Raw genomic sequence first — 72,089 nt, forward strand, 5'->3', positions numbered from 1 at the left:
TGCTGATATGTAACCTGGAAGTTACAGGCACTTTGATTCACAACTAGTAACTTTATTCATGATCAGCACTTTTGTCAGTGTAACCGGTGGCTTCTTCCTCCATTCTCTACGTTGTGTTGAGTAAAGACAATCGGACCACCGACGTGTTTTGGAGGCAATCTCTGTTTATTTGCTGACAAAATATCAATAAAACATCATTCTCCAGTTGGCGATGATTGTTTTAAGCCCCTATACAAACAAAACACACAAAGACATTATTGTATACTACAGCTGGATTTACAATCACTAAACTTTCTAAACTTTCACTCACCGCTCCCGTCGAATGCCAGAGGAAAAGGGGGAGGGTGAAGCACGAAACTGCTCCTTATAAAGGAGTTGTCCCAGAAAACCAAATGTAGGGGTACAGAAAACAATAACAAAAGAAAGGTTCCGCACAACAACCAGAGTTATACAACCATATTAGGTAAGTTAAATAAACAACATTTTTTGTAGAATTCTATATAAACACTATTAACAAAGAATTGTCATTGTTACATTAATTCAATTCAATTCAATTTTATTTATATAGCACCAAATCACAACAAAGAGTCGCCTCAAGGCGCTTTGTATTGTGGGTAAAGACCCTACAGTAATACAGAGAAAACCCAACAGTCAAAACGACCCCCTATGAGCAGCACTTGGCGACAGTGGGAAGGAAAAACTCCCTTTTAACAGGAAGAAACCTCCAGCAGAACCAGGCTCAGGGAGGGGCAGTCATCTGCTGTGACCGGTTGGGCTGAGGGAAGAGAAAAAAAGACATGCTGTGGAAGAGAGCCAGAGATTAATAATAACTAATGATTAAATGCAGAGTGGAGTATAAACAAAGTAAATAAGGTGAATGAAAAGAAGTGCAAACTGGTCCTGGGTGAGGGTCCAGACAAAGAGCGGTTCAAAAGACCCCTATGTTTGCAACAACGAGGGAACAGTTTACCCTGCCCGGGACAGGGTTACCGGGGCCCCACCCTGGAGCCAGGCCTGGGGAGGGAGCTTGAGGGAGAGCGTCTGGTGGCTGGGCATTAGCCCATGGCGCCGTGGTGGTGAGTGGGATCGAGTGGCGGGGAAAGATGCTGGACAGACCTGGCACCCCTAAATGTGTTGTGAGGGTGCACTGCCAACACCTAGCAGAAGCCCCAGTCTGTGAGATCTTCAACTCCCACATCCGGCAGAACATGGACAGCATTCCAGGACATCGAGTCTGAATGGACCATGTTCCGCACCTCCATTGTTGAGGCTGCTGCTCAGAGCTGTGGCTGCAAGGTGGCTGGTGCCTGTTGTGGTGGTAACCCCTGAACCAGATGGTGGTCACTGGAGGTGAAGAGAGGCATCAAGCTGAAGAAGGAAGGAAGGAAGGAAGTCTTATCGGGCTTAGTTATCCTGTGGGACTCCAAAGGCAGCTGACAGGTATTGGCAGGCAAAATGGAATGCAGCTCAGGCTGATGCAAAAACGCGGGTGTGGGAGGTGTTCGGTGAGGCTATGGAAAAAGACTTTCAGACAGCATCGAAGCAATTCTGGCAAACTGTCAGGCGACTCAGGAGGGGAAAGTGGTGCTCTACTCACACAGTTTATAGTGTGGGTAGAGTGCTGCTGACTAAGCGGAAGAGAATGGGTGGATGGATGGATGGATGGATGGATGGTATATAGCTCATTAAAATAAAAATAAAAAACAATATGACAAGACAAAATAGTTCACCTAGGTAAAAATGACACAACCATTATTCAAAATATAATCGCTCAGTCCAATCTGATAACAAGCTTAATAACTTAATACCTTAATCAAAGATTTTGTGGTGACATGAATGAGGTGATAAATATTTCATATTTATAACTCTTCATAAACAGACTTAGTTCCTTATCAATTATAGCAAAAAGAGAGAGGTCTGATTTTTCTCAGATTCATTCTGCTGACACAAAGAGAAAGGAAAAGCAAAGGAATAAAAAGGACATTTGAAGACAGATAGAACTGATTCACAAAAAACACACAAAAAAACAATTATAGTTCATTGATTATTAAATATTGTGTTAAAATCTTAAGATCAGATTTAAGCAAGCATTAGAGCTACACTACAGGAATAAAAGTAAGTAAATGTGAATTCCTCTTAAGTAACAGAAGCATGACTGTATGTAAACTGTCCCGTCTGGATTTGTTAATGTGATACTGGCATGCAAAAAGATACAGAAGAAATCCCGGGAGGTTTTTCGGGAAGTGCTGAGACATTTGCTTATTTCTTTGGCTGAAATTCTAATGAGAGATTTAACAGATGCTGTTGAATAAACAAGTGCTTACACAATGGCTAAGAGTGTTGTTTACTGATATTCGTTATATTCGCTTTGTGGTGGGCTTTGGGGTCCTTTGTGTTTGTGGAGGTGGGGGTAATTGTTTGCGAAGAGGTTGTAGGTTGTAGGACAATTGGGAGGATTGTGGTTTTTTTATTTTATGTGTATATGTAGTGTTTACATTTACTGTAACTGTTGATCAATATACAATTTATTTATTTTGGGGTGTGTGTGTGTAAAGGAATCACTGAAAATAGACTGTTTTTTTTGTGATGAAGGCCCAGCATTTTCCTTCTTTTACAAATCAAGGCAACCTCTGATTTATATGTCTATAATTATAATTAATTCACAATATCAGTACATTTGTGTATAGCAGAGGATTCCTCATGGTAGTATCTTTCATTAGAGCCCTCGTTGATGACTGTATGTTGAAGCATTGAGGAGTTACAGCCATTTGAAGTTTGCATATCAAAGGCTGGCTCACATGTACAATTTGATGTCTCCAAATGGCACATGAGACCACGCCTGGACATCAACACACAAAAACCTTTACAAAACAGTAGGTTTTTGTGCTATCCTTTATGCTATCATTCTGCAGCTTCATTATATTTTCCACTCCATACTTTCAGTCTCTGTACAACCGCAGTGAGAGCTTGGTCCGTATAGCCGGTAATAAGTCGGATTCATTTCCTGTGGGTGTTGGACTCCATCAGGGCTGCCCTTTGTCACCGATTCTGTTCATAATTGTTATGGACAGAATTTCTAGGTATAGCCAGGTGGCGGAAGGCTTCTTCTTTGGTGGCCTCATTGTCTAATCTCTGCACTTTTCAGATGATGCAGTCCTGTTGGCTTCATCAGGGGGTGGCCTCCAGCTTGCATTGAAATGGTTCGCAGCCGAGTGTGAAGCGGCTGGCATGAGAATCAGCACCTCTAAGTCTGAGGCCATGGTCCTCCAAGTGGAGTATCTCGGGGTCTTGTTCACGAGTGATGGGAGAAGGGAGCGGGAGATCGACAGACAGATCTGGGCTGCTTCTGCAGTGATGCGGACACTGCTCCGGTCTGTCATGGTGAAGAGGGAGCTTAGTGTAAATGCGAAGCTGTCGATTTACCGGTTGATCTACGTTCCTACCCTTACCTATGGTCACAAGCTTTGGGTAGTGACCAAAAGAATAAGATTGCGAATACAAGCGGCAGAAATTTGCTTCCTTCGAAGGGTAGCTGGCCTCTCCCTTAGAGATAAGGTGAGGAGTGCGGCCATCCGGGAAGGGCTCAGATTAGAGCCGCTGCTCCTCCACATTGAAAGGAGCCAATTGAGGTGGCTCGGGCATCTGATTAGGACGCCTCCTGGCCGCCTCTTGGGGGAGCAACAGCCTCAACAATGGAGGTGCGGAACATGGTCCATTCAGACTCAACGTCCTCAGCCTCCCTCAGAATGCTGTCAAAGTTCTGCCGGATGTGGGAGTTGAAGATCTCGCAGACTGGGGCTTCTGCCAGGTATTCCCAGCGCACCCTTACAACACATTCAGGTGCACCAGGTCTGTCCAGCATCTTCCCCCCTCACGTTATCCAATTCACCACCAGGTGGTGATCAGTTGACAGCTCAGCTCCTGACTTCACTGAGTGTTCAGAACATACAACTGCAGATCTGGTGATACGATTACAAAATCAATCATCGACCTGCGTCCTAGGGTGTCCTGGTGCCACGTGCACTTATGGACATCCTTATGTTCGAACATGGTGTTCATTCTGAATATACAGCGTATCACAAAAGTGAGTACACCCCTCACATTTCTGCAGATATTTAAGTATATATTTTCATGGGACAACACTGACAAAATGACACTTTGACACAATGAAAAGTAGTCTGTGTGCAGCTTATATAACAGTGTAAATTTATTCTTCCCTCAAAATAACTCAATATACAGCCATTCATGTCTAAACCAGCGGTAACAAAAGTGAGTACACCCCTAAGAGACTACACCCGTAAATGTCCAAATTGAGCACTGCATTATGGGAACCCCCCAGCAGCCTAGGCCTATACAGTAGCAGCATAACTAAGGGATGGTTCAGGCTCACCTGATCCAGCCCTAACTATAAGCTTGATCAAAAAGGAAAGTTTTAAGCCTAATCTTAAAAACAGAGAGGGTGTATGTCTCCTGAATCCAAGCTGAGAGCTGGTTCCACAGAAGAGGCGCCTTAAAGCTGAAGGCTCTGCCTCCCATTCTACTCTTAAGTATCCTAGGAACCACAAGTAAGCCAGCAGTCTGAGAGCGAAGTGCCCTGTTGGGGTGATATGGGACTATGAGGTCTTTGAGATAAGATGGGACCTGATTATTCAAGACCTTGTATGTGAGGAGAAGGATTTTAAATTCTATTCTAGATTTAACAGGGAGCCAATGAAGAGAAGCCAATATGGGAGAAATCTGCTCTCTCTTTCTAGTCCCCGTCAGTACTCTAGCTGCAGCATTTTAGATCAGCTGAAGGCTTTTCAGGGAGCTTTTAGGACAGCCTGATAATAATGAATTACAATAGTCCACCGTAGAAGTAATAAATGCATGAATTCGCAACTTCACACTTCTGGGTTAAACCTGCTGGTCCCTGAAGTAGCCAGCTCAAACCCGTAGCCGCATGCTGCTCTCGACAACAGCTTAACAGTGCAGATCTGGTGATACGATTACAAAATCAATCATCGACCTGCGTCCTAGGGTGTCCTGGTGCCACGTGCACTTATGGACATCCTTATGTTCGAACATGGTGTTCATTCTGAATATACAGCGTATCACAAAAGTGAGTACACCCCTCACATTTCTGCAGATATTTAAGTATATATTTTCATGGGACAACACTGACAAAATGACACTTTGACACAATGAAAAGTAGTCTGTGTGCAGCTTATATAACAGTGTAAATTTATTCTTCCCTCAAAATAACTCAATATACAGCCATTCATATCTAAACCAGCGGTAACAAAAGTGAGTACACCCCTAAGAGACTACACCCGTAAATGTCCAAATTGAGCACTGCTTGTCATTTCCCCTCCAAAATGTCATGTGACTCGTTAGTGTTACTAGGTCTCAGGTGTGCATAGGGAGCAGGTGTGTTCTGTTTTTAGTACAGCTCTTACACTCTCTCATACTGGTCACTGAAAGTTCCAACATGGCACCTCATGGCAAAGAACTCTCTGAGGATCTTAAAAGATGAATTGTTGCGCTACATTAAGACTGTTATATAAGCTGCACACAGACAATGTGCAGAGAACTGCTCGCTGGACCTGCATAGCGGGTACTGTCAAGTGCCTCTTAGCCCTGGGGCATGGCCGAAGACTGCTTTCAGTACAGGAAGGGGATTGTGGCAGTTCCGTGTCCTGTGTTTTGGCTTGTGTAATGTGCGAGCCACGTTCGAGTGGCTGATGGAGAAGGTGTTGGCCGATATTCCCCGGCATGAATGTCTGGTGTACCTGGATGATATCCTGCTCCACAGGAGTTCCTTCGTGGCAGTGCTAGCATCCCTGAGGCAGACCCTGCAGTGGATAGCTGTGGCAGGGCTGGCACTCCACCCAGATAAGTGCTGCTTAATGAGAAGGGAATTGGAGTTTTTGGGGCACAAGATTGGGTCTGAAGGGATTGGGATGCTGGAGGAGAAGGTACAGGCAGTGAAGGACTGGCTGACCCACACAAACCTGAGAGAGCTGAAGAGCTTCTTGGGGCTGGCGTCCTACTATAGGCGCTTTATTTGTGGTTTCTCTTGTATTGCCGCTCCCCTGTTCCACCTGCAGCAGACGGACAAGGACTGTCTAGAATGCAAGGTTTGTAGAAGCTTTTGGGCATCTAAAGGAAGCCCTGACAGAAGCCCCTGTCCTTGCCACTCCAGACCCCAGTTTGCCCGGTTTTTTTGGATGCAGATGCCAGTGACATGGGGATGGGAGCCGTGAGTTGAGCCCAGAAGGGAAGGGAGTGGTACTTTTGCAGAGCCTTTAATAAGGCTGAACGGCACTAATGTGTGACGCGCTGGCTATTGTGCAAGCGATAGACCACTTCAGGTATTACTTGTGTGGCGTCCCATTCACGATTCTTTCTGATCACTCGGCCTTGCAGTGGTTGATGTCTTTCAAGGAGCCAGAAGGGCAGATCGCATGCTGGCTGGGGGAATTGACACCATACGCCTTCAAGGTGGAATACAGAGTGGGAGCCTGGCACACAAATGCAGATGCCATGTCAAGGCGCCCTTGCGCCCCGGCTAGTTGCTGTTACTGCAAGAGGCGCGAGGCTCAGGAGGAAGAACTCCACGCTGTAGGAGTGCACATCCCTGTGGGTGGAGGTGGAGGTCCGACATGTGGGGCTGCGCAAGCAATGGACCCGCTGGAATGGAGAGCGCACCAAGAGCAAGACGGCGACCTTTGGCCGGTGTTGTAATAGGTCGAGTCTGGGCAGAGTATGCAGTGGAGTGAGCTTGCCATCCACACCGCGAAACACCAACACGACTGGGATGCACGGTCCACACCGTGGTCTCCTTCTCATGCTGGGGCGGGAGCTGCGGATACCTGCAGGAATGGCATTCAGGAGGGCCCCAGATGCACCAGCAGGTCTGCCGGGCCCAGAATACACCAGGAGGCTACAGGACTGGTTGGACTTAGCTCATGTTTTCACCCGAGAGCAACTGAGGGAGAAACAGAACTATGACTTGAGAGCTAAAGGGAAGGTGCGGGGGACCTTGTGTGGGACTGTCAAAGGGTGGGCCCATGTGAGGTGATAGAGAGGCTCGGGGAGGTGGTGTACAGGGTCCAGCTGCTGGACCGAGAGAGAGACGGGTGGCCCTCCGTGTAACTGTTGTGAATGCTTCTGAGATTTTATGGTGGAGATTTCTCCTGGTGTCTATGGTGCAGAAGGATGGCACAGCAATACCGGACTTGCTCTTACTCAGCACTCCCTCTTTAATCTGGTACAAAAATCACAGCACACAGTCACAGACATCAGTGTGGTCATGCAACCGCAACATTCAGCTCTCCAGCTTGGGATCGTTTTGCTTTTGCTTTTGCTTTCAACAAAAGACATTACAACAAACGTGTAATCGTATAGTGGCATTCATTTTTCATACAGTACTTGAGAGTAAGAGCCATTATTTTCACTTCTTTAGGCTAACAATAACAAATCAACATCTTACAATTTTGCTCATATAAAACAAACAAAGCCTACCTGGTACAAAAATCACAGCACACAGTCACAGACATCAGTGTGGTCATGCAACCGCAACATTCAGCTCTGTTAACAGAAATCAGAACAATCACAGTCTTGTACTGCTATACAGCTTTAGAGCCAGGGGCAGCCTGAAAGCTGCTGACTGGCTAACTGGTATTAGCTTAGCATGCTAACAAAAATGCAGATCGTGAATAAAGTTACTATTTGTTAACCAAGTCAAGTCAAGTCAAGTTTATTTATAAAGCACATTTAAAACAACGACGTTGACCAAAGTGCTGTACAAGATCTGTAACCCCAAGGACTATACTAAATAAAAATAAAAATATATAAATAAATAAATAAAATAATAAAATAAAAATAAATAAATAAAAACATTAAGAACAATAAATAACATAAGAAAATTAAAAATTAAAACGTTTAAAACAAGTACCATAAAATACCATAAAACAATCATCTAAAAGGAGGTAGCACTGCAGCCAAATGCCAAGGAAAAGAAATGTGTTTTTAATAGAGATTTAAATGTGTGTATCGTCTGAGCTGTGCGGATATGGAGAGGTAGATCGTTCCATAGCTTTGGTGCTGCTGCTGCAAAAGCTCGATCACCTCTCTGTTTTAGTCTAGTTTTAGGCCTCTGTAAGAGCAGCTGGTTCGATGACCTCAGAGCTCTTACAGGGGTGTGACAGTGAAGCAGCTCAGACAGATACAAAGGTGCCAGTCCGTTTAAGGCTTTAAAAGTAAGCAATAAAATCTTAAAATCGATTCTAAAACGGACAGGGAGCCAGTGAAGGGATGACAGGACTGGGGTAATGTGTTCATGCTTTTTTAAACCGGTTAAAAGACGAGCTGCCGCATTCTGGACTACCTGCAGGCGGCGCACAGATGATTGATCTATGCCAAAGTACAGAGAATTACAGTAGTCCAGGCGGGAAGTAATAAAAGCATGAATAACTTTTTCCAGGTCCTGCTGTGGGAGATAAGGTTTTACCTTGGCAATGACTCTGAGTTGGTAAAAACTGATTTTGGTAACAGCACTTACTTGCTTCTCCATTTTAAAACTACTATCTAAAATGACACCCAGATTTTTCACAGCATCACGACAGTGAGGAGCCAAATGACTCGGAGTGCCAGAGGAGTAGCTTGAGGGGTCAAATTTACCAAAGCATATGACCAACCAAAACACCTGTAACTTCCAGGTTACATGTCAGCAGTGCTTACGATAGAAATACATATTAACATTTACTGCTGAGAGAATGTTTTCACTATTAAACAAACAAAAATAACTATAGCATTGCTCACACGCACCCACCTCCAGCTTGGGATCGTTTTCCTTTGCTGAGGCACGTACACTGCAGCAATGAACCTTGCAGTTGCATTATTTATCCACCAGGTGGCTCCAACTATTCACATGCAATAAGTACATCAATTTTGAAGAAATTCATATTATAGGTTATTTTAACTCTGTTACATCCACCCCCGCTGAATTTCGCTCAAAATTAAAGATGCACAACTCACAGTATTCACCATAACTCAAGAGAAAAAAAAAAAAAATCCAAAAGGAAAGTGACTTGACATGGTTATATAGACATACCAACTAGAAAAGTATCCCCAAAGGGATGAAGCAAATAGAGAGTGGCGCCAACTCACTACCGGCTTCTGGAAGCAGGATGCCATCTACACCCCACATAAACCATGCCCTACAGTAAAGACATGTCCCTTTAAACAAGACTGTAGCTCAGTTATGGTGATACAACCACAAAACAAAACAGACCAATGAACAAAGTGAACTTAAAACTGAAAAATAAACGCGTTATTGAAAAACTTCAAGGACCGACTTTGAGACTTTGCCAATGATCTGACTAGCATCATTAACAACCCCTTGGTTGGACATAACATGGAGCAACCGGTTAACCGGCTTGACAATGCGTCCAAAACGAGACCTGACTGGGTGTACATCACCAGTACAAGAGCTCAATAAAGGTTTGATATTCGTGCGCACGCTCTGAGTAACAGCTGAAGGCGTTTTTGAGTGGTCTAGCTCAGAGCTCGCCACATGGGATTGAGGGCATGAACCGTTCACGTGCTCAGGTTCATCTGCCATTCCCATAACATCATCAGAAGGACTGGTCTCCTCACAACTGTCTGTGCATGCAGTCGACAGACTGTCAACCCAGTGCTGAGTTCTGTTCACAGTATTATCTTGTCCTGCAACAGACAGCAACCCATCTACATCAGCAACATCATCAGATTCACCCACTGAAGAAGAGTGGTAAGTGTGATCCGGGAGACTGTTCACATCCACAGGTAGAAAGTTAACAGGCATCAACAGGTTACGGTGCACAACTCTCTGCTGTCCAGTCATAGGATTCTCGATCACATAAGTGTGAGTGGTGGGATTCACGCTAACAACAGTGTATACCGTTGACTCCCATCTGTCCGCTGTTTTGCGTTTCCCCCTCTCACGTCTGTTGGAGACCAGGACTCTATCACCTGTAGTGATCAAGTTCCCTTTTACACGCCGGTTATAGAGTTCAGCCTGCCGGCTCTGTTCCTTGTCAACATGTCCATGGGCAATAGCCATTGCCTCCTGAAGGTCCTTTGTCAGGGAAACTATATAATTGTCATAACAGCTGACCTCAGGATCTTTCAGTATGTTTTTGAAGAGGACGTCAACTGGAAGACGTGGAACTCTACCATACATGAGATAGAAAGGGGGGTAACCTGTCGTCTCGTGGACAGTACAGTTATACATGAATGTCAAGGTCTGGAGGCGCCGGGGCCAATCGCGTTTAGCGTCAGGAGGGAGGGCACGAATCATGTTGCCCAGTGTCCTGTTAAAACGTTCCACGCTACCATTGCCCATTGGATGGTATGGCGTGGTCCGAGACTTCTTCACACCAGCGACCCTCAGCAATTCAGCAACCAGCTGACTCTCAAATGAGGCCCCCTGGTCTGAATGGACCCTCTCAGGAAAGCCATAAATACAAAAGTACTTGTCCCAAAGTTGCTTTGCAACTTGTTTAGCAGACTGATCTCGGCAAGGGAAGGCCTGAGCCAATCTGGTAAAGTGGCCTGTCACTACCAGCACATCAACAGGTTTTTTATTTGAATCCTCTGCAGTCCAAAAATCAATGCACACAATTTCTAGAGGTGCAGAAGTCTTTATACTCTCCAGAGGTGCCCTTCCCTCAGGATCGGCTGCTTTGCCAACAACACACCGTTGACAGTGCCGCACGTAATCCTTCACATCCCGATCTATGTGAGGCCAAAAGAATCGCTGGCGGGCCAGGTACAAGCTCCTAAACTGTCCTTGGTGACCAGCATTGTCATGAATTCCTCGGAGAACCTCGGCTTTGAGGGAGTCAGGGACCACAAATTGGTACCTCTTCTTCTTAGAAACCTGATCCCGGGACACTCTGTAGAGGATACCATTACATATTGCCAGTCTGTCCCAGTGTTTAAGGAACCTAACGACCATGACATGCTCCTTAAACTTCTCTCTCCTAGAAGGTCGACGACCCCGTTCCACAAAATACAACACTCTTGAGAGAACAGGATCACTCATGTGCTCCTGATGGAGCTCACCCTCAGAAAACACAGGTTGGGGGTCACTAGCAGGTGGGACCAACTGCAGCAGCTGTTGAAGAACATCAGCCGCACCAGTCCTGGCACTCGACTCCCAAAGAGTGTGCGCCTCAAAGATGGCAGAGACCTCCTCTTTAGTGAATGATTGATTCTTGGCAACCATGGACACATAAGGCTCTTCCTCTGCCTGGCTGATGCAGAGATGTTGACTGGAGTTTGACTGCCTAAAAGCGCCCTGGACCAAGCCAGCAGAGATGGGAAGAGCTTCTCCAAGGAGATCACTGTAGGGGCAGCAAAGCAGCCGTTCGCCCACAGTGGATCTTACAAATGGCCGACGGCTCAGCGCATCTGCAACAACATTCTTAGAGCCAGGAACGTACTTAATGTCAAATACATAGGATGCCAATTTCGCCACCCACCGCTGCTCACAAGCGTCCAGGCGAGGTTTAGTCATGATGTGGGTGAGTGGGTTATTATCTGTCCACACAGTAAAGATGTGTCCCTTGAGCCAGTGGCTAAACTTATCGCACACCGACCATTTTAATGCAAGGAATTCAAGGCGATGAGCAGGATACTTCCTTTGGGCACGGGAGAGGGATTTGCTGGCAAAGGCTACTGGTCTAGCCACACAATCACCTTCCTGAACCTGTGAAAGAACTGCTCCCAGTCCATCCATGGACGCATCGGTGGATAAGACAAAGGGTCGATTGAAGTCAGGATGAGCCAAGACCACAGAGGACACCAAAGCTGCCTTCAAATCTTCAAAAGCCTGGTGATGTTCACTTGTCCAGTCACTGGGTGACAACTTCCGAAACTGAGCAGCATGTCCTGAGCAGCATGTCCTTGTGCCTCTGTTTCTGGCCGGACAGGAGGTCAAAGAGGGGCCTTGCTATGGCGGAGTAATTCGGCACAAAATGCTGGTAATAGTTTACCATCCCTAGAAAAGACCTCACACGAGACTGTGATGGGGTGGCCCCATCAGGCTCCATTAGGTCTCTAACTGTCATGCTGCTGACAGCCTCAACTTTGGCAGGGTCTGTGGACACACCAGATTCAGAAATGATGTGCCCAAGGAATTTCACGGATCTCCTGAGAAGCCAGCACTTTTTGGGGGCTAATTTCAAGTTGTGCAGGCGAAGTCGGCAGAAAACCATTTCCAGCCGCTCCAGAGCCAGCTGTTCAGATGGTGCAAAAACCAGCACATCATCGAGGTAGCACAACAGGCTGAGAAAGTTTTGGTCGCCAAAAATACAGGTCATCATTCTCATGAAGCTGGCTGGACTGTTGCACAGCCCCTGTGGGAGGCGGTTGTACTCATACAGACCCTGTGGGAGGCGGTTGTACTCATACAGACCCATGGGTGTCGTGAATGCAGAGTACTTGCGATCCTCCTCATGTAACGGCATATTATAGAAGCCAGATGTCAAGTCCATCGTGCTGAAAAATGCATTACCACCCAGGGCTGCCAAACAGTCAGCCTGATGTGGCAGGGGGTGAGCGTCTTTCAGTGTCCGCCTGTTGAGCCAGCGAAAATCAGTGCACACCCGCAATTCACCATTTTTCTTCCATACAAGGACAAGAGGCGAGGCAAACTCACTGGTTGACTTCCTGATTATTTCTCTCTCCTCCATCTCATTAAGAACTTGGCGGAGCTTTTGGTATTCAGCAGGTGGAACGCGTCTGTAGGGGAGACGAAATGGTCTCTCATCAGTCAGTCGAATCCGATGCACAAAGTCCTTAGCCTCACCACAGTCCAGGTGATGGCGGGAAAAGACATCTTCATATGTGACCACAAGGTCAGCCAACTTCTCACGCCAGTCTGATGACACATCACAAGACATGAGGTCTAGGTCCCCCAAGCCAACACGTTCCAACCTCTCCTGCACAGTGCCAGCATCCACTGTCGGAACAGATGTCCCAGTGGGCTTAGCATAAGTAGTCTGTTGCCCGAGCTCTGGAAATTCCAGATCCTCCAGTGCAAGGCAGGTGTAGACGTCGGCAAGCTTGGCATTTCGCCGCAGAACAACAGGGTTGTCTGTGATGTTAAGGATCTTGAGTGGAACCCACCTGTCACCCCAGAGAGGAGTCACCACTCTAGCAATCATGATACCTCTGGGTGCGGAGTGAGAAGAGGTTGGCTCAGTGATCACAGTAGAGCCAGGAGATATCCTAACATTTTTAGGTAGTCTCCCCCACACCAGATACTCACTATTAGCTGGCAGGGTGATGGCTCTGTTGCATCTGACTGTGCCTACTTTGTCTGGCACCTCATCACCAGGCCAGCGATCCAGGCCAGCAAGGAGAGACAGGAACTGTTCAAGTTCCTGATGCCCTGAACCAGATGTTGACACAGCCTCCCAGTAACTTGCATCTGCCTTGAACTGACGGACCAAATGTCTAATGACATTCGAGCCAATGATCAAGTCATCTTGCTGATTATCTACAACAAAAGTGGGAACAGAGATATGACATCCATAGACTTCCATCTCAAGTTCTACCACTGATTTAGGCTTAACACGTACACCGCCACAGCCAACAAAAATGACATTGGGTGCCTCCTCATTATTCAAATCAACAGCATTAGCATCAGCAAGCCTCTGTAGTGCTCCTACACTCAATGAACAGGCCATTGAACCGCTATCCAACATAGCGCCAAGGCTTGCCTTGCGTCCAACAGTAACAGGAGTGTAGAACAGACTGTCACTGCTTCTGATTCTTGTCGTGTTCTGAAAAATAACCGTCTCAGACTTGTCCAAGTCTCTTACACTGTTATACAGCTCTGCTGCATCATGTATATGGGAGTGTCCATCATGACCTGTACAGCCTCCCTCAAAGCACAGGTCGACTAGTTTTCCTGGGCATTGTCAGCTGTAGAGGCTCTATTAGGACATGAGCGCCGCGTGTGACCAGGTTTGAAGCATGTGAAACAAAGTCGGGCAAAGCGGCAGTGAGACTCCGTAGTGTGGCCTCCATCATTACAGACCTGACAGCTCCCTCCACGAATTAAAGGGTTCCGGTCTTGAACACGCCTACCTCCACGTCGGGAGGTGGAACTTCCATCCCCAACCTTCACTTTATTTAGCAGCTCCCTGAGCATTGACATCATCTCACCAAGCACAGCACTATTGTTTGGCTGCTGACTGGGAGGAACCTGGTCCCCTACTACAGGAAACCCAGATGACTGCTGGTAATGTGGGAGGGGGGTCTGACAAATATTCTGCGGCAAGGTTGTGAGGTTCCGCTCTCCATCCCGAGAAAAGGGAGGGGGGCCTGTCAGACGGGGTGGAGGTAGAAAATGCTGCCGGGTCTGAGACAAGAGAGATGAGGGTGAGACAGAGGGCGCCACTCCGTGAGAGAGAGGCAAGTCAGCCACTGGAGACTCCTTGTCATCTCTAACCAAAAGCTCAGCACGTGTATCATCACAGACCAGTGCTGCTGCTTGAGCCCCGACCAAGCGCACTCTCACAGGAGACACCCTCTCACGACGATGTTCATCTATCCTCTCCTGAATCTCTTTACATGTCCACTCATGTATCTGCTTGTACTTAAACACAGATGCAAGCTCTGGATCAGGGCAGTGCTTCACAAACATTTTAGCAATCTCACCACCAACATCCTCCATGCGTCTGCCCTGGCGCTCCAAACCTTCCTCAGCCATATCAGCAGCCTTGTTGAGGCGTATCCAGTAATCAACAGGATTTTCTCTGTGGGAGGGCAGGGTTGAATAGAAGTCTTGCAGGGGCAGGCATGAGGATGTGTTGCTGAAATACCTTATCAGTATGTTGAAAATCACATCTGGGTTGTGAGCATTGTTAAGTGAGGGGTCACTTCTCAAGCCTATCTTAACCACATCCCTTGCCTTCCCCATCAGTCTCCCCATAACCTCCTCTGTCTGTAATGAGGTATCAAGGCCTTGTTTCCTGATGTATGATTTCATCAGATCGACCCATTCAGTCACAGTGTATTTGTCTGTATTATCGCCCCTGAAAATAACAGGTTCCCTGCCAGATCTCACAGTAACACTGATGTGGGGGTTTTCGCTGAGTGTATTCACATTGCCACTGGGTTCAGAATGCTGGTTATGTGAATGAACACTATTTTGTTTAGTATCACCAACAGCCCCACCAGATATAATTCTGGCTGCAATAGACTCTCCTATCTGTGAACCCAGTTGACAGATAATGTCACTAAACTGGTGTAATGTGTCATTCCCATCACTGGGAGTTGAGTGATGAGCTCCCCCCGACAAGATTTGTCCCTCAGGAGACCCGTCCGGGACCACACCTGACCCCATTTTTTTGTCTCTCCCAGGCAACACAGGTGAAGCACCCACATCCCTCCCAACTGACCTATTCGACAGTAAATGAATACCTGTTACACCTCTACCCCTCCCAACAGAGGAACGAACATTATCACATATATCACTCAGCTGTAATTTGCTAGCCATTGTACCATAAAACAGAGAAAAGAGAGAAGAAAAAAAAAATATATATGTGTAAAACAAATCACAACAAATGTTCAGAGTTGCAGGTGGCAATACAACCAGTTCAGAGAGTGATCCACCTAATCAAAAAAAGATAGCTGAGACAGTTCAGTACCTCAGCAGAAAGCAAGAGTCCAGGACCGGCAACATCCCACCATGAATCTTTAGGAATAGCAACCTCGGGAACGCGATCCGCATCAAGTGGATCTTGAATCACGGAGTCACGGCACCAGTGTAACTGTTGTGAATGCTTCTGAGATTTTATGGTGGAGATTTCTCCTGGTGTCTATGGTGCAGAAGGATGGCACAGCAATACCGGACTTGCTCTTACTCAGCACTCCCTCTTTAATCTGGTACAAAAATCACAGCACACAGTCACAGACATCAGTGTGGTCATGCAACCGCAACATTCAGCTCTGTTAACAGAAATCAGAACAATCACAGTCTTGTACTGCTATACAGCTTTAGAGCCAGGGGCAGCCTGAAAGCTGCTGACTGGCAAACTGGTATTAGCTTAGCATGCTAACAAAAATGCAGATCGTGAATAAAGTTACTATTTGTTAACCAAAACACCTGTAACTTCCAGGTTACATGTCAGCAGTGCTTACGATAGAAATACATATTAACATTTACTGCTGAGAGAATGTTTTCACTATTAAACAAACAAAAATAACTATAGCATTGCTCACACGCACCCACCTCCAGCTTGGGATCGTTTTCCTTTGCTGAGGCACGTACACTGCAGCAATGAGGAACCTTGCAGTTGCATTATTTATCCACCAGGTGGCTCCAACTATTCACATGCAATAAGTACATCAATTTTGAAGAAATTCATAATATAGGTTATTTTAACTCTGTTACATCCGCAGTGACAGGTTAGCCCCATACAGGGGTGATGCTAAGGTGGGTCAACAGACGGGAGCTCAGTTGACCTCCCCAAGGCACCTCACAAATGTTTCCCCGGGGTCACTGGCTGCGATGCTTTTTAGAGGACCACAGGGCCATGTGGCTGGGGGTCAGGGTCTGGCCCGGCGACAGAGGACTGTTGGTCAAGAGACACAACAGTGGGGTGCAATGTCTGGGAGGCCGTAGAGGTGGTCAAGGACCCCAGGGTATTTTGGGGACTTTGTATGTGATCCCTCGGGGCGAGGAATCTAGCAAGTTTAGTTTGGTAGCTCTGTTCTTTTTGAGTGTTGGGAGGTCTTTGGACCAGGTCTTTGGAGCAGGAGGTTGGGGGTTGAATCCCAACCAGGGTGTACTTCCGTTAAGGGTCCCCAGGCTAGACCCCCCATGCTAACCAAGCCTGCCTCGGAATATGAGCGAGAGATACATGATTGAAGCCATACCGATTCGGACGTCACCCGGATTAACAAGGTCCGCGTCAGCTATTGAGGAACCAGGGCATTCTGATGATAAGTGGGCTAGAAGGTTACGGCATAAGTGGACACAAGGTGAAAACCGGGAACTGTTGGAATGCTACTGTGCATATAACCCCAGCGAGAGGGGTTACATGGAGAGGATGTGCGATCTATGGATTCTTCGAAAACCCAACATCCACACTGACGGTGAAATAACTTGTGGCTCAGTGTTCCAACATACGAAGGAAGTAGCTGCTATCACAGCTAGAGATTGATGAGGTACAACACAAATGCTACGGCAAGGGGGAGCCAGGACGACAGGTCAGGGGGGAGATTTCATCATCCCCACACTCAGATATTGGGTACCAAGCCCCAATAATAACAACAAGTAAACTGAATACCAGAGCAGCTGACCTGAAAGATAAGATCATGGCTAAGAAGACAAACTGGACCCCTCGGCGCCGACTACCAAGACTATGTGAAGTACTCTCTGAAGACCTACTAGAAGATGCGAATACGGACAGTCCCTACCACTACCATCACTGAAACCAATCAGTTGATGTATAACATGGCAGCAGTGATCCTTGAGATGCTTGGCTATAAAATAAACAGCAATAAGGAGCAGTATCCTCCATGGAAATGACGACTAGAGGCTAAGATCAAGGCAGAATGGAGGGAAGTTAGCCAGCTCTCAGAGTTGCAGAAGGGTGGGATGAAGAAGAACGCGGTGCCTAAGAAGTACAACAAGCTGTCCATACCCAAGGCCTTAGAGACTGCCAAGCAAAGACTCACAGCCTTGGCTAGCCACCTGAAGAGGTATACCAGAGAGATAGAAACCAGGAAAATAAACTGGATGTTCTCCACCGAACCATCCAAGGTATACTCTCAGTGGCAGGGGAACAATATGAGAACAGCACCTCCACCACGGCTGGAGACAGAGCAATACTGGAAGAGCATATGGGAGAAAGGTGCATCACAAAACACCAATGCACAGTGGCTAGTGGATCTAAGAGCAGACCACAGCAACCTCCCTGAACAGGCCCCAGTAATCATCACAGTGGCAGACAACCAGGAAAGAGTCTCACACATGAAGAGCTGGACAGCACCAGGCCCTGATATGCAGGGGTGAAAGTAAGCCGGTATGGTCCGGTACTGTGTACCACTAAAAGATTCTGTGCCGGTACGCAGTACTGACAAGAGCTCGTGCGGCTGTCTGCTGTAAAGCCGTCATTCAGAACCGGTCACGGCTGCACTTTGGGTCAGAATACATCCGTTAGCAATAAGCAGTCTAAAACACGACTTAATCAGTTAATAAATTGCTTTTTTTTCTCATTTCAAATTGTTTCTGAACTGCTCGTGCTATGCTGGAGCCTCAATTCTCTTGCTTCTCTCCCCTCAGAGACCGAGGCTTTCGTCAACGGACAGCCACGTCTCATAAGCGGGACGGATGTAGTGCATTGTACATGACAGGCTAGACCCTCCTATTTTGATTGACGCCTCATTCAGCCGTGACTGCTCTATCTACTAGTAGTTGGTGTTTTGCTCCCCTGGTCTCTCTGCCTATCCCTTTCTGGCCCTCGCTCATGTATTGCGCCACACGCCTACTCATCTTAGCTGCTATGATGCCTGACAGGAGTTTCCATGTTGTACTGAGGCAGGTTATGGGCTGGTAGCTGGATGGGACTGGTCCCTTCCGGGGGTCATTACGTTTTATGTAATTTTTAATGTATATGTATATGATATAATGTTGCTGGCTATATATTGTCATTCAGATTGTCTTTTGTTAGCGCCTAAAGATCACTAATTGTGTGAAAATGCTCATTTGTTTGCATCATTGTCCACCTGTAATTTGCTTTAAAACATATCACTTTATTTTTACATGGCACAGTAAGCTTAATTAATAAACAGCTTCATGTTCACTGTGTGTTTGACAAACCTGTTGATCTATTCAGATGATATTTCTCTAATATGTACATGAAATAGTTTTCCCCTAAAAATAACCCAAATGAATTATTATAGCTGAGTATTGTTGTGTTTATTGTGTTTGCAGCTCATCTTGATATTTAGCTGTCATGTGGGGTGCAATACCTGTTTGACACTGGCAGAGAAGATCTAACAAGTTCTTCATGTGTGCACGCACAGTCAACTCTGAGTATGTTTTCTTTACAAATGTGACTCCATTTAAGGGACAATAAACAGGCTTTCCAGTAGTGTAAGATTTATTTAAGCAAAGAAATAATCAACCAAACACAAAATTTACTTTTTGTGCTTTTTATTATATATTAGACACATTTATTTCTCTTTGCACAGATTGCATATACACATATTACACAGTACTATAAGTTACACATCAGCTTTCATAAATATGTTTTATTTTCTCTTCTATAGCCTTGTCCTTGGGCTTTGTTGCCCTCTTTTGGTGAAGCCTGCAGCTGATCCAAAATGCTGCAGCTAGAGTTTTGACAGGGATTAGAAGGAGAAAGCATATTTCTTCCATACTGACTTCTTTTTACTGGCTCTATGTTAAAGCCAGAATTTAATTTAATATCCTTCTTTTCACAAGGCCCTTGGTCATGTTGTTATAGGCCTAGGCTGTTGGGGGGCTCCCAGTGATGCACTGCGTATTTCTTTTTCATTCACCTCTTTTTACTCCGTTTATACCCCACTCTGGATTTATTCATTAGTCATTATTAATCTCTGGCTCTCTTCCACAGCAGATGACTGCCCCTCCCTGAGCCTGGTTCTGCTGGAGGTTTCTTCCTGTTAAAAGGATGTTTTTCCTTCCCACTGTTGCCAAATACTTGCTCATAAATGGTCGTTTTGATTGTTGCAGTTTACTGTGTAATTAATTTATGGTCTTTGCCTTACAATATAAAGGACCTTGAATTTGTTGTGATTTGGCCCTATATAAATAAAATTGAATTGATTAAACTTTTTCCATAACTGGGTCAAGGTCAGAAGTCAGAGGTGAACTTTCTGTAAATCTTGCCAATGAGATAATTTGAACGATTTCATTTAGGAAGTTCAAATTTACACCATAGATGTAACTACTAGAATTCTTTGACAAGTTTGAAACTCAGTGACCTTGACCTCAATATAAAGGTAAATTATGGGCATGTACAATAGAACCTATGTGTCATCTCTTTGTTCAGTGTTTGGGGCAGGGATTGGTGTGCCTGGCACCACAAGATTGAGACTAAAGTTATTAGTAAAGTTTTCACTGTTGAATTGCAACAAAGAGACAAGGACTGTTTTCTCACAGATTTCAGTGTAACCTGACTTTCTTTCAACAAGAAGAGTTGCCCCCTGCTTACTATTAGAAAGACTGCAGGTATAATGCACTTCTGCTCTGGTTTCACTTTTCAGAACTGGCATCTAAATTGATTTACTAAATTTTTTACTTTCTAAGGTTGAGTATTGACACTGATTTTTTTTCTAGGAGTTTTAGAAAGTGATCTTTGTAAAGGAAACTAAAAACATTGAAATTTCTCAAAAAATAATCCAATCTTGATCTAATATTCTGTGTGAGATTACATCTATATATCATGTATAGATTAATCACAAATAAACTGTTGTGATTCGTCTCTTTTCAGCCACTTTGTTTAAGTTTCTTTGATAAAAACTCTTCCATCAGCTTGTTTTCTCCACTTGAGTTGAACATCAGTCACATTCTGATTCCTTAGCCACTGCTTCATCTGTGGAACAGAAAATATCCATATTTATATCTATCAGAGCAAAATGACAAAGCAAAAAGTACTTATTTCACATCTTGGATATTTTTTTATATAATTTAAAAATAAATAATCTAGATACACTATATTATGGTGCACTATAACTGAACTAGATGTGTGAAGATCTGTTAGACTTACTTGCTCCAACATGTTTTCTTGTATTAAAGGGTTCTCTGAATCCTGTGTGCTGATCCTCAGTTTAATGATCCTCTGTTTTTTTACTTCTATAAAGAGAGATAAAGAGGATGTGTTTAGGATTGTCTATTCATTTCGCACATTTTTGTTGTCATGAAACAAAAAAGACTGATAGAATAGAATAGAATGCTGTTATTGTTATTATACAGGATGTACAATGAGATTGGAGATGATGATAGTTGATCTCTGAAAATCATGGTATTCTAGCCAAGAACTTTACTCACTGCAGTCACAGAGGAATGGATATGTGTCTTCACATCTCAGTTCATCCCATCTACCTGAATCTGTCTTCACCAAGCCATTACAGTTGTAAATGTTAGACGACACTTCATGGTTTGCTTTCCAGTATCTAAACGAGGAGTCAGTTTGGTCTGACCACTCCCAGGAGTCTTTGAAGTGGCCAACCCAGGCCCTATGGCCACCGACTGCGTTCCAGACCATCTGGTACTCAGCATCATTCCTTAGACTGGTCAGGTCTGTGTAGTGTGTTCTGCAGTACTCACGAGCACCGATCCAAGTCAGATATTGTGTAATAAGGATGTACTGAGCTGCACCTTGTTTTGTTCCTATAAAGAAAAGCAAATTATGCTCCTTTTACTTCAACATTTCACAAACTCAGTTAAAACATTTGTTAGGTAGTGTCCATCCCTAGGCTCAGTGCTGTGCTATGTTACAGTTCTGCTTCCTTACTTGAAGTAAAGAATTTCAGAACAGCCACTCCTACCTGTCTAACTTTTGTTGCACTTATATCATCTAATTTTCTACTCCTCAGTATTAGCTTCAAGCATTAGTCCTCTCAGTAATTAAACTGTCTGTTCAACAATCATTTATTAACTTTTCAGCATTTCATAAGTGTTTGTGCCCTTTCGTGATATTGAAATGTTGCCTATAAGTCAAGAATTGCAATTTTGTTTAGCCTGTTTTGCCTATCCACCTACCTGGTAAATTAACTTAATCCAGTAAGCAACAAATTCATCTTCATGCACCTTTCTCTGCATTAGAATACATTTATAAAAACAGACCTATAGAAAGCCTTATAGTAATGAAAACATGTCTTTGTACCAAAAGGTTTTATAGTTTGAAAAATTATCATTACACAAACTGTTCACAGTTGCCAAAATCACAGATGAACAAATAAAATGATTTTGTCAGCAGTTTCTCTGAACATTCTTGATTTGGTATATAGGTTCATATCCATCTTGAAGATAAAGTGTAATTACTTTGATGATTCACTGACTTTTTGTTATCAGTAAAAACATTTTATTCCATGACTGGAGGTTATAATCACCTCCTTAGAGAACTGACACTTGCATGTAAGTGAAACACTGACTCACCATCAAAGCAAACTGCATAATAAAAGTAGCCACAAGTTTGTGTTTGCAGTTTCCCATTTGTGAAACATCCACAATCGTAGATGTTTGTTGGTGAGCTCCAAAGAAAATAATTTTTCTCTCCCTCTTTGTAGAACTCTTTGCCTGTCAGAGACCAGAGATACCTGGAAGTGGTCCCTCTCCAAAGCCCGATCCACACAGCAGCATCGTATTTGTCTTGGACAAGTTCAAGCACCGCTTTCATCTCGCTCATGTCGCTGATGGTGGCCAGGTCAGAACATTTCTCTCTGCAGATACTCTGTGCTTCATGCCAGGTTTTTGGTGTTTGGAATAAGACAAACTGTGACTGGAGGCCATGTAAAGATTGAAAACACAGCCCTGTGGAAGAAAATCATCCACAGACTAAACACTTAAGCTGTTTTAAACCACACTCAGATAATCAGTAGTATTTCTTCTTGTCAAAACTATATTCTTACCTAGAAATGCAATTATAAATTTCCACTCCAACATTCTTCTGCTAAGAGAGGCGAGGTGACGCCGAGCAATTCAGGGAGCAACGGCAGGTGAAGTGATTGGTACACCTGCTGGTGTTTACTTATGAACTACTCCTTTTTTTCTTTTTTTTTACACAAGTGTGGATGACACAAGCAAACCACACCCATGTGCACGTGTGTGACACACACACACACACACACACACACACACACACACACACACACACACACACACACACACACACACACACACACACACACACACACAGGGATTTCACAGTTGATGTTGGGCTGTGTACTGAGCTAAGGACAGTTTTTGAACTAAGTTGTTTTCAGGAGTCAAGAGTGCTAGGTCCTCCCAGGCAAACTCAAAGAGAGTGTTTATTCAGTGTGTGTTCCCTTTCTGCAGAAAACTGCAGCAGGACGTGCTGCTCAATCTCGAAAGTTGACGCCCAGCAACTGGACATGTGATCACCACCAGGCTTTTGAGGATTTGAAGACAGCGTTGATGTCCTCTGTGGTTTTGGCTCATCCTGACTTCACTCGACCCTTTGTCTTTTACACCAACACCTCCATGGATGGACTAGGAGCAGTTCTTTCACAGGTTCAGGAAGGTGATTGTGTGGCTGGACCAGTAGCTTTTGCCAGTAAATCCCTTTCCCATGCTCAAAGGAAGTATCCTGCTTATCGCCTTTAATTCCTTGGATTAGAATGGTCAGTGTGTGACAAGTGAAACTGGCATCCTATATATTTGACATCAAATACGTTCCTAGCTCTAAGAATGTTGTTGCAGATGCACTGAACTTGGCCATTTGTAAGGTCTACTGCGGGGGAACAGTTGCTTTGCTGCCCCTACAGTGATCTCTTTGGGGAAGCTCTTCCCATCTCTGCTGGCTCAGTCCAGGAAGCTTTTAGGCAGTCAAACTCCAATCAACATCTCTGCAACAGCCAGGCCGTGTTCTTATCCAGGTACACAATAATTTTCGTATTGTATTTGTTTGTTAAATGCCTCTGGCAATGTTGTAATGTGGCCAGATCATGAGAGACGAGCCTGAGAGCGCTGTGCTTGAGCTGCCCCGTACTGAGCCAACCTGCCTGACCAGTATATGTTCTGTTCTTATCCAGACAATAAAACGGATCACATCTTAAAGATAACCAAGCCTTCGTCTATTATTACTACACAACGCAGAATCGAAGAGGTTTATTTGGACCAGCCAGTTACAGTGTAATTGTGCCTGGTTACACATACACACATCATATATAAGAAAACAAAAACATTATGACATATAATGCTTTGCTACTTCTGGGCCATGTGGTGGTGGCTTTCTCTCAGAGCATGGTCCAGCATACAAACACTTATGGTGCACGGCGTTGTATTTAGGGTGAGCTTCTAGTCTGTCTTGCAGTTTGGCTCAGAGGGGTCTTAATCCAGCCCGATACGCGCTCTGAGACGCCATCCTCCTCATCTAACATGAGGTCAGTGGTGACACCGTCCCAGAAGGCAACCTCCTTCACTGCCAGGACACTCGCCCTCACCTCCAGCAGCTGCTGACACAGAGCACACATTAAGTCATTATAAAACTGTATGAAATATTGTGAAAAATCAGGAAACTACACTGAAAGTTTGAGTCAAAACTTTCCGAATTGTAATGCAATATTTTTTTTGTAAAACTATTCTTTTAATTTAAATGACTCATTTTTTTCTCATGAAAAAAAAAATTATTTGCAAAACCTAAATTTTTATTTGCATGTCAGAAATCTTTGGTTATGATTCTCTAACTTTTGGTTTTGACGTTCCGTTTTTTTTGGTTGAGGTGAGTGTTTTTTGAACTCTCGGAACGTGAACATCCTGGGGCGGGGCCTAAAGCTAAACGATGTAACACGTGTCCCTATTGGTTAGCGCTGACTAAAGCGGCAGCCTCTGATCCCTCCCACCTCTGAACTTTGAAGCAAAGCCGCAAGCCCTGCAGTTTTGGGTAGAGGACATCAACGGTAAAGAAAGGCGGTAACAGCAAAAGTGAATGGTAAGTAATCTTCACAAATTTACACTGTTTAACACCTGCTAACGTGTCCATCCCTTTTTCAACGAAGAAAGTCGATATTATCTTGTGTGCCGCGGTCCCGGTTAGAATAGCATACTAGCTAATGTTGGAATCAAAGTGCATAAACTAGGCTTGTGTAATGTTCGCCTGTCTTTATGTTGAATCCGTTAACTAGCGCACCTTTGTCGAGTTGCACTAAGCGTGGCAAAATACCAAATGTATCTGGAGGAAATGTGTGTTAAAAAACTGTTAGTTAATGCCTCCGTGTGTGTACTAACTAGCGGTGATGCTAAAGTGGGAAAACACACCGGACCGCTGCACCACAGTGTGTCATTAGGCCCACGTTAATCCACACCACACGTGTCAAGTCACTGTACAAACAGATTATTAGTTGAAGCTTGGAACTCTCTGCTCGTACTAGAGCCTAAAAGAAATCCAACCAGACCCGGCCTAAGCCCATACACATTGTGTCAGATCACCTTTCTTCCTTGTTTTCCAGTCACACGGTTGAATTTTCTGTTATTCAGAATTGCAATGGAATGATATTACCCTCTCTTTTACACAGAATGGAAAACCAATTGGACAGTTCCCAGACCCATGTATGTTGCTGCCTAATTGCATTTTGATTTATTTAATTTGGTCAACACCAAAAGTACTATGCTGTATTAGTTGCATGTAAAATCATAACCTTGTGGAATTTATTAAATGTGTAATGGTTAATAAATATGTTGTGTCATTGGGTTTTTTTGCGGCATCAGCTTTTGCAAAGAGTTAGGAATAGTGATTTCTACACTCAACAGGCAGCCCATCGACTTTGACTACTTGCACTTTGTCTGTTCTCAGGAGTTGCAGTTTCTTAGAGCTGGAGCAGCTTATCTTGACCTTGCGGATACAGTGGTTAAGAATTTTCAGAGGTTGACTGAAATTGTCAGTTCTTATGCCTCAGCTAATGCCTCTGCCCCAAGATTATGCAATGTAGCTCAGGTTGAACACAGTGGGAATGCAGGGAGACCCAAAGTCAACATAGAAAGTGAAACTCTCACAGATCTACTTAGTAGTGGTTTACCATTGACTTCCTTATGTAGCCTTTCTGGAATTGCAAGGTCAACTTTGTACAGAGTTTGAAATAGCATGATCTGTCTGTAAGAAAATGCAGCATTTCAGATGATGCATTAGATCAGAAGGTTAGGTCTATAAAGACCAGAATGCCAAATGCTGGCTACAGATTAGTGAAAGGGTCTCTTCAAGCAATGGGTGTCCGGATTCCTTGGAAGAGAGTGAAAATGTCCTTGCAGCGTGTGGACGGGGCAGGAATTATTGCCAGAATGGTCCAGCTAGCTTGCATTGCAAGACGGCAATACTGTGTTCCAGCTCCCTTATCTCTTGTCCACATCGATACAAATCATAAGCTCATCAGGTTTGTATATCTAATACATAAAAAAATATATATACATATATTCTGTTGATGATAACAATGTGTATGATCCTAGGTACAACATTGTTGTCTTCGGAGCAATTGATGGCTTTTCAAGGAAGGTAAGGTTTTTTTTTTTTGTTTGTTTTTTGTTTTTAAATATTTTTATCACTTGTGTCTGTTTAATTCTAAAAATTGTCCTACAGATCTTTTACTTGGACACGGCTGGCAACAACAAGGCAGAGACAGCGTTTCATTTCTTCATGGATGGGGTTTGTAAACATGGATGGCCATCAAGGCAAGTTAATTAAGGTTAAAAAAGAGAACACAGATTGTGTAGGATGATCTTGAATTACACTGATTATTCTTCAGTAAAACTTTTATGTTTTAAAACCCAAAACAGCATGTTGGAGCAGTGCTGAGTATTTCTTCTGGTACATAGTGCCATTTTATATCACAGTCAAGTAATTTTTACTTTCAGTTCTTAGAAAAAAGCTGTATATATATTGTTGAAGTTTCAAAAACTTTGTGTTCGTTTCTGATTGAGGAGACGTGAGTCAGCTGATTCCTCTCCAAGCATTTATTAGGAGCATCAGGGAAGGTGGGACATTATCAAGCAATGACCAATTCCAGGGTGGAAATGGTAATGATCTAACATTTAGATCTTGGTTGGATACCTTTGAATGACATCAAACAAAATTAAACATAGTGGATTAGTTCCACAGTTATGTTCTGCCCTAAATAGGTACACTAGTGATACATAGCATATTTTGTGGTATTAAATTAGTGGTGGGGGTCCTAAATAGACACTTCTGATACTTAGCATTGTATGACATACAAGGTGGGTGTCCTGAATGGATATGCCATTGATGGATCTTATTATCAATATACATTGCCTGAGTACTTTTCTGAACAATACAGAAGGAGTCGTCTTCTCGCTGTTATATGGGGCAGATGCAGCTAAGCTGGCTAGTTACATGCTGTCCAGTCTGAGCCAGCTGGTTGTATCTGATTTTCCACATACTCCTGTTCTGTTAAAGTGCCATTTAGAAAGCACTCATACCCCTCTACAGGCATCTGGGCCCCCCCTCTTGAATTACAATTTTCCTACCTTGACAATATCAGACAATAAAGATCTTGCATCATAATCATAACCATATCTAACACATTGAAATTGGCCTCTGTCTCTTAAAGAGCTTCTACTGTCTGACACATCAGATCAGTGCTCCCCCATGATGCAGTTTACAATTGGTAGGAGTAGCGTTGCACTGAGAGGTAGTTCCTATGATAAGCTCAGCAGACAAGGTGTCTGCTTGTTGCTCCTGATGCTAGTCTGGTGGTGCTTACATTATGACATGATGTAAAGCTCAAAAAGCTAATTTTGCATATTGTCCCCCCTTTTAACATATTGAAAAACCTATTTTGTTACCGAGGCAAAACCAAAAAAGCAATTTGCAGCCTCAAGTGTCATATTTGGGCATTGCTGTTTGCACAACAGATGGGATTATTTACTTTAATTTTCTTTTGCCTTTTCCCTTCATCCATCTCTATCTGCATCCTCTTCTTTTATTTGTACTTCTTCATGTCCTCTTTTACAGCATATATACATACATACATCTTATTGTAGAATAGGTGAGGATGTTGCAAAATGTAACTTTCCACTTTGTCTTATAGAGTTCGAGGTGATCACGGGGTTGAAAATGTGGACATTGCAAGGTGCATGTTTACTGTACGAGGTACTGGACGTGGCAGTTTCATTGCTGGGAAAAGTGTTCATAACCAGAGGTAACATACCAGAAATGATTTCTTTTTTTTGTCTTTCCAACAAGAATCTAATATCTATAATAAATATATAAATGTCTGCTACAACACTCACTGACAACATTTTCCTAATAATACAGGAAAGAAAACTGGCAGATCTGCTGAAAAGCATAGTAAACAAAAGACCCAACAGGTTGTGAATGACTCGTGTTGCTCCTATTTTGTGGAATTTGCTAAGCTCCCTTTTGGAAAAACATATAAAGCTTTAATGGTAACATCTATTTTAAATATTGGAGTAATTTCCCATTGTTTATTCCTGACCTTATATTTGTTCTGATATGTTTTTTAACTACCATGTGAAACCGAAGCCAAATTTCCACATTTGTGAACAATAACAATAATAATAATTAATGTTCACTATACAGTTATTTCAAAAAAAGAAAGTTGCCTGATTTTGACAGTTTTAATGTTTTGTCTATATATACGCCTTTTTTTTTTTTTTTTTTTTTTTAAGAATTGAACGCCTATGGAGAGATGTTTGGAGTGTAACTTCAAAGTACTACAACTTGCTCCACAGTTTGGAAGAAGAAGGTCTCATTGACCTGTCGAACGCTGTCCATCTGTTCTGTGTGGGGTATGTCTTTATCCCACGACTACGAAAAGATTTGCAAGTTTTCGAGGAGAGTTGGAATTCTCATCCCTTGAGAACAGAGAGAAACCTTACACCCAGTCAACTGTGGATGATCGGTATGCTGCAGGAACCAGTGTCAGAACCAGATCTGGCAGAGGTATGTTTTGCGTGTTTTATTTGGATTTAATTGTAAGATTCAGGCTTCATTCATATGACAGATGACTACATGGATGTATAGATTTTTATTTGTTTTCCCTCTAATTAATGTAAGTAATCTGTCCATGGCTTTTGTCAAAGCAGATCCAGCATGCTGAGGAATGGCTGTCCCAAGAACAGCAAAGTGAGATGTTGAACGAGGGGTTAATGTGCCTGATCTCCAGTGCCCGCTATCAACTGAGAGACTGCATGCGCTCCAACAACAAGTAAACCCTTTGGCAGAGTCTGACTCACTTGGCCAAGACATCTATGTAGAAGCTCTTGAAGTGGCCTTTGGTTGATGTGAGATATATAAAAAAAAAAAAAAAGACTGCTGGAGATAGGCACCAGCCCCCCTTGCAACCCTGCTGGGATAAACATGTTAGATCACAGATGGATTTTTTTTTTTTTTTTAACTTGAAAATAAAAGTTTAGAATGTGGTTTAGAGTCTGTCCCTGTCTTGATGTATTTGTGAAATTTTCCTAAAAGAATAAATATTTGAATTAACATGTTTTGGTCGTCAAATAATATGCTGTTCTCCAGAAATAAATCTTGTCAATTTTTTTTGGATTAAATAATAGAACATCTCTTAACTTTACATGGACACACTCAAAAAACTAATTACAAATGCTTCCTTTATTTTATTTTTTTCCAAATTCACAAGAATCTTCATCCTAAATCTGTTTATCTCTATTTTTTGCTTGATATATTACACACGATTTAAAAAAACAAACCTCACATTCATTTAAATCTAACTCAAACAAGGCAATTTGATTTCACATACAAGCACATTCAAACACTTGTGTATTGTATCAAAACTGTCCAGGGAAATAACATTAGAAAAAGTAACAATGTATTAGACAACTACAACTATGAACAGTATTTTGAGTAAAATACACAAACTACAAAAGACAGAAAAAAATCTCTCTTCAAAGAGACAATGAAAGGAACAAATTAAAAACTGAGATGACACTGCACTTCTGTGCCATTTCAAACACATTTCTTTAACACATGAACTATTAGCATTAAAAGTGTAAAATGCCTTTTGTAAAATGAAGTCTGAACAACTTGCCAAACTGTGACTGTTTATAAAAACATGCTTGACTACAGCCTGTCAAAAGTGGCTCCATATTTTACTGCAGTGCTAAGGTTGCTCCTGAAGGATTCATAATCCCCTAGATGGGCTGTTGGAAATGTCACAGTGCTGGTACAAGCACTTACAACTGGATAGCACACAGTGTGGCCTGGTGTGTGCTCTAGGCAATTGTGGTCAAAAATTACTGTGACTTTAAAAGAATTTCTTTCTGATAAAAGCAAATGTTTGTGTGCCTGCCCAGTCATCCACTGCATCACCATTGGAACAGTTAGAGTCTGTGTCTCCTCATTCTCTGCTGGTTGTGCATCTATGAAAACAGGAAGAAAATTGTTATTTAATTAAAGTATTTATTTCACATCAATATCTGCAGTAGGATTAAAACTTAAGCCCAATCGACCAGTAATAGGGGAGGAATTTACCTTATTTTTTAATTCAATTACTTTTTGCAGCAATTAAAAACTATTTAAATATTCATAATGTTAATTATATTTTGGTAATCATTATGACATTTCTGTGGATTCAGTTCATCTGGAGTTAAATTAATGTAGAAACAAAAGGAATTTAAATTACTCTCCTGATACTGGGGCTAAAGAAGTTCCAACCAACATGACCACAAGTCATAATTCTAGTACCTCATGACACAGATATAGAATAACTAGAAATATATAAGTATTCACCCCTCTTGGCATTGTTTGATTACAACCTTAATAAGCCATACAGTTCATAGAGATGTACTTATGGAAGAGTGACCAGAAAAAAGCCTTTATTTACAGACAAAAACAAGAAGGCTTGTTTAGAGTTTGCCAAATGGCATGTTGGAGACTCCCCAGAAGTATGGAGGAAGGCGCTTTAGTCAGATGAGGCCAAAATCAAACTTTTCATTTATACAAGGATATTTCGATCAGTAGGAAACTTGGGGTTATGTGCCTTGCCCAGGGGCACATTGACATGTGACAAGGGCAAACTGGAATCGAACTGAACACCTTATAAAACTGTTCTACAAAAAACACCCTTGCTGTAGGTGACTGTGGCTATACTGCTTAGCCACAGTCACCTACAGTACATTTGTGCAACGATTTACATACCTTCAAGTTCGTACAAGAAATCTTGCAAGTGCTCCAAGATTTTGGTCTCCTTTGCTTGTTTTGTTGAACCCTGTGGACTCAGTTCTGGGGCGATGTGTGACATTACGTAATTTGAGTCAACCTAGGAAAAGAAGCAGCTCAGAACATTAAACATTTATAGATAGCTTTATGGATCTAACAAAGAGATGAACAAGATGAAGTAAATTGACAGTGTACCTTGTCATCATGTCCAACAACAAATAGACTGCGACACTCGTCTGGCTTTCTCTCCATTACATTGATGAAGTTGTAAACTCCAAGGCCTTCTCGTAGTTGTTGCAGCATTGGTGTGCGTTTTGTTGTTGCATGCAGAGTGATAGCCCTGGAAAGTTCACGCAAAAAATATTAATGTATTGATCCATTCAATGTTAAACATGACTGAATTTTAAGGTCTTGTACAATCTCTAATAATTTCCTAGTAGTCACAATAACTTTTTGTGTTACACTGATAATTTGCACTGCCGCAGTACTTCTAATTTCCAAATTCAAAACTTGCCTCATAATAGTGTCCTTATGGTCTGTATTAATTGGACCGGTGTAGCCACAATCCAGTATCTCTTTAGTGTAGACAGATAGGTCAGATGCATCTTCAATCTATAGTTGTGATGCACAGAAAAAAAAAGAATAATTTCTTCAAAATGACAATATTGAATGCATGTGTTAGGGATTATGTTTTACTCAATGAATAAAAGGACAAATGCTTAAAATTAAACTCCAGCAAGTTAAATAAACAGTGGATCAACTAAATAAATAATACATTAGAGAGAGCAACAGATAGAAAGTGCTGACTAACTTCTCTGTCTCAGTGGATCTTATCTTGAGGTTCAGCCACCATACGTACAATTAAAACATCACCAACTTCACCATGTTCTGGACAAGATTGGTCTTTATGACAAAATTAAAACCTCAGGAAGAAGATGTGCTTTATGACTCCACTGCTGATGAGAGGAATCTGGATCACAAAAAAACAGCTTGGACCAGACCGAGGACCAAGGCCGACTCATAGCACCATAATCTCTTTAGATAATGGCAGTCTAAAGACGTTATGGTTAGTTTACAGCAGTGCTCTTCTAGGGAGAGGGCCACAGGCAGCTGCTGAGATGCCTGTCTCTCCCCCAGGATTTGCCCACATGTACATGTGATAATTTTCTGATTCTTCAATATATAAAATCTTTTGCATGATAACTAAAGTGTTTATGACTCATTCCTTCACAAGCAAAAAAAAGCACGCTGTAACACATGAGCTAAGCTTTTTACATCATTTGTTGGTGTTAATGGAAGTGCTTCACAGTGCTTCTGGAACTTACTTATATGGGATTAAATTTGTCTCAATATTATTCAAACAAACAGGTACATAACAATAATTGACTATCAACACACAATGTGAGAACGGCACTAACAAAAACAAATGATAACTTTTACCATGGATTCAATTCTTTCACTGAACATACCATTGTTATTAATGTTGACAACTCAGTGTCATATACACCATGAGTTTGAAGTTTTCCAGTGACGAGATAGTTGTAACACCACTCCTGCATAAACCGTGGTGCTGGTCCTCCTTGGGCTACACTCACACAAAATATTTCCCCTGCGACTCTGTAAATATGAAAGGTCAATCAGTGGCTGTATCGCAAAGCTTAATACACCTTGTTACATTTTCTCATATTTTAAAATGAGTATGTATTTTTCAGATTATGAAATTAATAAAAAGTGAAAAACATACTTGAACAGCTGTTTATCAAGATCGTTGAGAGAGTATTTTGGTATTTTTCCCCTCTCGCTGTCACCCTCAAACAGTCTCTTCTCAATCCCTACAACCATAGCTATACACCAAATCAGATGAAAACAAGTCACATTATAGACACAACATGGCATTTTACAATTATCAAAAGGAAAAAAAACTATCTTTTCGAAGAAATTCAACATCTGACAGGACATTGTTAAAGTTTTTCACGTCATAACTTATCACAATTTGGTTCCTGTTGCTGTACACACTACTCCACATAACAAAAAGACAGACTTACTTGTAAGAAACTCCTTTCTGAGAGCCCCAGTGTCCACACCTAATTCTCCTAGGAAGGAGATTTTTAAAAGGTTCACTGGGCCACCATTTTTTTGACGCTGCCAAAGTTGAAGTCCTCTTTCAACCACACTGTCTCGTGAAACACATATTTCAAAGGTTTTGCTGTTGTCCACCTGTGATGCTGCCCAGCAAACAACATCTTCTTCACTGTTGACATTTTTAAATCACTCAACATTAATAAAAACAATTATTACTTACAAGAAGTTCCTAAAATAAAAAAGGAAACAGATTGATTACCAAGAAATATGATCCAGATTTTTCTCATTTCCCTCAGCTTGGTTTAGATATTGGTCCACTCTAAAACAAAACAAAAAAGCAACTATCATTCAAATTCAGAGTTTCTTATTTTTTCTATATAGTGAAATAAAAACCAGTGAGGAACAAATATTGTTTATTAAAAAGCACACAAAAGCAGTGGCTGAAAACATGAATGAAAATACCACAGATCACTATATAAACACATCTGGTTGCTTAACACTTACCTTTCACCGCAGAAGCTGGCATGACCTTTTATGTCTAACAACGGAAACAATTTGTTGCATACTGGACATCTGATTTCATCCATCTAAACAGGAAGAGTGGTTTAAAAAAAGAAAAATATACATTTGTAATTTTAAGGAACCATGCATTAAAAAATTAAATTACATAATATAAATTAAGGTAAGAGGAATGCACACAGAAAATCAAAGTAGCTGGCTATGACACATTTGAAAGGAGTTTTAGGTATTACAATTTTACATTTGCATACATCTACAATTCATATTTCCATCTCCAACTGACATAAACTTGAATGAGGGTGTGGCCTATATAAAATGTAAAACTATCAAGATGTGCATAATTATTAGGCACGTTCATTTCCACAGTAAAAAGGAGTGAAGGGGGGGGGGGTGCTTTGTAATAATGATCTGAAAATCAATGCAACCTGCTGCATGTACCTGCTGAGAATGATGCTGATCAGTGGGCCATGGTGATTCTAAGGGGCTCGACACACGGGGAGCGACGTCGCTCGCTCTCCATTCATTTCCTATGGAGCTTGTGCGATGAGGCGACAATCGCTTGCCCTCCTCCAGCTAAGCGACCGGCGACGTTCGTGCATGTGAAATTTCGAGCTCGTACACGTAGACGTGCACACGCGACCAGGCGACGCGACACAACAAAGTTGGAAAATGTTCTACTTTTGTCGCTGTCGCGTGGCACTAAACCAATCAGCAAGAGTTTCATTGACTGACCAATGAGCGAAGAGTATGCTACACACTGCAGTCTGCAACCACTTTGAGCAGGAAGGAAAGCATCGTTTTAGCTGTGTTTGACTTTCCTATATTATATGACACTTCACGCAGTGATTATCGAGTTAAACATAAAAGGCAGCCATATGAGAACGTGTTGGTGCAAGACTAACGTTAAACAGACGGATAGAGAGGACTTTTGTGCTAATATAGGATGAACGCGAGGTTGTCTTTTTCTTTTGTAGAGGAGACTTAACAGCAAGATTTCTGTCAGTTCCAATAAAATCTTCAGACTCCTCATCTTTATTCCCGTGTCTGACACGGACTGCTTTGAAAATGTCTAAATCCCTCCAGTTTCATAACCAATCACATTTCTTGGAGACGAGTGACGTAAGAGCGCGATTCGCAAAGCTGCCGTCGCTTTCGCGTCCCGTGTGTTCGGTTTCACCCCAGTGGCGATGCGACCCATTCGTCGCTGTCGTTTGTCGCTCCCCGTGTGTCGAGCCCATAAGCATGCTGCTCTGTTGGTAGAGGTTAGGCTTGAGGCAGTCTTCTCAATGGAAATCACATCTGCCTCCTGAATACAGTAACAACATTAGTTTACATCTGAAAATGGGTCATTTGCAACCTTGATACCCCAACCAAATTATTTACCTCGCTGTCTAAGCTTGATAGGTCATGGCATTTTTCAATGTGCAAGGCCAGCATTTGCAGAGGCATTGAAGCCTTGCATTTCTTACAAGCTGCTTTTGGCATAAGAGCAAACTCAGGTGAATCTGCAGGCAAGGGTGTTAAATCCAACTCATCTTGGAGGGGCAATAAGTATAGCAAACATTTCCCCCCACTTGATGCTCTTTTGATGAGAGATGCAGTGTATCCCTCTGCCTCCAACGGGACAGGAAACAGTTTTCGCCTTTCATGCCCACCTTTTAACACAAGAAAATAAGTTCAGAGCCTTCACAAATATTCTCTTAGTAGAATAAACCAAATCTGAAATATGTAAAGATGGCTGGAAGCCCACCTGCAGCTTTATATATTAACCATCTGTCCTCTAGATCCAGCATCTTAGGGTAAGCAGTCCTCAATAAAGAGGATAACTATTAAAAAAAAAAAAGGAATAATAAAATGTTGCAATGACACAATTGTGTATGTGCACTAAATGAAATTCCAGATCCAAAAACAATAATATCTTTGTAATCATGCTGTTCGTCTACAGTTAGGTGCAAATGTGTGTACCTAAAACAATAAAAACTTTTTGTGTTAAATAACTCATGTCAACAGTAAAAAGTTTATGAATAGATATGGAAAATGTTCAATGTTAAGACAACAATACACTGGACTTTTTTCCCTAAAAGAACCAATTGAAAGCAAAAACACAGCTGCTTAAATTCTGATTACCTCTGCATGTGTTAGGTCAGTGGTGATGGACAAAGTCCTTTTCCCAAGTCCTGCTTGCAAATGTTCAAGCTCAACAGAAGAGGTAGGGATGGTGTCATTTTTTGAAGCCAACAAAAAAAAGATACTTCCAGTGGTTTCCAAATTTTTGCAACTTTTGCTATACTGTTGGGCCTCATCAGACCATTTCTCTTTTTGCCACCTCTTTTTAAAAAGCCAGGGAAGGATCTGTAGATTTTCAAGCAAAATGACAAAGTTAAAACTTCTGCAATGTAAAAACACCAAACTAAATCAACACATTAATAATTAGAACCGTGAATACATTTTCCTACAAGAAATACAGCTCTTAAAAATGAATCTAATTATTAAAAAGAACAAAGATCAAAGAAGAAATGCACAAAACTATTGAAGGCAAAAAAAAAAAATCCTGCTGTGGAATAGAAACAGGGAACAGCTACAGGTTCAATGGCGTTGGTCAGGGATGGTGTCACAGTTTGTGGGAAACCCAGAAAATTCTGGTCAAGCAATGAACAAAGATGTCAAAGATGAAATGAAGATGTCCCCAGAGACAAACTCAACTTTAAATATATTCAAAGAAATAATACACACCTCAAGTGCGGGCTAAAATCTCAGTGCTTAACAAAAGATTTTATGCTGGATGCATGCTATTGAGTTGCCATGTACTGGATAAGATTTCAGCTGCAGGCCTTTTGAATGACTTTACCAGTTGCTCCTTTTATTTTACTTTGTTAGCTGGTGTCAGCCATAAGCTGTCAGTTCTATTATTCAAATAGATGGTGTGACAGTAAGGTTGTCTTTTTTAATGCTCAATACATATGCATATTATGAACATTTGAAATAAAGTAATCCTACTCCGTTGCCCTTCCCTTGGATCATGAGTACAATATTTCTATTTCCAGTAACTGCACAGTATTTTTATGTTATAATCTTGTACAGTATATTATTACCATTACTGTTGATCTTGATTTTTATATATTTTTTTAAACTTTGTGTGACCCTGTTGTTAAACCTTAATTTCTCCTCTGTGGGAAAGTAAAGGCTATTTTTATTGTTCTAATCCCCTCCATCTTAACACAGAAAAAAAAACAAAGAGTGTGTGGTGGACGTTATTGGATCCAACAAACTACAGCACTTATGAAACTGTACTACACATTCCATTTGCCTGAGACCCAGGAACTTGCTGACATCACAAGTTATATTTTTTAGTATCTCTGACCAGCGCCACTGGATACATAACTTGTTTACATTAATATCATTCTAATTGCTAATCATATGAATGCCTAAAATCTGCATGTGACTCTATTGTAAATAAAAAATATACATAAATACATAAAAACATTAAAGAAACTGACTTACAAAAATATAGTGAACTATATACACATGACCCTTACAAAAATACACTTCCTTTTCTACCTGTCCATCTCAGACTCAACACTTGGTGGTCTATCCACCCTCAAGTTCTGACCCTCTCTAGGAGCTTGAGGAATTGCTCTGTTCTGTAATGCCAACAAGTGCTGTCCTGCTTCAGTTGCACTCTGATGGTCATACTACAGTAGGAAATTAGGAGAACACCAATTTAATTTCATGACAACCCAGCAAAAGGCATATTACATATAATTCAAAATAAATCTATATACCAGACACATACATACTCATTAACAATAAAAAAAAAGGCGGAAATTATGTGAACATCCTACCTCGGCCCATGATCTACCAGTTTGGTTTTCCATTTTGCATCTGGAAGAAAATATATATATTTAGATGTTACATTGTCTCTTCTCATCCACAGCACTGATTTTGTGCTCGGGAAATAAATAATCTGTTTGTACAGTGACTTGACACGTGTGGTGTGGATTAACGTGGGCCTAATGACACACTGTGGTGCAGCGGTCCGGTGTGTTTTCCCACTTTAGCATCACCGCTAGTTAGTACACACACGGAGGCATTAACTAACAGTTTTTTAACACACATTTCCTCCAGATACATTTGGTATTTTGCCACGCTTAGTGCAACTCGACAAAGGTGCCCTAGTTAACGGATTCAACATAAAGACAGGCGAACATTACACAAGCCTAGTTTATGCACTTTGATTCCAACATTAGCTAGTATGCTATTCTAACCGGGACCGCGGCACACAAGATAATATCGACTTTCTTCGTTGAAAAAGGGATGGACATGTTAGCAGGTGTTAAACAGTGTAAATTTGTGAAGATTACTTACCATTCACTTTTGCTGTTACCGCCTTTCTTTACCGTTGATGTCCTCTACCCAAAACTGCAGGGCTTGCGGCTTTGCTTCAAAGTTCAGAGGTGGGAGGGATCAGAGGCTGCCGCTTTAGTCAGCGCTAACCAATAGGGACACGTGTTACATCGTTCAGCTTTAGGCCCCGCCCCAGGATGTTCACGTTCCGAGAGTTCAAAAAACACTCACCTCAACCAAAAAAAGGGAGCATCAAAAACCAGAGTTCAAAAAACACTCACTTCAACCAAAAAAAACGGAACGTCAAAACCAAAAGTTAGAGAATCGTAACCAAAGATTTCTGACATGCAAATAAAAATTTAGGTTTTGCAAATAAATTTTTTTTTTCATGAGAAAAAAATGAGTCATTTAAATTAAAAGAATAGTTTTACAAAAAAAATATTGCATTACAATTCGTAAAGTTTTGACCACAATTTTTTTTTTTGATTGAGATTAGGTTTTTTTTGTTTCAATAATATTGAGACAAATTGAATCCCATACAAATACAGCAGACCAACAATCCAATCCAATACGTCTTACTGGCTTCCTTCTTGCACGTCACCGGGCAGGATTTTTAATGGCTGCCGCCTTTTCCGGAACGTGAGGCTGACTGTAGCGGAAGCTGCGGCGGACCGTCTGTAGGTTTAACAAGAAGCTGGAAAACATTTTTGTACATTGTAAACAAAGAGCGTAAACACAGTGTATACATAAACATATGCAGGCAAAAAACACACAAACAAACAACACCAATAGATACTTACACACAATTATATCAAGGTCCACGCATTAGGAACACTCACACTCGCGTTGAGAGGCAAACACAGTCTGTGGAAAATAAAGGTGAAAATAAATAAGAGTAAAAACATTTTAAATTCTTCTCTCCTCCACACATTGAATACTGCTGCTTTGTTTCGGATTCTTACCTCTGCAGAGGATCATACCGGCTTTTATTGGATTCAGAGTTGTGCAGGCCGCGAACTGCTTCCTATAAGATGAAACCAAATAAAAATAAGAAAGCAAATCACAATACGTCTGTCAGCTTACTGTGACCATTCCTCCACTCTTAGTATTTTTGTTTTAGAAACGACCAAGTCTTACCGCGGTTTTCGGATTGTGCTGCCGTCTTTTCTTTTTTAGAGTCCAGAGCATCGAGTCTCTACACAATAGACACCATCTTGTCTTTAAGTTGCGAAAAAACAGGAGATAACCCACTCATTGCAGCCAGCAGTGTCTTCTCGTCTGCAGCGGGGCTGGTTGAAGCTGGCCGGTAGAGAGGCCTGCTTTCACGAGGAGCTCCTGGGGTGTTGAAAATATAGACGTCCTCCATTGTCGTACCAGAAAAGCAGCGTAGACAAAGAACGCCATTCAGTTTGAACGGAAGAGAACGACAGCACTGGTTTCCTTTGGTCTTGCAAGACCTTCAGCGTGATCCCGCACGTGATCTGTATTGTCCAATCACAGGCGAGGAAGCTGCCACACGGAATTCAATTCATTTCATTTCAACTCAATTAAATTTTATTTATATAGCGCCAAATCACAACAAACAGTCGCCTCAAGGCGCTTTGTATTGTGGGTAAAGACCCTACAATAATACAGAGAAAACCCAACAGTCAAAACGACCCCCTATGAGCTGGAAGACACACATCCACTGTCTGTTGTTTTTTTTGTTTTACATTTTAATTTTACTTTTTCTGTTAGTTTTTTTTTTTGCATTTTTCCTCATGAAGGTTTTGCTGATATCTCTTATGTACATCCATGTATAGCAAAATAAAAGTTTATATGTTTTATATGTTTATATGTTTTGTTATTACATCTGCCTTGGTAGTCTTTAATGTCATTAATGCATGTGAACATTCACTGAACGTTTATGGCAGCGTTCATGGGATGTTGTCTGAATGTTCAATGCTGGGAAGCCACTGCACAGAAGAGGATGATGGTGTGACAGACTTTTTGTTACAGTGAATTAGACTGAAAACTGAGTATGCTTTTCAATGAAAATAATGCTTGTAGTGTCACCAAAGTCAAGTTATAGCCTTTGTTTATCTCCCTCAGTCCACTAAAGTTCAGGGTTCACAAAAAACTCCATGACAAAGGCTCACAGACAAAAGCTCACAGCCTTATTGGAAAAAGGGACAAAAGCTGAAAACGTCCAAAAGTATATTTCTAACTAGATAATACTAATTTATAAAATAGAATGACTTCTTCTGAGTTTAGTCTTGTTTGAATGTTTCGCTGTATAATTTATGTGTAGTCACATTGTAATGGAAAAAGGCTTAAAAGATGATAATGTAAATTTGATTACATATATCTCAAAATAAAAATATGCTACTTACAACTGTTGGGAGGGGTAGACCACTGGGGAGTACTGGTGACCACTGATGAGTACTTGCTTTGCATTTGTATGACTCACAGAAACCACCTTTACATATGAGAGCCTGCCCTAGACCTGAGAAGAGGGGGGGAGCTGAGGGAGCACTGACACAGAGAGTCCACGGCAGTTTCCCTACAGTTTATTGTTCTGGCCAAAGCCTCCTGCTGAGAGCCCTAAAGCTCAAGGCGCGCGGCAATATTACACGCAAGAAACTGTCGAAAAACCCACTTTTCATGCAGTGTTATTCTTGTAAAGCAAAACAATCCTTATTTGGCGAACACTCCTCGCAAGCCCTGTAAGCAAAACAAGCCTGTAGGCAAAACAAGCTGGGAGGCCAAACAAGCCCATAGGCAAAACAAGCCGGGAGGCCAAACAAGCCCGTAGGCAAAACAAGCCGGGAGGCCAAACAAGCCCGTAGGCAAAACAAGCCGGGAGGCCAAACAATTCAATTCAATTCAATTCAATTTTATTTATATAGCGCCAAATCACAACAAACTGTCGCCTCAAGGCGCTTTGTATTGTGGGTAAAGACCCTACAATAATACAGAGAAAACCCAACAGTCAAAACGACCCCCTATGAGCAAGCACTTGGCGACAGTGGAAAGGAAAAACTCCCTTTTAACAGGAAGAAGCCTCCAGCAGAACCAGGCTCAGGGAGGGGCAGTCATCTGCCGCGACCGGTTGGGGCTGAGGGGAGAGAAAGACATGCTGTGGAAGAGAGCCAGAGATTAATATCAATTAATGATTAAATGCAGAGTGGAGTATAAACAAAGTAAATAAGGTGAATGAGAAACAGTGCATTATGTGAACCCCCCAGCAGACTAGGCCTATAGCAGCATAACTAAGGGATGGTTCAGGGTCACCTGATCCAGTCCTAACTATAAGCTTTATCATAAAGGAAAGTTTTAAGCCTAATCTTAAAAATAGAGAGGGTGTCTGTCTCCCGAATCCAAGCTGGAAGCTGGTTCCACAGAAGAGGCGCCTGAAAGCTGAAGGCTCTGCCTCCCATTCTACTCTTAAGTATCCTAGGAACCACAAATAAGCCAGCAGTCTGAGAGCGAAGTGCTCTGTTGGGGTGATATGGTACTATGAGGTCTTTAAGATAAGATGGTGCCTGATTATTCAAGACCTTGTATGTGAGGAGAAGAATTTTAAATTCTATTCTAGATTTAACAGGGAGCCAATGAAGAGAAGCCAATATGGGAGAAATATGCTCTCTCTTTCTAGTCCCTGTCAGTACTCTAGCTGCAGCATTTTGGATCAGCTGAAGGCTTTTCAGGAAGCTTTTAGGACAGCCTGATAATAATGAATTACAATAATCCAGCCTAGAAGTAATAAATGCATGAATGAGCTTTTCAGCATCACTCTGAGAAAGGATGTTTCTAATTTTAGAAATATTGCGCAAATGCAAAAAAGCGGTCCTACATATTTGTTTAATATGTGCATTGAAGGACATATCCTGGTCAAAAATGACTCCAAGATTTCTCACAGTGTTACTGGAGGCCAAAGTAATGCCATCCAGAGTAAGTATCTGGTTGGACACCATGTTTCTAAGATTTGTGGGGCCGAGAACAAGAATTTCAGAACAAGCCCGTAGGCAAAACAGCAGACTGGTAGGGAAGAAATCCCACAATAGTGGTAGCCACCAATTGACCCAGGGACACAAAACCTAAAAGAAATAAACTAGATTTAGTACAGTCTATGGCGGTTAGGGAGAGAGAAGGCACAACACCATGAAACTTAGGGGCTCGACACACGGGGAGCGACGTCGCTCGCTCTCCATTCATTTCCTATGGAGCTTGTGCGATGAGGCGACAATCGCTTGCCCTCCTCCAGCTAAGCGACCGGCGACATTCGTGCATGTGAAATTTCGAGCTCGTACACGTAGACGTGCACACGGGACCAGGCGACGCGACACAACAAAGTTGGAAAATGTTCTACTTTTGTCGCTGTCGCGTGGCACTAAACCAATCAGCAAGAGTTTCATTGACTGACCAATGAGCGGAGAGTATGCTACATGCTGCAGTCTGCAACCACTTTCAGCACGAAGGAAAGCATCATTTTAACTGTTTGACTTTCCTATATTATATGACATTTCACATAGTGATTATCGAGTTACACATAAAAGGCAGCCGTATGGGAACGTGTTGGTGCAAGACTAACGTTAAACAGACGGATAGAGAGGACTTTTGTGCTAATATAGGATGAACCCAAGGAGGAGATTTAACAGCAAGATTTCTGTCAGTCCCAATAAAATCTTAAGACTCCTCATCTTTATTGCCATGTCTGACACAGACTGCTTTTAAAATGTCTAAATCCCTCCAGTTTCATAACCAATTACATTTCTTGGAGACGAGTGACGTAAGAGCGTGATTCGCGAAGCTGCCGTTGCTATCGCGTCCCATGTGTTCGGTTTCATCCCAGTGGCGATGCGACCCATTCGTCGCTGTCGTTTGTCGCTCCCCGTGTGTCGAGCCCATTATGCTGCCGCGACACTGCACCATAATCAGCCACAGGTGTGACGCAACAGGCGGAAATGGAATGCGAGCCACCAGAAGGGAATAACCACCAAACTAAAGCCTCACTCGGCCACAATTGCAATATAAGATATCACGTATTGCACAAATTTGCAATGCACTTGAATTATTTTGCTCATCTATAAATGAGGCAGTATAAAGCCTTTATTGTTGGCACCACTCTCTATTTGCTTCATCCTTTTGTGGATACTTTTGTGGTTTATTTTTTTTCTTGAAATACAGTGAATACTGTGAATTGTACATCTTTAATATTGAGTGAAATTCAGCAGGGGTGGATGTAACAGAGTTCAAATAACCTTTATTATGATTTTTTTCAAAATTGAATTAGTTGTTGCATGTGAATGGTGTAACTTGGTGTTGGCTCTCACTGCGGTATTGTATCACTTCCTGTTCCTGTTTCGGAGCACAGTGTTTTGCTGTCTGTTAGCTGTTATATCTGTATAACTCGATTTATCTGGATAATAACATTTTAGTGTAATCTTCACCTACTTTAAATAGCATACTCTTTGCTGAATCACCTATATTCACATTATTTGTTTTTAGAAATTCGCTAGCTTAGCTCAGCTAGTAGTTTAGCCCTTAGCCGACTCACTACCAGCATGGCTTCTTCTCCTGTCCCTCCTGCACTTTCCTGCTCTGGGTGTCACATGTTTAGTTACTCCTCTGCCTCCTTTAGCAGTAACGGTACTTGTAATAAATGTAGTCTGTTTGTAGCTCTGGAGGCCAGGCTTTCTGAATTGGAGACTCGGCTCCGCACCCTGGAAAATCCTGTATCTAGCCAGGCCCCTGTAGCGGGTGCGGACCATGGTAGCTTAGCTGCCGTTAGCTCCCCCCCAGCAGATCCCGAGCAGCAGGGAAAACAGGCCGGCTGGGTGACGGTGAGGAGGAAGCGTAGTCCTAAGCAGAACCCCGGGTACACCACCAACTTGTTCACGTCTCTAACTGTTTTTCTCCACTAGGCGACACACCCGCTGAGGAACAAACTCTGGTTATTGGCGACTCTGTTTTGAGAAACGTGAAGCTAGAGACACCGGCGACCATAGTCAAATGTCTTCCAGGGGCCAGAGCAGGCGACATTCATGGAAATTTGAAACTGCTGGCTAAGGCTAATCGTAGATTTGGTAAGATCGTTATTCACGTCGGCAGTAATGACACCCGGTTACGCCAATCGGAGGTCACTAAAATTAATATTGACTCGGTGTGTAACTTTGCAAAAACAATGTCGGACTCTGTAGTTTTCTCTGGGCCCCTCCCCAATCAGACCAGGAGCGACATGTTTAGCCGCATGTTCTCCTTGAATCGCTGGCTGTCTGAGTGGTGTCCAAAAAACGACGTGGGCTTCATAGATAATTTGAAAAGTTTCTGGGGAAAACCTGGTCTTGTTAGGAGAGACTGCATCCATCCCACTTTGGATGGAGCAGCTCTCATTTCTAGAAATATGGCCAAATTTATTAACCCTCCTAAAACCTGACTACCCAGGGTTGAGACCAGGAAGCAGAGCTGCAGTCTTACACGCCTCTCTGCAGCTTCTCTCCTCCTGCCATCCCCCCAAAACCCCATCCCCATAGAGTCGGTGCCTGCTCCCAGACCACCAAAAACCAAAGCTAAAATCAGCAAAAAGCTATTTAAGCATAAAAATTCAAAAACAATAAATAATACAGCTTCATCAACTGCACCAAAAAATAAAACAATTAAATGTGGATTGTTAAACATTAGGTCTCTCTCTTCCAAGTCCCTATTAGTAAATGATTTAATAATTGATCAACCTATTGATTTATTCTGCCTTACAGAAACCTGGTTACAGCAGGATGAATATGTTAGTTTAAATGAATCAACACCCCCGAGTCACAGTAACTGTCAGAATGCTCGAAGCACAGGTCGAGGAGGAGGATTAGCTGCAATCTTCAATTCCACCTTATTAATTAATCAAAGACCCAGACAAAGTTTTCATTCTTTTGAAAGCCTGACTCTTAGTCTTGTCCATCCTAATTGGGAAAATCAAAAACCTGTTTTATTTGTTATTATCTATCGTCCACCTGGTCCTTACTCAGAGTTTCTGTCTGATTTCTCAGACTTTTTATCTGATTTAGTGCTCAGTTCAGATAAAATAATTATAGTGGGTGATTTTAACATCCATGTAGATGCTGAGAATGACAGCCTCAACACTCCATTTAATCTATTGTTAGATTCAATTGGCTTCTCTCAAAATGTAAAGGAGCCCACCCACCACTTTAATCATACTCTGGATCTTGTCCTAACATATGGCATAGAAACTGAAGACTTAACAGTATTCCCTGAAAGCCCCCTCCTGTCTGATCATTTCTTAGTAACATTTACATTTACTTTAATGGATTACACAGCGGTGGGGAATAAGTTTTATTACAGTAGAAGTCTTTCTGAAAGTGCTGTGACTAAGTTTAAGGATCTAATTCCTTCATTGTTATGCTCTTCAGTACCATGTGCCAACACAGTGCAGAGCAGCTACCTAAACTCTGCTCCCAGTGAGGTCGATTATCTCGTCAATAGTTTTACATCCTCACTGCGTATAACTTTGGATACTGTGGCTCCTCTGAAAAGGAAAGCTTCAAATCAGAAGTGCGTGACTCCATGGTATAATTCACAAACGCACAGCTTAAAGCAGATAACCCGAAAGCTGGAGAGGGAATGGCGTCTCACTAAATTAGAAGATGCTCATTTAGCCTGGAAAAAGAGTTTGTTGCTCTATAAAAAAGCCCTCCATAAAGCTAGGACATCTTACTACTCATCATTAATTGAAGAAAATAAGAACAACCCCAGGTTTCTTTTCAGCACTGTAGCCAGGCTGACAAAGAGTCAGAGCTCTGTAGAGCCGAGTATTCCTTTCACTTTAACTAGCAGTGACTTCATGGATTTCTTTACAAATAAAATTTTAGACATTCGAGAAAAAATTATTCATAACCATCTCAAAGATTATTCTTCATGTTCGGCTGCTTTCAGCACTGCTGGTATTTGTTTAGACTCTTTTGCTCCAGTTGATCTTTCAGAGTTAACTTCAATAGTTACTTCCTCCAAACCAGCAACATGTTTATTAGATCCCATTCCTACTAGACTGTTCAAAGAAGTCTTTCCAATTATTGATGCTTCAATCTTAAAAATGATCAATCAGTCTTTATTAGTTGGCTATGTACCACAGACCTTCAAGGTGGCTGTAATTAAACCTCTACTTAAAAAGCCATCACTTGACCCAGCTGTCTTAGCTAATTATAGGCCAATCTCCAACCTTCCTTTTCTCTCAAAGATTCTTGAAAGAGTAGTTGTAAAACAGCTAACTGATCATCTGCAGAGGAACGGTTTATTTGAAGAGTTTCAGTCAGGTTTCAGAATTCATCACAGTACAGAAACAGCATTAGTGAAGGTTACCAATGATCTTCTTAGAGCCTCTGACAGTGGACTCATCTCTGTACTTGTCCTGTTGGACCTCAGTGCAGCTTTTGATACTGTTGACCATAACATTTTATTACAGAGATTAGAGCTTGCTATAGGTATTAAAGGTACTGCACTGCAGTGGTTTGAATCATATTTATCTCATAGACTCCAATTTGTTCATGTAAATGGGGAGTCTTCTTCACACACTAAGGTTATTTTTGGAGTTCCACAGGGTTCTGTGCTAGGACCAATTTTATTTACATTATACATGCTTCCCTTAGGCAGTATTATTAGAAAGCACTGCATCAATTTTCATTGTTATGCAGATGATACTCAGCTTTACCTATCAATGAAGCCAGATGACACACATCAATTAGTTAAACTGCAGGAATGTCTTAAAGACATAAAGGCCTGGATGACCTCTAATTTCCTGCTTCTAAATTCAGATAAAACTGAAATTCTTGTGCTCGGCCCCACAAATCTTAGAAACATGGTGTCTAACCAGATACTTACTCTGGATGGCATTACTTTGGCCTCCAGTAACACTGTGAGAAATCTAGGAGTCATTTTAAACAAATATGTAGGACCGCTTTTTTGCATTTGTGCAATATTTCTAAAATTAGAAACATCCTTTCTCAGAGTGATGCTGAAAAGCTCATTCATGCATTTATTACTTCTAGGGTGGACTATTGTAATTCATTATTATCAGGCTGTCCTAAAAGCTCCCTGAAAAGCCTTCAGCTGATCCAAAATGCTGCAGCTAGAGTACTGACAGGGACTAGAAAGAGAGAGCATATTTCTCCCATATTGGCTTCTCTTCATTGACTCCCTGTTAAATCTAGAATAGAATTTAAAATTCTTCTCCTCACCTACAAGGTCTTCAATAATCAGGCACCATCTTACCTCAAAGACCTCATAGTACCATATCACACCAATAGAGCACTTCTCTCTCAGACTGCTGGCTTACTTGTGGTTCCTAGGATACTTAAGAGTAGAATGGGAGGCAGAGCCTTCAGCTTTCAGGCGCCTCTTCTGTGGAACCAGCTTCCAGCTTGGATTCGGGAGACAGACACCCTCTCTATTTTTAAGATTAGGCTTAAAACTTTCCTTTATGATAAAGCTTATAGTTAGGACTGGATCAGGTGACCCTGAACCATCCCTTAGTTATGCTGCTATAGGCCTAGTCTGCTGGGGGGTTCACATAATGCACTGTTTCTTCTCATTCACCTTATTTACTTTGTTTATACTCCACTCTGCATTTAATCATTAATTGATATTAATCTCTGGCTCTCTTCCACAGCATGTCTTTCTCTCCCAACCGGTCACGGCAGATGACTGCCCCTCCCTGAGCCTGGTTCTGCTGGAGGCTTCTTCCTGTTAAAAGGGAGTTTTTCCTTTCCACTGTCGCCAAGTGCTTGCTCATAGGGGGTCGTTTTGACTGTTGGGTTTTCTCTGTATTATTGTAGGGTCTTTACCCACAATACAAAGCGCCTTGAGGCGACAGTTTGTTGTGATTTGGCGCTATATAAATAAAATTGAATTGAATTGAAATTGAATTGAATTGAATTGAATAGTTGGAGCCACCTGGTGGTGGGCTATCAGGTTCTCCCATGGAATGCCTCTTTTTCTATTGAAAATAGGAAAAAAATGTCACAAAAGGTCTCAGACAAAACATAAGATCATAATTAAATGCAAACTACTACACACATCAACAACACAGTGCATTTCCTCCACCTTAGTGCTTCACGCAGTTTTTCATACAGATTTTCTGCATTTCCTACATTGCATACAGGCATCTCCATGAATCTTGTAGTGACCTGCTGAGTGGCTTCATCGTAGAGTCTAGCCAGGATGACGAATTGTTTGTCTGTTTTTCTGTTGTTCGATTCGTCGCACATAAGTGAAAATGGTTGAGATTGGCATGTTTTGGCCAACTCATCATCTAGCTCTGCTGCTATGGCACCTATTGAGTGAGTGCCCAGTAATTAGCTAACAATTAGCCTACAATAAAGCGACATTATCAAATAGGCATACACAATATACTTAATTTAACTCAACTTACCTTTGATGAGTTAAGTAGCCTTGGTTTTTCCTGCTGAGTATTTTCGTGCGAAAGCAGAGTCCGGGAATATCTCAGCTACACACTTGTTGAAGTCGTCACAGAAGGTGAAAGCAATGTTGTTTTTCGCACACAGCATTGCCATTTTAACCTCTGTATTTAGGACTTTGTCTGCCTCGGTGGTATTTCTACTCACAAATGGTGATATCTCCTGGGCATATTTGTGTGCCTTTAGCCCGCGTTTGTGCTTGGCGGATTTTTCGTGCTGACGGACATCGTTCCTTCCCCCATGAGAGACACTAAAATCACAGTTACAAATCTTACAGAATGAGTAGTTATGCCCCATCATGCTCCTCTTTAGGAAAGTAAATTCCCTGTCCCATTTTTCAAGGTATTTACATGAACGCTTAACTTTTTTGGCAGGACTGCCTTCTCTCTCGTTAAACCCATCCATCTCTGATTTGTTGTTCCAGGTTTGCTCCCGCTGTTGGCACTAAACTCGCGAGAACTGCCACCCAGACTACTGCAGGTGGCAGTTCTCGCGAGGCTAGTGACAGAATTCTGTTTGGAGCGGCACATGAATGCTTTAAAAAAAAATGAAAATTGAAAACTGAAAATACGGGAAAATAAAAATACGGTATGACGCCGGGACAGAGGGGTAAAATACGGGAATTTCCCGGCTAAAATGGGACACTTGACAGGTATGGTGCTCAGCCGAAAATCAGGTTCAAGCTAGCTGGTCTCAAACCAAGTACACGTGACAAAAGCGGCAGAAGGGCAGACTCTGCCGTCTCAACATAAAGTTTTCTGCCATATTACATGTGTATTACATGAGAAAAGCAAAGCGATTTTCACAGCTGTGAATTAGGTTGGACACAAAGTGCGTACTTGTCGTCTTGCTCGTAATCGCTGTCTGTGTTTACCTCTGTGCTGCACACAGATGCTGCAGTAGTTTTGTTTGGACCGTAAAATGTGTTCACAGCACAAGATAGGGGAGTGTGTTCTCCCACGTTTGCGCTCATCGGCTTCCGTGTCCACACGAAGACCCGCCCACACTCATACGTAAAAGAGCAGTTCACATAAAACGCGGTGAAAACGCAGGCCCGTTCTTAACTGTTTTGCCAGTTCATTGAAACCAGCACCAGCACTGGCACCTCGGTGGTGGAAAAGTAGCATGTGCCTGCCTCAGCAAAGGAAAACGATTCCAAGCTGAAGGTGGGTGCATACTGAAGTTGTATTCTGTATGCTTAATAGTGAAAACATTCTCTCAGCAGTAACTGCTAATATGCATTCTTATCGTAAGCACTGCTGATATGTAACCTGGAAGTTACAGGCACTTTGATTCACAACTAGTAACTTTATTCATGATCAGCACTTTTGTCAGTGTAACCGGTGGCTTCTTCCTCCATTCTCTACGTTGTGTTGAGTAAAGACAATCGGACCACCGACGTGTTTTGGAGGCAATCTCTGTTTATTTGCTGACAACATATCAATAAAACATCATTCTCCAGTTGGCGATGATTGTTTTAAGCCCCTATACAAACAAAACACACAAAGACATTATTGTATACTACAGCTGGATTTACAATCACTAAACTTTCTAAACTTTTCCCGTCGAATGCCACAGGAAAAGGGGGAGGGTGAAGCACGAAACTGCTCCTTATAAAGGAGTTGTCCCAGAAAACCAAATGTAGAGGTACAGAAAACAATAACAAAAGAAAGGTTCTGCACAACAACCAGAGTTATACAACCACATTAGGTAAGTTAAATAAACAAAAAAATTTTGTAGAATTCTATATAAACACTATTAACGAAGAATTGTCATTGTTACATTAATTCAATTCAATTCAATTTTATTTATATAGCACCAAATCACAACAAAGAGTCGCCTCAAGGCACTTTGTATTGTGGGTAAAGACCCTACAGTAATACAGAGAAAACCCAACAGTCAAAACGACCCCCTGTGAGCAGCCTAGGCCTATAGCAGCATAACTAAGGGAGGGTTCAGGGTCACCTGATCCAGCCCTAACTATAAGCTTGATCAAAAAGGAAAGTTTTAAGCCTAATCTTAAAAATAGAGAGGGTGTCTCCCAAATCCAAGCTGGGAGCTGGTTCCACAGAAGAGGGGCCTGAAAGCTGAAGGCTCTGCCTCCCATTCTACTCTTAAGTATCCTAGGAACCACAAGTAAGCCAGCAGTCTGAGAGCGAGGTGCTCTGTTGGGGTGATATGGTACTGTGAGTTTTTTGAGATAAGATGGTGCCTGATTATTCAAGACCTTGTATTTGAGGAGAAAGATTTTAAATTCTATTCTAGATTTAACAGGGAGACAATGAAGAGAAGCCAATATGGGAGAAATCTGCTCTCTCTTTCTAGTCCCTGTCAGTACTCTAGCTGCAGCATTTTGGATCAGCTGAAGGCTTTTCAGGGAGGATGTTTCTAATTTTAGAAATATTGCGCAAATGCAAAAAAGCGGTCCTATATATTTGTTTAATATGTGCATTGAAGGACATATCCTGGTCAAAAATGACTCCAAGATTTCTCACAGTGTTACTGGAGGCCAAAGTAATGCCATCCAGAGTAAGTATCTGGTTTGACACCATGTTTCTAAGATTTGTGGGGCCGAGCACAAGAACTTCAGTTTTATCTGAATTTAGAAGCAAAGCATGCTAAGCTAATACTAGATAGCCTGTCAGCAGCTTTCAGGTTGCTCCTGGCTCTAATGCTGTATAGCAAGCCTATTCAATTACATTTTCTTCTGGGCCAGATTTGAAAATTTTCAGATGCCACTGGGCCAAAGGCCCCTACTTATATTATTTCTTGAGACTTAACTCTAAATATGCTACCACCTGAACTAAATCATAAAAATAACGGAATTCACAATCAAGGCTTTATACTGCATCATTTATAGATGAGCAAAATAATTCAAGTGCATTACAAATTTGTGCAATATGTGATATCTTATATTGCAATCATGCAGTCTCTGACAGTTTCCAAATCAGTGAAGGGTCATTTTTTTCTTTGCTAAATTCCAGGACACTCACAGTGAGGCGGCCGTGGCCCTCTCTTGTACTGTAAATGTTTAATGTCTTTGTGGAGCAACTCCTGTTATAAGATGCTAGCAGGCTCTGCACCTTAGTCGCCCTCTCCTCTGTCCCTTCAGGAAATGCTGTCCCAAAAGCTCTGTGTTTCTCAACATGGTGCCCCCGAATGTTATATTCTTTTAATACTGACAGGCTTCCGGCGCCGCGCGAGCAGGCAGCCAGTTTCAGCAGCTCCGCACTAATTCCGTGTTTTTTCTCATTTTGTTTAGTATTAGATGTGTTTTTGTGTTTCTGTATCTTCTGCTCTTTTTCCTCATGATGGAGCAGACTTTTTTCTGGAAAACTTTGTTTTTATTTACCCTTTTTATGGTGTTTATGTTTGGAGACTGCGAGAGTGGCCACGCTCCTATTGTTTACTCGCGGGACCAGCTGATCTCCATCGGGTGCTCCGCTGTGCCTACTCCTGCAGAACGACTCGATATTCCCCGCGAACTGAGAAGGAAGAGACGCGGGAGACGTGCGGGCATAGGTCGTCGTTGCCAGGGGAGAAGGTACAGGCCCGTCATCCCGTCCATCATCATGGGAAACGTGAGATCTCTTCCCAACAAAGTGGACGAGCTGGCGGCGCTAACGCGACATCAAAGGAGCTACCGGGAGAGCAGCCTCATGTGCCTGACGGAGACGTGGCTAACCGAGCTAACCCCGGACTCACACATAAACATGGACGGCTTTCATTTGATCCGTGCCGACAGAACCAAGGAGAGTGGTAAGAAGAGGGGCGGGGGTCTGGCTGTGTTTGTGAACGATAGATGGTGCAACTCCAGACATCTAACCATCAAAGAGACGCTCTGCAGTAAGGACATTGAACTGCTCGCTGTTGGTATGAGACCGCACTATCTTCCTCGGGAGTTTTCACATGTTATTGTGATAACTGTGTATGTGCCGCCCTCTGCTAACGCTGCTGCAGCCTGCGATGTCCTCCATGCTACTACCAGCAGACTCCAAACACAGCACCCACAGGCCCTCTTTCTGATCTCAGGGGACTTTAACCACGTCTCCCTGTCCTCCACTCTCCCCACCTTCACCCAGTATGTCACCTGCCACACCAGGAATACCAACACACTGGATCTACTGTATGCCAACATCAAGGAGGCATACAGCTCATCACCTCTGCCTCCCCTGGGGGGCTCAGATCACAACCTGGTTCATCTCCAGCCTGTGTACAAACCCTTGGTACACAGAGAACCAGTTGTGACACACACAGTGAAGAAATGGTCTGAGGAGACTGAAGAAGCTCTGAGAGACTGCTTTAGCTCCACTGTGTGGGAAGAGCTTTGTGCCCCTCATGGGGAGGACATCGACAGCATCACGGACTGCATCACTGATTACATCAATTTCTGCGTGGAAAACACTGTGCCCACCAGGAGGGTACGGTGTTTTTCAAACAACAAACCCTGGATCAACTCTGAAATAAAGGCTCTCCTGAAGGAGAAGAAGAGAGCCTTTAGATCAGGAAATAAGGAGGAGCTGAGAGCCGTGCAGAAGGATCTGAGAAGGAAAATCAGGGATGGAAAAAACATCTACAGGAAGAAGATGGAGGACCAGCTACAGCAGAGCAACATCAGTGGGGTTTGGAGGAGTTTGAACTCAATTTCAGGCCACAAACCAAGCCCTAGGGTTGTGGGAAACTTAGAGTGGGTTAACAACCTGAACCAGTTCTTTAACAGGTTTGACCAGCCACCCACCCCTCCCCCAGCCCAGTCCCCCCTGCTGTCAGCCCCACCATCTTTAATGACTGCCAACCTTTCTTCTTCTTGGGACCTCACACCTCTCAGCTCTCAGCCATCACCCACCCCCTTCACTTCTGAGGACTCCATCTCACAACCCCCATCCCCCACCTCCATCTTGTCCCTCTCAACTCATCATGTGAGGAAGGAGCTACGTAAGATCAAGGTGCGAAAGGCTGCTGGTCCAGACGGCATCAGCTCCAGGCTCCTGAGGTGCTGCGCAGATCAGCTGTGTGGCATCATGGGATACATGTTCAACCTGAGCTTGAAGCTGGGGAAAGTACCACAACTGTGGAAGACCTCCTGTGTGGTACCGGTACCAAAGACCAAACATCCAAAGGATCTCAGCAGCTACAGGCCGGTAGCCCTGACATCGCATCTAATGAAGACCCTCGAGAGGCTGGTCCTCAACCATCTACGCCTCATGGTGTCGTCTTCGTTGGACCCGCTGCAGTTCGCCTACCGGCCTGGCATCGGGGTGGATGACGCCATCATCTACCTCCTGCACCGAGCTCTGACCCACCTGGAGAAGCCTGGAAGCACTGTGAGGATCATGTTCTTTGATTTCTCCAGTGCTTTTAACACCATCCAGCCAGGACTTCTGAGAGACAAGCTGGAACTGTCAGGAGTGGACCACCACATCTCCGAGTGGATACTGGACTACCTCACTGACCGCCCACAGTACGTGAGGACACAGGGCTGTGTCTCTGACAGGCTGGTCTGCAGTACGGGGGCCCCACAGGGAACTGTGCTGGCACCGTTCCTCTTCACCCTCTACACTGCAGACTTCTCCATCAACTCCCCACGCTGCCATCTGCAGAAGTTCTCTGACGACTCTGCCATAGTTGGCCTCATCACAGGTGAGGATGACTCAGAGTACAGACAGTGGACTCAGGACTTTGTGGACTGGTGCCAGCGGAACCACCTCCTGATCAACGCCGCTAAAACCAAGGAGCTGGTGGTGGATTTCCGCAGGCGCAGACCCACCACACGGACACCGGTGAACATCCAGGGAGTGGACATTGAGATAGTGGACTCTTATAAGTACCTGGGTGTTCACCTAAACAATAAACTGGACTGGACTCATAACACTGATGCGCTCTACAGGAAGGGTCAGAGCAGACTCTACCTGCTGAGAAGGCTGAGGTCTTTTGGAGTGCAGGGGACACTCCTGAAGACCTTCTATGACTCTGTGGTGGCATCAGCCATCTTCTATGCAGCAGTATGTTGGAGCAGCAGCTTGTCTACAGCTGAGAGGAAGAGGATAGACAAGCTCATCAGGAAAGCCAGCTCTGTCCTAGGATGTCCTCTCGACTCAGTGCAGGTGGTGGGAGACAGAAGGACTCTGACCAAAATAACATCACTGATGGACAAGGTCTCCCATCCCATGCATGAAACTGTTGCTGAGCTGGAAAGCTCCTTCAGTGACAGACTGCTGCATCCTAAATGCACAAAGGAGCATTACCGCAGATCCTTCCTCCCAGCAGCTGTAAGACTTTATAACCATCACTGCTCCCAACAAAAACCACAATAACCTACACAATGTAGGATAATATATAATATACTGTAAATAGTCCGGCCTGTTAAGGTTCAACACACAGGCACATCATGTACATTGTATATAGTGTTATTATTATTAGTAGTATTAAGGTTAATATTGTTTGTTGATTTTATATATATTCTTTTCTTAATAGTGTGAATTATTATATCTTTATTTATATTTATAATAACTGCGGCTGCTGTTACACCCAAATTTCCCCTCTGTGGGACAATAAAGGCTGTTTCTTCTTCTTCTTCTTCTTCTTCTTCTTCTTTCATTGCAAATCAAACACAGTGGCTTAGAGTTCAGTCTTTGGGGTAAAATAAACACGTATTTATCAGTCCAGGCAGGGTTAAAACGGCGATTTTCATTGTTAATTTTACGTTTCTGACCTGTCAGTGACATCTTTGTCGTACATGGAAAGGGTATTCTGGGCTGGCGTTGCAACGGCACCGGTAGTGGTGCGTTCAAGAACAACAGGAAGGGTGGGAATTTTTAAAACTCTCACAGCAGATATGATTTAATTTTTTTTTGCGGCTTAGATTCTATATCCAAAAACTTTAGTTCGCAGTGTGTGTGTGTTTATTTGTATTTTTTATACTGGAAATGTTTTTATACAAGTGTTAAGTTTTGTATAGAGATGTCACGCCGTTGAACTTCAGGTTTAATGTGATGGAAAAAGATTGAACTGACAGCCATCTTAATACTAGTTGAGAGTCACGAAAAGTCATGTTTGCACTACTTTATTTACTATGTTGTTTTTACAGTGGAAATTTTCCACTGTAGATGTCTGTTGAGTTTTAAGCATAAAAGGGTCCATCCTACAACTTGATTTTGTTTTTTAATTTGTTGAATATGAACAGTATTTTATGCTGAAATTGCACTTTGTTTTCAGAACCTAACAGCTTTTGAGATCTAGCATAAAGTTGCACTTTGAATTTCATTTTGAATATTACTTCAATCCTTAGATTTAAAGTTTTGCTTAAAATGTTAAAATTTCAGGATAAATGTCTGAATAGTGTTGACCAGCTATATGCTGTGAAAAGTTATGTTTAAATAAAATAATCAGTACTGGTAAACTGAACTGTGTTTTGGGTGCAATGTATTTCTTGCAAACGAGTATAATATAATAACATTACAATTCTTTTTTTATTTGACTGTTGACTTACGTAAAATGCACCCAATGCTTTTTTTTTAAAAAGCAATTTAAAAAAAAAAAATCGGATTTGTATCGGTATCGGCAGATACCCAAATATAAAATATCGGTATCGGTATCGGACCTAAAAAAGTGGTATCGTGCCATCCCTAGTATTGTATGTATGTATTGTATGTATGTATGTATGTAGCTATATATTTTCATTCAGATTGTCTTTTGTTAGCGCCTAAAGTTCACTAATTGTGTGAAAATGCTCATTTGTTTGCATTATTGTCCACCTGTAATTTGCTTTAAAACATATCACTTTATTTTTACATGGCACAGTAAGCTTAATTAATAAACAGCTTCATGTTCACTGTGTGTTTGACAAACCTGTTGATCTATTCAGATGATATTTCTCTAATATGTACATGAAATAGTTTTCCCCTAAAAATAACCCAAATGAATTATTATAGCTGAGTATTGTTGTGTTTATTGTATTTGCAGCTCATCTTGATATTTGGCTGTCATGTGGGGTGCAATACCTGTTTGACACTGGCAGAGAAGATCTAACAAGTTCTTCATGTGTGCACGCACAGTCAACTCTGAGTACGTTTTCTTTACAAGTGTCACTCCATTTAAGGGACAATAAACAGGCTTTCCAGTAGTGTAAGATTTATTTAAGCAAAGAAATAATCAACCAAACACAAAATTTACTTTTTGTGCTTTTTATTATATATTAGACACATTTATTTCTCTTTGCACAGATTGCATATACACATATTACACAGTACTATAAGTTACACATCAGCTTTCATAAATATGTTTTATTTTCTCTTCTATAGCCTTGTCCTTGGGCTTTGTCGCCCTCTTTTGGTGAAGCCTGCAGCTGATCCAAAATGCTGCAGCTAGAGTTTTGACAGGGATTAGAAGGAGAAAGCATATTTCTTCCATACTGACTTCTTTTTTACTGGCTCTATGTTAAAGCTAGAATTTAATTTAATATCCTTCTTTTCACAAGGCCCTTGGTCATGTTGTTATAGGCCTAGGCTGTTGGGGGGCTCCCAGTGATGCACTGCGTATTTCTTTTTCATTCACCTCTTTTTACTCCGTTTATACCCCACTCTGGATTTATTCATTAGTCATTATTAATCTCTGGCTCTCTTCCACAGCAGATGACTGCCCCTCCCTGGGCCTGGTTCTGCTGGAGGTTTCTTCCTGTTAAAAGGATGTTTTTCCTTCCCACTGTTGCCAAATACTTGCTCATAAATGGTCGTTTTGATTGTTGCAGTTTACTGTGTAATTAATTTATGGTCTTTGCCTTACAATATAAAGGACCTTGAATTTGTTGTGATTTGGCCCTATATAAATAAAATTGAATTGATTAAACTTTTTTCCATAACTGGGTCAAGGTCAGAAGTCAGAGGTGAACTTTCTGTAAATCTTGCCAATGAGATAACTTGAACGATTTCATTTAGGAAGTTCAAATTTACACCATAGATGTAACTACTAGAATTCTTTGACAAGTTTGAAACTCAGTGACCTTGACCTCAATATAAAGGTAAATTATGGGCATGTACAATAGAACCTATGTGTCATCTCTTTGATTCAGTGTTTGGGGCAGGGATTGGTGTGCCTGGCACCACAAGATTGAGACTAAAGTTATTAGTAAAGTTTTCACTGTTGAAATGGAACAAAGAGACAAGGACTGTTTTCTCACAGATTTCAGTGTAACCTGACTTTTTTTCAACTAGAAGAGTTGCCCCCTGCTTACTATTAGAAAGACTGCAGGTATAATGCACTTCTGCTCTGGTTTCACTTTTCAGAACTGGCATCTAAATTGACTTTTTTTTCAAACTTTTTAAGGTTGAGTATTGACACTGATTTTTGTCTAGGAGTTTTAGAAAGTGATCTTTGTAAAGGAAACTCAAAACATTGAAATTTCTCAAAAAAATAATCTAATCTTGATCTAATCTTCTGTGTGAGATTACATCTATATATCATGTATAGATTAATCACAAATAAACTGTTGTGATTCGTCTCTTTTCAGCCACTTTGTTTAAGTTTCCTTGATTTAAAAACTCTCCACTTTTTCTCCACTTCAGTTGAACATCAGTCACATTCTGATTCCTTAGCCCCTGCTTCATCTGTGGAACAGAAAATATCCATATTTATATCTATCAGAGCAAAATGACAAAGCAAAAAGTACTTATTTCACATCTTGGATATTTTCAATACAATTTAAAAATAAATAATCTAGATACACTATATAATACTGCACTATAACTGAACTAGATGCATGAAGATCTGTTAGACTTACTTGCTCAACATGTTTTCTTGTATTAAAGGTTCTCAAGATCTGTCTCTGACTCCTGTGTGCTGATCCTCAGTTTAATGATCCTCAATTTGTTTCCTGGTATAAAGAGAGATAAAGAGGATGTGTTTAGGATTCTATCTTCATTTAGCAAATTTTTATGAAACAAAAAGCTGATAGTTGATCTCTGAAAATCTTTATATTCTAGCCAAGAACTTTATTCACTGCAGTCACAGAGGAATGAATATGTCTTCACATCTCAGTTCACTCCATCTACCTGATGCTGTCTTCATCAAGCCACTACAGTTGGAAATGTTAGACGACACTCACTGGCTTGCTTTCCAGTATCTAAATGAGAAGTCAGTTTGGTTTGGATAGCTTGGTTTGGATAGTTTAGATAGTGGCAGTATAAAAATGTTATAGTTAGTAAGGAAGTTAGTGAGGGCTCAGAGGGGAGGGAGACAGAGCACACACAGGCCTTCCTCTTCTTGAACTCCGACACCCACACATGCATGTGTGATATCTTCTGATTTTTTGATATAATAAATGTCTTCATTTTTTAATTAAAGTGTTTCAGGTATACTTTTTCCCTCTATTAGTAGTGGATATCTGCCACTATATCCATATTTCATACACTACCTGTACCATTTTGCCCCTAACAGCCCCTTATACTGTCAGTACTTTCTCTCCCCTCTTTGAACTTTCTCCCACTTATGCTGGTTGTACTTCTTTACCCCTTTCCCTGCTTGTACTTTTTCTGTCCCTCCTTAATTGTCCTTATCAACTTCATATACTGTCCATACCTTTCCCCCACCATTAGCAGTGATTATCCTTCACTTCTTATGTAAAAAAGGGACTTTCCCTATTGCTAGAAGTGATTTATTCATATGCGGTTAAGTGTGGCCTCATAACGGGCCACTACTCTGTCATCACTATTTATATTTATCATTATATGGGGATATATTTACTTGTGTTACTTATCACTTATATTATTTGTAGTGTTATTAGTTTTGTCACATGTGCACATATTATTCTTACACTGTATATCACTTCCATATAAGTGCCTGGGGTTGATAGTTTTTTATCTTAAGTACCAGGCACCACTTTTATGGCACGTGCAGATAGGAGGCTGACACACACACACACACACTAGCACAAGGAGTGCTTTATGTTCTTTGGGTCACTGAGGGGAGGATAGGACCTGTGTGATCTGATGTGTGTGGGTCTGCAGCTTTTGAAGAGTTGCCGGATTAAGTACTGTTTCACTTAACACTTGTACCCTATCGTTATATTTCAGCAGTGTTTTACTGCAGGTATGCTCCTAAAAGGGGAGTTCCGTGGGCCTCTTGTGTTTTAGTAGCAGAAAAGGGGGGAAGGAATAAAACATGGCAAAGAGGAGTGGTACAGGTGATCTTATCTTTACAGATGGTTGGGTGGAAAGGGTCATCATTGGTCATCACTTCCTGTTTTATTTTGGTAGTCTCGTGCTCCTTGTGTGTTGTGTTCAGTTTGCTTCCCCTGTGTCATTAGGTTCATTTGTTTCACCTGTTCCCTGTTGTTTCCACTCCCCCTGATTTCCTTGTGTGTATTTAAGCCCTTAGTTTTCCTTTGTTCGTTGTTCAGGTCCTCGTCATTGTATACATCCAAGTGCATGTGCCTGCTGTGTGCTTTCAGTTTAGTATTTCGAGTTTTGAGTTTGAGTTTCAAGTTTTCGGGTTTTTTGAGTTTTCGTGTAGCTGGCTCCAGACCAGCTGTGTGTCAAGGTGTAAATAAAGATTTAGTACAAATTCAGCTCTCGCCTTCTGTCCTTCTCTGAGGTCCTCCCTGCCTTGTTAGCCGCAGCAAACGTGACATAAAGTGGGTGAAAGGTGCCTGAAAAGTTGACGGGGTGAGGATTAAATATCAAAGGGTGAAACTTATGCATATTAATTTGGGTCAAAAGAGTGTGGAGCAAAATCCCATGCAGTGGGTATAATTGCCCTGTTTTTTGCGGTTGAAGCAGCTTTTTTCTTTGTCTGCCCTGCTTCTATTTTCTGCTGGACTAACCACTTAAGGTTGTACACTCCCGGGAGGCGCTTTCTTGCTTTTTGTAACACTTTGTGGAAATAAATCCTTGATATGAGACCTGCTTGATTCCAGTGGATTATTTTTTTAAAAAATGGATTATTTCGATGCCAGTGGATTATTTAGGAAAAGTGGATTTAATTGTGAAAAACTTTCAGCCGGAGCCGGGGCCACCCTGACAGGATAAAATGGTAAAAAGGGAACCCCGACCACGACCGACATATAACCAATGGATGGATGAGCTGCTTTGGCTACAAGTTTCATTGAGCTTATATAGTACGTATATGATGCAAGTAGTGGAGACATGTAAGGGCACTGTGGGTGCAATTTTTTTGAGGTTCTCATTTTCAAAATACAGCTGAAATACTGACCTCCCAACCTGGCAACAACATCATCCGTGACTATGATTTTTTGAGGCTGAGCCAATACAGGTCAAATAATGAATTTAGGACAATTTACTACATAGATTTAATTGATTTCCATGAAACTCAAAATAGACACTAACTAGTTGTGTCATTAGTCAGTTTTACCTAGACAAAATAAATATAAAAATATATATTTATATTTACTATATTTATAAAATGGCAGCAACCTTTTTATATAATTACCACAGAGCAATTCATTATTCTCCATACAATATATAGACGTGGGAAGAATAAACCTGGAAAATGTCAAGGTGTGTGTGTGCGTTGTCCCTACACTATCCTATCCAGCATATATAACTTTGAGATTTTGAAGTGAGCCATGTCCCAAAAAATACAAAAGCAATACATATGCACTTTTTATTCTGGTGACATGCAATTTAATACACCAACGTTTTCCCTTATACACACATTTATGTCTCTATTGGCCAGTTTCAGTTCAGTGAACATGCATACTGCCTCTCTAATGTCCTCTGGTTGTCATTGGTATTTCATGATAATGACAATTTTTAAATTTTAAATTAAAAATACAGAAAGAAAACATAAAATGCAATGAACAGAATATATTCCTCAACCATATCTAATAGAAAGTTAATGTATGAGTAGATGACTAATACTACTGTTAGATCACATGCATATGCTGTTAATTAATAATCTGCTCAATCCTGCTTCAACAATTTCTTCAAAGCTCCTTCTTAAAAACTCTCCCATCATTTTGTTTTCTCCACTTCAGCTGAAAATTATTAGTCACGTTCTGACTCTTTATCTTCTCGTTAATCTGTGAAAGAGAAAATATCCACAGCAAACTGATGAAGGTCAGAGTGCACCACAGCTCTTTATTTTTAAATCAATCTTTGTCTAATGTTAAGAAAGAAGAGAGAAAGAGCTTTATTTGTCACATACATATACATGCAGTGAGATTCATTCTCTGCATTTAACCCATCACACACATGGAGTATGTAGTACACACAGCACAGCATGGAGCAGGGGGCAGCCAAGGGGCGCCCGGGGAGCAACCTGGGGGGGTGGGCTTGCTCAGGGACCCACAGTGATGCCAGCCCGAGGATTTGAACCAGGGTACTCTCACCACTGGCAACAACATCATCTGTGACTATTATTCTATATAATAAATTACATGAAATTATAATTCTATATTATATAATTATTGTTATTGTTCTTAATATTCTTCTATAAGTTGTTGTTCTTTGTGGAATAATCCAAACTTTGCTAAACTTTAATTTAAACTTAAAGCAGATGACAAAGATCTGCCAGACTTACTTGCTCCAGGATAGATTCTTCCACTGAAGGATCGTTAAGATCCAACATCGAGTCCTTGGGGCTGATCCTCACTTTAATGAACCTCAATTTGTTTCCTAATATATAGAGAAATAAAGAGAATCTGCTGTTTTGTTTGAGTTTCCTTCTTTGTTTAATAAATGAGATTATCAAAAACATAAAGATACATGATATATGATCTTTGACATTTACTCACTGCAGTCACAGATGAATGGATAACTTTGCCCGCAGTTCATTTCATCCCATTTACCAGATTCCTGCTTCAACAAAGCACCACAGGTTGTGGTTCCATCAGTCCAAACTACTTTGCCTTTTTTCCAGTATCTAAATGAAGAGCTACTTTGGTCTGACCACACCCAGGGGTCTCTGAAGAGGCCAACCCACACTCTGCAGCCATTGGCTACATCCTGGACCATCTTGTACTCTGCATCATTTCTTAGACTGGTCAGGTCTGTGTGGTTTGCTCTGCAGTAGTCCCGAGCCATTGTCCAATTCAATGTTTGTGGAGCGATGACATACTGCTGCACACCTTGTTTAGTTGCTAAAAGGACGAGCAGAATTTGCTTCAGTCACTTCTCTCTTCAATTTCACAAGTGATACATTTGTCAGGTAGCGGCTGTGTTCAGGTTTAGTCCTGATCGGTCATATTTCTGCTTACTGTAGTTCATTTTATTTTAGGTTGCCTTTGTCTTTTTTTAAACTCACAAGTCATTCCATAAAAGCCAGTCCCATCAATACTAGCAAATCTTTCTGATCTCATTTAGTCAGAATTTTGAACAATGTTTTGTTAAGATCACTTAAAAGGAGAACTGACATTTCGTCAGTTAGCATGCAAACATACCTGTGACTGTGAACCTGACAAAAATAATATCTGCAATGGGCTCAACTACAGGCTCTGGTGACTTGTATCAATTTAGTTGTACGTACCAACAAGCAAATGAAGGCCTTACCACATAACTTACCATCAAAGCAAATATAATATTGACTGGTTCCGCAGTTAGACATAGTCAGTGTCCCGTCTTGGAAAGAACCACAGTTGTAGTCAGTGTCTGAGCTCCATTTCAAATAACTGCTTTCTCCCTCCTTGTAGAAATCCTTGTCTGCCAGAGACCAATGCCAACTCTTAGGCGTGCCCTTTGTAAGCCCAATCCACACAGCATCACTGTATCTGTTGTTGATAGCTTCAAGGATCTTTTCCATCTCTGTCATATCATCAACGGTGGCCAGATCAAAACATTTCTCCCTGCAGATACTCTGTGCTTCATACCAGGTTTGAGGCGTTTGGAATAAGACAAAATGGGACAGGACGGCATGTGAAGATTGAAAAGACAGCCCTGTGGAAGAAAAATCATCCACACACTAAACACCTGTGGCAAAACATTTTAAACCATACACTCAAAAAATGTGATTACATGCCAATTTTCCATGTAACTTTCTTAAAATTCAGTAAAATTTTCTGTAAAATGTTACAATGTTACAATGTTTAGTGGAATCTGGTCAAATGAAATGTACTTAATTGGTATATTTAGTGTATCCCAAGCATGCTTTTCTTAATGATTAATTAATTATTTGAAGAAATTAACCCTTGATTTAACATAAATTTTAGCTGTATTTTACTCAAAATTATTGCTTTGTGTTAATGAGGGGAAAAATCTTTTTTTTAATTAAACCTTTCTGGTAATTACTTTTTAAATCATTAATAGTATTTTTCTTGTCAAAATTATAGTCTTAGAATCAAAAGATATTCACTGTAATTTTGGATTAAGTAAGACATTTACATTTATATGTATTACCATAGATTAAAAATAAACGAAAGGAGGTAATAAAAGGTGACAAATTTGTTGTTCTTTGTCAATATCTTGAATACATATTCTACTTGTCAGAATGTGATTATCTTTAGTTGCCATAATACAGGGGTGTTCAACTGGCGGCCCAAGGGCCAGAACTGGCCGATCAGTCATTTTGGACCGGCCCACTGCCCATTTACTTCTATTAAATAAAAAATTTAAAAGAAGCTCTGACTAAACTGTAAGCACGGCATGTAGTTCACACTCCTTACAGGTGGTGGCGGTAACGCACCATAGATTACCAACTGCCATTAAACTCAAGAAGAAAAAGAAGAAGAAGAATGGCATTTTATCAGTGTTGCCAACTTGGCGGTTTTGTCGCTAGAGGTAGCGGCTTTTCAGACCCCCTAGAGAGTTTTTTCCTAAAAGCAACTAGTGACAAATTTAGTGAGTTTTCTCGGTAATGTCGGCGACTTTTTGAGAGTTTTTTGTTAACCTGAAATCCTCCTCTATCGCCATGTTTTGTGTACATACAGCCTTCATACTGTATCCGTTCAGACGCTTTGGCATCGCCTGGACCCCCAAGAGTACCGAACTCTTGGTATGTGCTGTAAGTCACGTGACCTTAATAGCGAAATTGAGTCTGATCGTGTCCTCGCGATGCACAGTGTTGCCAAGTCCACTTATTATAAGCGACTTTGGGCTTGTTTTTTTCTAAAGTCGCTTGCAAATCTTGCGAGTCGCGGTTTTTTGGGCTTACTTTTGAACGTGGAGTTGCTTATTTGGGCTTGACTTTCTTTCCGAGTGAAACTCATTGATTACCTCTCGGCGCCTTATAATAAAGCAAAAGACAAGTGGTAGGTAGTTTATCCCTTCCAAGCCCCCGTTTCCTGCTTATTGCTCCTGCACAAGTTGACCGGGCGCACACCCAAACAAACACTGAGTGAGGAGGTAGTGTGAGGAGGCAGCACGAGAATGAGCTCCAGTAAGTGGGGAAAATATAGAAAAAAAATATAATAAAGAGTGGGAGAAAGAGAGCGCACTTACAGAATGGATCCGAGCTCAGATGGGAGACAGTGGCACTAAAAGTGGGTATGCACTCTATGCAATGCATAGGGGCGCTGCACAAGAGGGCTTCAAAAAAAAAAAAAAAAAAATGTGTCCGCATACACATTTCCATTCGAATCAGGTACACTTTGCCGGTCCTTTTTCCGTACTCACTCACCCGAGGTTCTAAGCAATCCGAGGCGATACAAAAATGTGACACGGAGGACAGCATGCCACTGATTGGCCAGGGCGTGTGGTCACTAGCGGAGTCATGAGAGCGACTCCTTCACCAGAATCAAGCGTGCCATTTTAAAAACCCGACAGCAAGAAACTGGCAAAGCACCGGTTGAATGCCCAGGTCGACAGTTTGCAGCGGTAGTTTTGCAACATGAGAGCCATCTGAAAAGCACACAGCATACATATTTGTAACCCTATACTGCCGCTGAAGCACCCCTTACCTGTCCCTACTAGCCGAACAGCTGGTTAGCACAGAGCCTGAGGCGGCTGATCAAAGGAACTTTGAATTACCTTAATAACTAAAAACAGATTGAGACTGAGAGCTGTTGAGGAAGAGCTTTGTGTGTGTCTGTCTTCAATTCCTGCCAGGATATCAGCTCTGTGTTCATCCAAACAGGCACAGGTTTCACATTGAGAGAGTAAAATACACTGAGATTGACATTTTGTACATGCAACTCTTCATATTTCTCAGTGTGGAACAGTGAAATCTTTCCCAAATATTATTGCTTCTATCAGAATAAGTGCTATATTTCTGTATTCCTGATAATAGAATGTTTTTGGACAAAATTAGAGTTTGCAAAACACTTTGAAGTTTTTTACCTTTAAGACCACTTTGTTGTGGCATTTGTTATATTCAAGCTGTGTTTTTGAAGTGGACATGTTAAGTGCACTTTTTATTTGAAAGAAGATATATATTATATGATAAAGTTATTTTTTGTGTTTATTTGATTCCTATTCAAGACACTTTGATAAGAATGACTATATTGTTAAGATAAGATAAGATAAAACTTTAATGATCCCACAATGGGGAAATTTGCGCATTACAGCAGCTCAGTACAGAGAAAAATGAAAAGGATGAGTAAAAAGACAAATGAACAAAAATAGAATAGAATAAAATAAAATAGAATAGAAAAACTATACACATATACATAAGCACTATATACATAAAATATATATATCAATGTCAATATAGGCTACAGAGTATCATTTTTTAACATTTTTGGCTGGTGGTGTGCCTTGTGATTTTTTCAATGAAAAAAATGTACCTTGGCTCAAAAAAGGTTGAAAAACACTGATTTACTGCTCCAAAACACAATGAGACAAAACAAAGAAGTGAGCTATACTACTATAGAGCTATACTGTTTAAAAGCGGCCTCAGGTTTACGCAGTGTTGTGGGTTTGCCAGTTGGGCTTCTTTTGGGCTTGTTTTCATAGAGCTGGTTGCTTGTTTCTGTCACGAGATCTGGCAACACTGGTGATGCAGCCGGCGGGTACGACGCAGCATTGAGCGGGTGGGCGCGTTGCTGTGATACATCAGCATGTATGTCTATGGATTTACAAATCCTGCTGACTGAAGGATGGAAGTTTGTTCATTCGGTCTGTTTACATATTTTGTTCTCTTACACAGAAGGAAGCACTTTGGTGAAGTCTACTTCACTGCAGACTGGCTTTTTAAAGAATCAGTCAGCCTTTTGCTATTTTCGCTCTGTATCTTTTATGTTTACATTTTAATAGCACAGCTGTGAGTCTTTTGTTATGGAGAAAAAAGCATTAATTTATTTGGGGAGCATTATTATTTAAATATGCCAGTGGTTTATTTTTGAGCAATTTCTAATGTGCATCTACAGCTGAGTGTTCGTCAAAGTGTCTGTGTGACATTTGGGACATGTAACTTTGACTCAGAGGTGCCTTTTTGTTTATACCTTTGGGAAGAAAAAAATATTAAGATATATTTAGTATATCAACATTCAAGTAAAAAATATTGAGATATTATTTTGGTCCATATTCCCCAGCCCTAGTAGTTCTACACATATTTTTTCTTCACTTTTTGTCTCTCCAAAGATATTATTCCTCTCTTCTACAGCCTCGATTGCAACTACGTGCAAATAACCAATTATGCAAATTAGGTGATGCCATATAGTGACTTTTAGGACATCCAATAGCTACTTTCCTTGCTGAGGAGTTGGCGGGAGGTCAGACAGCAGTTTCTGATGAAAACATGTCGCATTCAAAAGAGAAGAGACGTAAGGTGGACAGCGAAAATAGAAAATTTAACGACAACTGGACCGATAAGTATGCACAAGAGTAAGAGTCCCGAGAAATATGTGGCCCACTGGCAAATAGCCTCATGACAATTTGGCCCATAGAAAAATGTAGTTGAATACCACTGCCATAATACATGTGACTACAGGAATCCTAAGAGTGGACAGTGAACATGATTGGAAAAAATAAAATGTTCATAATATAAGTAAAATACAGATATCTGTGATATCTATATAATTTCAACTATATAGCATTTAAATGTTATCATGGATTGTCAAAAGACATTAAATAAAAAGTCTATTAATGAAGACCTCATTTTTCGGCTGCTTTCTAGTGAAACTGAGATGAACACTTGCTGAAAGCAAAGACAAACCATTCAGAAACTTGACTTGATTTTTGCCCATTCACAAAATAAAAGCACCAACACTGACCTGAAAGTAGCAGAAATATATTCAGGGTCTTTGCCATGATATGTTACAATTTCTTCAGAAATCGTCTTCAAATTTTACAGTTGAAATTCTGTCAACAAAGAATTTTATGAAATTTTTGGCCTCTTTGTCAGATATTTTAGAATATGTGATGTCAAACTTACCAAATGGTGGTTGGAGCTTGATGTGCCAGAGGCACATAACGTTTTGTCTTTTCTTTCTCTTCAACAAGTTTTGTGCTTCCCACATCCTAATTATTCAAATGTTTCTCTCCCATAATGCAAAACATTTATTATGGCAGGGGTATTCAACTACATGGAATACTTGTGCAGCCCTGCCTCCTCAGTACAAAATGAGAAACCAACTGAGTCCATGCACAGGAAAAAAAAATAAAATGAAAAAAGTTGCCATCACCCCAGTCTTCATAAGCACAGTCACTGTCCCATCTTTTGAAAACACTGCAACAGTTTTACCATAAACATCTCATGTCCTATTGAATTTAAACACTGACTGAAATCATACTGACAAGTTTTTGTGAGGGTGGGGGTGTACACATGAAGCCTGGAGAAACAAATCTTTTTTTTTAATCAACTGGGTGGAAAGTTTTTATGAGACTTCACCTGGCCATCACTAGTAATGGGGCAGGTGGAAAAAAGTGGGAAACACAAGTGGAACAAATCACAAGATGAGACAGGAAAAGCAGACTTAACTAAAAAGCACAGGAGACAAAAAGCATAGTTAAAACAGGAAATTATTAAAACCTGAGAACGCCTTACACAGACTTAACAAGACATGGGAAACACGGGGCAGGCAGGGTAAACTGAAAAGTCAAGGACTAAAATATAACGTAATTAAAGAATTCAGAAAAATCATAAATAGAAACTCTTAACTAAGGACTAAAAACAACAAATTCAAAACACTTGGTCAAAGACTCAGGACCATGACACACAAAGAGCTTCTCCTATCACTGATTGTGACTAATGCTTCCAGCACCAAGCATTTCATGTGAATATGTTCATAGCCAAATGGAAAACCCTAGAGTTCATAACCCACCTTTCTGTGACTGCTGTGACTTGTTTAAGTCAGTGAAGTCAGATATGGAATATCCATGCATCCATCTTTCCATCATAGTTACTGTGAATGCTGCAAGCATTCACAGTATTGTTCTTGTAATCTTTATTATTATTATTATTACTGTGAATGCTGCAAGCATTCACAGTATTGTTCTTGTAATCTTTATTATTTATTATTATTATTATTATATGTTCTTCCGTACGTTTTTTGACCGCTAAAAACTCAAAAACCGCTTAAGCTACAAAAATAATTAAGGTATCAAAACGTTCAGCTTCTTCAGGAGAAGTGGGCTATTACTTTTCTGGTTCAAATCTTTAAGCATTGATTTTATATTAATATTTTTCTGAATTTTTAGCCCCATTGAAAATGAATGGGGAAGTTTCAAATCCTTTAAAAATCCTTTCAGGCTTTAAAAGCTAATAACTTCAGCATACCTTAAGCTAGAGAAACCATTTAAGCTTTAAAATGAAGCCAAGCCTTTCAGCTATTCAGCTATTACTTTGTGTTTTAAAATCTTTTACGGTTTAAGCACAGTGAGCATTTAAGTTTGAGGAGGTTTTTCAGGCGTTTCAGAGTTTATAATGGTTGTGTATTGCATTTGCTAGAGTGGGAGCCTGATTAGTAGAGTGGGAGACTTCAAAACTTTCAGATGGAAAATTTATTTCTAAACTGCCGCTGTGTCCACACTCTTCACTCTACAGCCATGATTTTTTGCTCAAAATGTAGAGCTGCTTCTCTACTTTCAAAAAATGTGTCTTTAAACCCTGTCAAATGTACACTTTTTAAACTGTAAGCATTCAAACAGAGAGAGTACCTTCCAACTCCTTCATTAACCTCCATAGTAATTTCTGAGAGGTGATTTTCTCCAAAGCAGAAATGAGCACCTTTTTTAAACTGCTCCCACAACCACACTTTTGAGCCCAGGAAAATAAAAATGACACCACTGTTTAGAGCAGGTCCTTGTGGTGCTCACAGTTCAAAAATGATTTTGATAGGAGCTACGGTTTTTGATTTAGAAGCACTTATTTGACAGTTGCGCCGAGTCAAATTTGGCCAGAGTGCACGCACCTCAGCAGGTAAGCAGTGCACCTCGCAGGTGTTTTCAATTGGCGCATTTGTAAGCATTCAGCTTGGGAGAGCTCTCCAATATGTATGCATGCAAACCTCACTGCTTGTATGAGACTCCTGTTGGCTCAGTGGTAGAAACACTGGACCATGAATGCAAAAGAAGCAGGTAGAGCAGGTTCAAGTCCCACTCTACCCTAAACTTAAAAGATTTTCCGTTGGGTTTTGAACTTTAAATCTCTTCATATTCAATAATATTAAACTCATTCTTTCCACAGTTGTCTGTACCTTCTTGTTAAGACAAAGTTTCAGTGTGTGTTTATTTCTTCAAGCCCTTTTTGAGGCTTTAAAACTTTTATATTAACACTTTAGCAAATTTCAGCTGAACAAGAAATTAATCTTGGTGCTTTAATTTGCTGTGACTGCACTCACTCTAGTGGTTAACCAGAGAAACAGCAGCTTTAATAACACAATGTCAGAATAGCATGCTCAGGAAAAATGGCCCAAGGTCATCAGCTGCCATAGCCATCTCACTCATAGTGGCCCATTTTACCCATTTCAATGTCTTTTATGGTTTTTCTTCAGCTACTGTTAAAATTTCTTTTACGGTTTAAGCACAGTGAGCGTTTAAGTTTAAAGAGGTTTTTCAGGCGTTTCAGAGTTTATAATGGTTGTGTATTGTGTTTGCTAGAGTGGGAGCCTGATTAGAGAGCTGATTTTCTCCAAAGCAGAAATGAGTACCTTTTTTAAACTGCTCCCACAACCACACTTTTGAGCCCAGGAAAATAAAATTTACACCACTGTTTAGAGCAGGTCCTTGTGGCGCTCACAGTTCAAAAATTTTTTTTATGTGAACTTACCCCAAACTTAAAAGATTCTCAAGTTAGTTTTGAACTTTAAATCTTTTCTTATTCAATCATATTATACTGATTCTTTCCACAGTTTTCTGCACCTTCTTTATCCTTCATGTTTAGGACAAAGTTTCAGTGTGTGTTTATTTTTACAAGACCTTCTTGAGCCTTTAATGCTATTTATATTGACACTTTAGCAAACTTCACCTGAAGAAGGAAAAATCTTCTAGCTTTTCTTGCTGTGAATGCACTCACTCTAGTGGTTAACCAGAGAAGCAATAGCTTTAATGACACAATGTCAGAACAGCATACTCAGGAAAAATGGCCAGAGGTCATCAGCTGCCATAGCCACTTCAGTCATGGTGGCCCATTATCAGCCACCCTTAATAACCACACATTGACATCACAAACCAACAATCACAGTAAAACCAACAAAACATCACTGAATAACTGATAAACACCAATAACTAAAACCCCCAAACATCAGCATAAACACTCCCATAAGTCCCTGCTTCTGTGGCTCCTCCCATTGGCTGCCACAACAGCAGATTCATTCTGTCCACAATTTTCTGCACTTTCATTCTTCTTCATGTTTAGGAGAATCATTCAGTGTATTTTAACATTTGCAACAAGATTCCCAAATATTTCAGGAATGACAGCAATTCAGCTGAAAACCTTCAGTTGCAAGACATTAAACTACAGTACTAAACTTGGATTTAACTTCTCAATATGATTACGGTTTTTCTTCAACTCCAGTTTAAATTTCTTCAGGCTGATTCTTGGCATTCAATACTTGTCAAATTCATGAACTACAATTAAAGACCTTGTAGCTTCTGGCAATTCATGTGATCACCTACTGCTTACACAGAGAAGCTGCATTTAATTTAGACAAAACGGGAAGAGCTTAAACATGAAAAATGGCCCAAGGTCATCAGCTGCCATAGCCATCTCACTCATGGTGGCCCATTTTACCCATTTCAATGTCTTTTATGGTTTTTCTTCAGCTGCTGTTAAAATTTCTTCAGGCTGTTCTTCTGCCTTTTAAGCAAATCAAGTTTAATTTAGCTACTTTCTTGACAATTTCAACTGTTTTGCATTTAAAATTCATTTTCAGCATTTGTCAGCTGCTTTAACTCTTTCAGCCAATCAGAATTCAGCTCTGAAGCATTTCCTGGCATTTCAGCTCCAATCATTCATCTACAAGCATTCAGCTTGGAGGAGCTCTCCAATATGTATGCATGCAAACCTCACTGCTTGTATGAGACTCCTGTTGGCTGAGTGGTAGAAACCCTGGACCATGAATGCAGAGAGAGCAGGTTCAAGTCCCACTTTACCCCAAACTTAAAAGATTTTCCATTGGGTTTGGAACTTCAAATCTCTTCATATTCAAAGATATTTAACTAATTTTTTTCAGTTTTCTGCACCTTATTTCTCCTTCATGTTTAGCACAAAGTTCTAGTGTGTGTTTGTTTCTTCAAGCCATTTGACCCTTTAAAATTTTTTATATTAATACTTTAGCAAGTTTCAGCTGAACAAAAAAAAAAAAAAATGTTGTTACTTTAATTTGCTGTGAGTGCGCTCACCCTAGTGGTTATCCAGAGAAGCAGCAGTTTTAATAACACAAGATCAGAACAGCATGGTCAGGAAAAATGGCCAGAGGTCATCAGCTGCC

At 41.3% G+C, this 72,089-nt stretch overlaps 2 protein-coding genes across 8 annotated transcripts; one reads left to right on the forward strand and one right to left on the reverse strand.

The window, feature by feature from the left end:
- The first annotated feature begins 24,583 nt into the window (after positions 1-24,583).
- LOC115794834 (uncharacterized) lies at positions 24,584-29,051 on the forward strand. 6 transcript variants are annotated; one of them, XM_030750495.1, is made up of 5 exons: positions 24,584-24,707; positions 26,346-26,437; positions 27,814-27,924; positions 28,415-28,688; positions 28,829-29,051. In XM_030750495.1, exons 1-5 carry the CDS (start codon positions 24,705-24,707, stop codon positions 28,955-28,957), a joined length of 609 nt encoding a protein of 202 aa, XP_030606355.1. In that variant the 5' UTR covers positions 24,584-24,704; the 3' UTR covers positions 28,958-29,051. The 6 variants fall into 6 exon arrangements, 4 of the variants coding, with proteins under 4 accessions (XP_030606355.1, XP_030606356.1, XP_030606358.1 ...); XM_030750496.1 differs by having other exon boundaries at positions 28,832-29,051; XM_030750498.1 differs by having other exon boundaries at positions 28,478-28,688.
- A 394-nt stretch (positions 29,052-29,445) lies between these two features.
- On the reverse strand, positions 29,446-38,072 carry LOC115794833 (uncharacterized). Of its 2 annotated transcripts, none has more exons than XM_030750494.1 (17): positions 37,896-38,072; positions 37,373-37,412; positions 37,089-37,222; positions 35,658-35,882; positions 35,281-35,356; positions 34,914-35,185; positions 34,772-34,836; positions 33,969-34,011; positions 33,516-33,598; positions 33,271-33,330; positions 32,975-33,180; positions 32,674-32,761; positions 32,399-32,546; positions 31,444-31,541; positions 31,125-31,269; positions 30,909-31,029; positions 29,446-30,130 (listed from the first exon to the last, which is right to left on the reverse strand). In XM_030750494.1, exons 5-17 carry the CDS (start codon positions 35,321-35,323, stop codon positions 29,832-29,834), a joined length of 1,671 nt encoding a protein of 556 aa, XP_030606354.1. In that variant the 5' UTR covers positions 35,324-35,356; positions 35,658-35,882; positions 37,089-37,222; positions 37,373-37,412; positions 37,896-38,072; the 3' UTR covers positions 29,446-29,831. The 2 variants fall into 2 exon arrangements, with proteins under 2 accessions (XP_030606354.1, XP_030606353.1); XM_030750493.1 differs by having other exon boundaries at positions 32,674-32,773.
- Positions 38,073-72,089: the final 34,017 nt, after the last annotated feature.

Source organism: Archocentrus centrarchus, chromosome 16 (assembly GCF_007364275.1).
Source record: "Archocentrus centrarchus isolate MPI-CPG fArcCen1 chromosome 16, fArcCen1, whole genome shotgun sequence".
NCBI lineage: Eukaryota > Metazoa > Chordata > Actinopteri > Cichliformes > Cichlidae > Archocentrus > Archocentrus centrarchus.

Coding starts and splice junctions, on each gene's coding strand:
- LOC115794834 (XM_030750495.1), top strand. Junction 27,925..28,414: donor AAAAGTGTTCATAACCAGAG/GTAACATACCAG, acceptor TTTTTTTTTAAG/AATTGAACGCCTATGGAGAG. Junction 28,689..28,828: donor CAGAACCAGATCTGGCAGAG/GTATGTTTTGCG, acceptor CTTTTGTCAAAG/CAGATCCAGCATGCTGAGGA.
- LOC115794833 (XM_030750493.1), bottom strand. CDS start 35,323: ATGCTGGATCTAGAGGACAGATGGTTAATATATAAAGCTGCAG. Junction 35,186..35,280: donor GTTAATATATAAAGCTGCAG/GTGGGCTTCCAG, acceptor TTGTGTTAAAAG/GTGGGCATGAAAGGCGAAAA. Junction 34,012..34,771: donor TCTACCAACAGAGCAGCATG/CTTATGGGCTCG, acceptor TGTGTCGAGCCC/CTTAGAATCACCATGGCCCA.